At 35.3% G+C, this 72089-nt stretch overlaps 2 pseudogenes; both read right to left on the reverse strand.

The window, feature by feature from the left end:
• Nucleotides 1-15762: 15762 nt before the first annotated feature.
• LOC141554950 (proteasome maturation protein pseudogene) lies at nucleotides 15763-16299 on the reverse strand (annotated as a pseudogene).
• A 1917-nt stretch (nucleotides 16300-18216) lies between these two features.
• On the reverse strand, nucleotides 18217-52341 carry LOC141550409 (heat shock cognate 71 kDa protein-like; annotated as a pseudogene).
• Nucleotides 52342-72089: the final 19748 nt, after the last annotated feature.

Consider the following 72089-nt stretch of genomic DNA (forward strand, 5'->3'; position numbering starts at 1 on the left):
ATTCCTTTCTATCACCATTCAGTTTTCTCCAAAGGTCTATCATACCTAGTTTTTTTAATGTTCTATTTACTTTTTAAATTTCTTTCTTATTTGTTTTGTGGTTTGATTTGTCTAAATCTGAGAGGGCAAGGTTGAGATTTCCCACTATTATAGTTTTACTGTCTATTTCTTCTTGCAAGTCTCTTAACTTTTCCTTTAGAAAGTTAGATGCTATATCACTTGGTGCAGATATGTTTAGTATTGGTATGGCTTCATTGTTTATGCTACTTTTTAGCAGGATATAGTTTCCTTCCTTATCTCTTTTAATTAGATCAATTTCTGCTTTTGCTTGATCTGAGATAAGGATGGCTACCCCTTTTTTGGCTTTCCCTGAAGTATGATAGATTATGCTCCAACCTTTTACCTTTACCCTGTATGTATCTCCATGCTTTAAGTGTGTTTCCTGTAAGCAATATATTGTAGGGTTCTGAGTTTTGATCCAGTCTGCTATCTGTCTCCATTTGATGGGAGAGTTCATCCCATTCACATTTACAGTTAAAATTACTAATTCTGTATTTACTGCCATCATATTATCCCCAGATTATGCTTTTTTTCCCTTGACCCCCCTGAACCCCTTCACCAATATTTAATTTACAGACCCCACTTGTGATGCGCAGCCCTCCCTTTTTAGTATCCCACCCCCTCCTTCCAAATATCCTTCCCTCATTCCCCTTTTTTTTCCCTTTTCCTCTCCCCCCTTTTAATGAGGTGAGAGAGAATTCTCTGAAAAATAAATATGTCAATTATTTACTCTTTGAGCCTACTCTGATGAGAGTAAGAGTCACACAATGTTTCTCCCCCTCTCTAAATTCCCTCAGATGTGGTATATTTTTCTATGCCTCATCCTGGGATGTAGCTTCTCTCTTTTTATCACTCCTTCTCCGTTTTCTGATACTACCCCCTTCCCTTTAGTATTCCCCCTTTTTTATATTAATAAAATCAAATTATCCATGTGGACTTTCTATATATCCACAACAGAGATACAGTTCTCAAGAGTTCTTTTTACCTTTTTCTGTGTCTCTTCATTCTTGTGGATGTAGATCAAATTTTTTTGTTTAAGTCTGGTTTTTTTCTTTAGAAACAAATGGAATTCCTCTGTTTCATTAATGACCGTCTTCTTCCATGGAAGAAAATGCTAAACTTAGCTGGATAGTTTATTCTTGGTTGTAATCCTTGATCTTTTGTCTTTCAGAATATCAAGTTCCAGGTCCTTCAATCTTTTAATGTGGAGGCAGCCAGATCTTGAGTGACCTTTATTGTGGCCCCTTGATATTTGAATTGCTTTTTTCTACCTGCTTGCAATGTTTTTCCTTTGTTTGGTAGTCCTCCAGCTTAGCCACAATATTCTGGAGTTCTTTTCTTAGGGTCTTTTTCAGAAGGTGTTTCATGAATTCTTTCAACGCCTATTTCCCCTTCTGTTTCTATTATCTCTGGACAGTTCTCTTTGATGATTTCCTTTAAAATAGCATATAGGCTCTTTTTTTGGTCATAGTTTTTGGATAGTCCAATGATCCTCAGGTTATCTCTCCTAGATCTATTTTCCAGGTCTATAGATTTTCCCATTAAGTATTTGATGTTATTCTTCAGCTTTTCATTTTTTTTTTTTTTTTTGTTTTGTTTGACTGATTCTTGGGTTCTCAATAAATCATTCATTTCTATTTGTTCTGTCCTGATTTTTAATGAGTTATTTTCTTCCTCCACATTTTTTAGTTCTTTTGGTATTTGCCCAATTGAGTTTTTAAATTAATTATTTTGCTCTATTGAATTTTTTTCCATTTCCCTCATTTTATTTAGAGAGTTATTTTCTTTTTCCAATTCAGAAATCCTACTTTCTTGAGACGTTTTTATCTTTTATAATTCAGAAATCCTACTTTCTTGAGAATTTTTTATCTTTTCCAATTCAGAAATCCTACTTTCTTGAGACTTTTTTATCTTTTATCATTCAGAAATCCTACTTTCTTGAGAATTTTTTATCTTTTCCAATTCAGAAATCCTACATACCTGTGATTTTTTAACCTTGTCTAATTCACAAATTTTGTTTCCCTGCATCTCCTGTGAATTCTTTGTTTTTTCCAACTCAAATTTCAAGATGTTGTTATTCTCTACCATAGCTTCTCTTTCCTTTCCCCATTTTTATTCAAACTCTCTTAACTTTTTAATAGTTTCTTCTAGGAGAGAGTTATGTGATGGGGGGCAGGTATCATTCCCCTTTAGAGTATTATCTGCTGACTCTCTGCTGTTAACTTCCTCGGGGTTGGATACCTGCTCTTTCTCTGTCTAGAATGAATCAATAGTTTTCTTCAGCTTTTTACTCATGGTTAAAAATCTTTTGGGGTCTGTCCTTGGGGTAAGAAGTTTATTTATTTGTTTTTTTTTTTTTTTTTTTTACCAGCTTTCTCTCAGACCAGATGGATGCAGCGGCTCCTGTGCCTGAGCTAAGAGAGAGCTCTGGGAGAGAGTTCCCCTCCCCCTCCCTGGAAGTGCCTCAGAGGTAATACGGGTGCGCTGTGAGAGTTGCCCAGTGAAGGACCCTGCTGTGTGTCCTAGCAACTTCCCTGAAGTTTAAGACTGAACAGTAAAGGCAACACAAAGCCCAGCCAATGCGTCCCGTGGGGCGTTGATATCAGCAGCTGAAGTGAAAAGCCCCTGCACTCAAACTGGAAGTGTCTGCCCGGAAACCGGGGTCCCTATTTCAAAGGTTCAGCTTCTCTGGGACTTCTGTGGCTGAGTTCTACAGCCTCTGGCTAAGCCCTGCACTATGTGGATTAGATATTGCCTCAGGCTGTTTCCCCTCTTAACTACCCCAAGGTGAAGACTGGACAGCAGAAAGTGCCTGCACAGCCACGATGAGATCTGTTAAGTCACTTCCAGATTGGAGTGGTTCTAGTATCTGGCTTTATATTTTAAATTGGCTTGATTTCTCTTTTGAGCTGCTGTTTTATAAGCAGAGAAGAGCTAACAGCCTGTGCCAGATTCCTCTATCAGTGGCTTCTCTGATCCCAGAGTTCTCCCCAGCCCAATTGGCACAGTGTGCTAGCACCTAACCCTGTCTGTGCTGGCCTTTTTTCTTCCTTCCCTGGGAACCGACCTTTTCTGTTGAAATTCCAGATTCTCTTCAGCTGGTACATTGTGCTTCCAATCCTTGTGGTTTCTATCAGTCCAGCGTTATTTTCCAGGCTGATTTAGCTAATTGGTAATGAGGGAAGAAGGGAGCTTACAGATTCGCGTGTATCTTCTCTGCCATCTTGGCTCTGCCCAATAAATAAATTCTTACCAATAGCTAAACAAATTTTAGAATATTGGAAATAATGAATATGTTGAATTTAGAAAAATATGGAAAGACTTAAATGAACTGATAAAGAGTGAAATTTTAGAAATAGAATACCAATTTGGTAAGCATAATAATAGCAACAGTAATTGTAGGGAAAAAACCTTGGGAAGACATTAGAAATCTGAACAATACAAAAATGTGTATAATAACTCTTTTTTGTAGTATCTCAATAAAAAGTTGTATACAATTGTAAGGAATACTTTTGTGACAAGAACAATGACTTTAGAAAAACCTGGAAAACTTAGATAAACTGATACAAAGTAAAGTGAACAGAATGAGAAAAAGGCCATATACAATAACGAAAATAATGTTTGATGAAAAAAGTTGAGTGACTTAGCTATTCTCTGCTATTAGATATTCTCACTGATACAAGCCAATCTCAAAGGACTAATGATGAAATATATTATCTGCCTCCAGAGAAAGAACTAAAATTCTCAAACACAGACTGAAGCATGATTTTTTTTTTGTATTCTTAAAGTATTTAAAGACATACTTTCTGGAGATAATTGGTCATTTTATTTGCAATGCTAGTAATATTATTAATAAAAAGGTCAATGACATTCTCAACTACTAACGCACCCCTCATTGAACCCAGTCATGAAACAATCCTTGGGAGGATGGTATTCTGAGGGTTAGTCTCCTCTGATTGTTGAACAAGTATTCTAGGGGACATGACTTTGATTATGTCATTTATTTCTAACTCAACCCCAACCTTGGCCAAGTTAGACAAAGACTACACATCTCCAACTCAAATGGATTAGAATTTCCCCTCAGATTAAATTCCTCATAAGATTAGGTGAGATAGTATACCTAGATTGAAGAGTAGGTTAATTCTACCTACTGTCAACAATCCTGTCCTACAGAGTCTCAGCCTTGAAATGAGGACTTTAGAAAAAAGAGGAAAACTACAAATCACTGCTTATTAATAATCATTCCTTTAAATTCTAAATAGAATTCAATATTGCATTCAAGTTTTAGTGTCATATAAAATTATCTTGTTCATGACTTGATAAACATGAAAAACATCAAGTCAAACAGCTGTACTAAAATATATTAAACAACTTCACTACTAATGAAATCTTTCCCTGATGATATCAAAATGTAATTTGAACTCTAAGTATAAAATTCTGAATGATAGCAAAGAAGATGGAGTCTGAGGGCTTTAAGCTTAAAAATAAAACCTAAGTTTAGCCAATGAATGGAAGTCATACCTTTGTTGACTCTGAACAAGATGCATCTAACATAAAAATGATCAAGAAATTCTTGGTTGTTTATATCAAGATATGTATTGGAATTCTTAAATCAAAGCTCAATGGGAATAAATTTTGGTTCAATTACTATATACATATATTCATACTAGTTTTACTACAGGAGTTTGGAACTATAAAATGAATTATAATATATTGGAACATATTTTAAATAAAATTCATAAAATGTTATGAATTCCCATTACTATAGAAGGTATTCTAACTAAAATTCATAAAATATTATGAGGGTCCATTACTATAGAAAGAATAACATCTTGCATGAATAGGAGAAAAAGAATTAATAGACATGCTCAGATCTCCTGGAAATTAGTCTAACAATTTATAGAACTATTTTTGAAATAAGCAAACATTATTTTGTCAAGCAATAGTAAATTCTGACAAAAAAGACAAAAATGGCAATTTGCATTATACAGTACTTAATATGTTCTGGCACTGTGCTATGTGTTTCACAATCATTATCTCATTTGCTTCTCACAATCAAGTCAGGTTCAATTATTCTCTCGTGTTACAGGTGAAGAAAGTGAGAAAGATAGAGGTTAAATGACTTGCTCAGAGTCACACAACTGGCAAGAATTTGTTAAATAAAACCAAAACTGGTCTGTTCCCAGAAGAGCTATGAATTAATGATCTTTGCCTATGAATGTCTAAGATCCAGGGTAATATAGGCAATATCTACAACTCTCAGTATTCATTAAAAAAAAGTATCAAAAATGTCTGAGGAATGTGATTAAAAATTTAGGAAAATTATTTTAGTAGCCACTGCCATACTAAATTCTTGCCATCTCAAATTTATGAAGAATGAATATATCAAAAGAGAAAGACATAATTGAAATAAAAATTATTAAGAATGAGTTGTTGTTGCCTTGCCATCCTACCTGATACTGGAATTGCTCAAGAGATATTTCTGGTAAAGCCACAGAAGATGAACTTATACCTCAATACTTCAATTGTAAAAAAAAAAAAAAAAAAGCAGTTAGCCACTTATGCATTAAGTCATAGATCATTAATTATAAAATCATAATAACAGTACAGCACCTTGATTCAGGAAGGTTTCTATTAAAGTTTCCACTAAAATGGAAGAAGAAGTGGTGTCCTTTGTTTTGTTCACAGATAAGTTCATCCACACTGCAACCTGTCAGCTGAGATACAACAAAGTATGGATTGATTCTCTGCTTCTACTAATACATTTTGCCTAATACTACCACGTAAAGCCAGAAATTATAGAAATTAGAGAAAATTTGAGTCTTGCAGGTAAGTTTACTTACCCTGACAGTATACCTTTTAGGGGTGTACCATGTATACACAGAGGAAGAGGTTGACACATTCATTGCCAGAGCTAGCTCAGTGTTTGAAAGGAACTGAAGGGAAGCATGAAAATGAAGAGACTTTAGACTGCTTATCAAACTGAAGATCTACAGAGCCATTGTTCTGATCTTGTTGTATGTCTATAAAATCTATGCTACAGGGAATACAATCATTTTTATTTGAATTGTTTTAGGAAGATTCTGAAGATTGGCAAGATAAAATACAAAATACTGAGGTTCTTTCTCTTTTCTTTGTTGTATTTTATTTTTCTAATTACATGTAAATATATATATGTTAACATTTACTTTGAGATCTTGAGTTTCAATTTTTCCCCTTATTCCCCACCTCTCCAAGACAATAAGTAAGCAAGCAATAGGTTATGCATGAGCAATCATTTTAGACATATTTCTATATTTATCATGTTGTGAAAGAAAAAATAGAACAAAGAGAAAAACATAATAAAGGACAAGCAAACAACAAAAGTGAAAATTGTATGCTTTGATCTGCATTCAGTCTTCATAATTCTCTATAGAGGTTCTTTATCATGCTGAATTGCCAACTATTCAAACTCTACTGCAGAGAGCACAACTCTGATGGGCTAGGCATGTTATTTGCATTCCAAATATATATTCGCCTAAAAACTATTAAAAAACTCATAACAAGGCATGCACTCATATAAAAGGCAGAAAAAAAGTGATAAAGGACACTCTCAAGTTTTCCCTGAAGAACTTTGGAATCAATTGTGAGAAATGGGAGATAACGACACAAAACCATTCATACGACATGCCCACCTCAAAGTACATGCTGTGCTGCACTCTAAAGCAGAATTTCAATAGCTAAATATTAGAGACATCACCACTGAAAATGTTCATATGGACTGTTTGTATCTGACTTGTAGTAGAACCTTCTATACTTGTATTGATATGATTTATCACAGTAGAACACCCTGCACCTTGACTCCAACATAATGATGTCATCTTGGTCCTCTTCAAGAACAAAGTATAACAACCAACATAGAAAAAGATGAGAAGGACAATAGGAATAACTATAACAATCAGCTATAAAATAACAATAATAAGAAAAAGTTGCTGTAAGATTAGTTCCATCTGAAATCCACTGAAAATAAGAAATGATAAAATTAAGAATAATGATGATAATTTCACTAACAATAGTTCCCTTTCACTCTTGGTAAATTGGTCCTTTATTTTCTCCCATTTTCTCATTATGAACCTTCTAGAAAAACTTGGCCCATTAGCTTCTACCTTTAAATATTCTTTATCTGTACCTTTCCTCTACCATTTGTCCAAACCTTTTCACTTATTCCAACCATCCACTGCAATTATTCATAATGTCTTAGGATTTCAAAATGGAAAGAATTTTAGACATATATGAAATAAGACCTAGAGGAGTTAAATACTCACCCAAGGTCACACAAGTTATATGAAAGAGAAATTAGAATTTGAACTTATGTTTCCTGTCTACAGATACAGGGGTCTTCCCACAACATTATCCGGACAGACATTTTTGCATATCTTTCTCATCTGTACATTACATTCTCAAAATAGGTGATATGATTTCACTGCTTCTAAGTAATGGAAAAAAGACCATCTAAACCAGTACTTTCACTTTACAAATAACTAATCTAAAGATCATTGAGAGTTATGTTAAATGCCCAAGAAACAGCCAGTAAGTGGCAGAATACTTAGAATCCAGTTGCCAGGCCAAAATTGCTAGATTAGGGGAAATGTATTGAAGTAGGCAGATAATTAAGTCTGGAACATAAAAATCTAGGTTTTTATTCCAGTCTCTAAATTTACCAATTCATGATATTAAGTAAGTTATTTAATTTCACTGGATTTTTGTCTAGAACAAATTATATAATATGTATAAAGTACTTCCCAACTATAAAGTGGTATTAAAATTTGTTATTATATTGTCACATGTCATTAGAGAAAAGTTGGATTTAAAGGCTATTTCTGCTCTTACTCAGAAGGAAACAAAATAATATGGCTAGGGATTCCATAATTCTTCCATCCCTCCCAGAGGATACAGCATTTACTCACTTTAAAGGAAGTTTAATTTTATTTTTTTTAAATTTAAACTTTATAGCAAAAGTAAAAATACATAGGAGGAAAAAAGTTAGCAGTGTTATTCAGGAAGTAAATCTTCTGCAGCCTTCTAAATATTTCTAAAAAAAAACATGAGCTAACTGTGGCACTAAGGGGAAAAGTGGCATACAACCAATGTGTGTAAGAGATAAGACTTGAACCCACATTTTCTTGGTTCTGAGACTGCCTTTCTAAATACTATGCCACACAGACACTCTTAAAAGATTTAGGATGCTATCCAGATTTTGGGTGTTCCACCCACTCAGCTCTCCAAGTTTAGAAACCTTGGACATGCCAACATTCAAGTCATTCAGGAGTCCTTGACTTTTATCTTGCCAAAGAAAGAGGCAGTTTTCCTACTGGATGAGAAAGGACTGGAACAAGAGATCAAAGATCCAGCTCTAGAACTTATAGAACAGGAACCCAATCTAGCATCTGCTTCTGAAGCTTCCCTAGAGAAAACAAAAGAAAAAAGTGCCTTGTAGGACCCTTTGCCATCTGACCTTCCTTTGACTGGGACTTAGTACAAGGGCAGTTAATGGCTACTCCTAAAATATGTGCATAGTTTCAGACCCACGCCTATTGAAGTCAATAATTTTTTGATTGGATACATATCTGAAAGACTCAGTACAATCTCTAAACTTTGTTGGATCCTGTACTACAACTTGAATATTTTTACCCAGTCTGGTGGGCCTATGCAGGGATTTTGTTACATACTGTGCCCTGACCACAATGACTTCTTATGGTTGAATATATCTCTTGGAGGCCTATACCATTTTTTTTCTGAGACAGTGTCTGAGAAGATGATAAAGGAATATACTTGCACTGAAAGGAAGTCATGCAGTAACTCTTTGGGTTTGGAAATGAATTGGATGGTGGGCGTATAAAGATAAAAAATTAAATATAAAAAGAGATTTAGGATGCCATCAATGTCTCTTTTCCCCAATTTCAATGTGCATATTGTCATGAAGTTGGTTAGTCAATCTGGTTGTAGTTGCTAGGTACCTCCTGTAGACTAGTTAGAGCAGATGCTTTCACTAAGAAGATAAAAAGAAAACACACAGACAGAAACACCATACATCTACTGTCTCCAAAGTAATTCTACTAATAATTGTATTTGCCATATCTACACTATTCCAATAATATAATCATATATTTAAATATACCCAGAATCTACAAACACCAGAATGTATATATTTGCAAAAAGCTTCAGTTTTTTTTTTTTTTTTAATCTAACAGCATCAAACCATAAAGCCTCTAATTTATATGACAATATGCTGGCCCAGTTATGTTGTTGATGGAATTGTCTTCTTTGGAGCTATTATTAGTACTTTGTCATTGCCCTGTTATGGGCAATGACTAAGATCTAAAGAGTGGTAGTGAAGTAGAATATAACATAGACTTCTCAAATAATTTTTATACACGTATGACTACACAGTTATATATTATTAAGGAAATCCTCAATTTAGTTTGTTTTATTCTGTTTATGAGGATATCAAAGTACATTTTAAGAAAGAAAAACTTCTTAGAAACAATTTTTATCTAAGTTCTAATTAAAAGTAAATTGGAATTGTAACATGAGTTTAATTTGAGTATTTGACAGCAATCACATATCTCAGCAAATTGAAAGCTAAAAAGATTTGCCTACTCTTTGTTCAGAGACAAGATAAAAAACTATTAAATTATTGAATCTTAATAATATTAATAATTAAATATACTTATTATAATGTTTATTTGTAATTATTATATATTAATTTAGTATAATAAATCTTATATATTCATGATTGTTATGTATAATATTTGTTTATAATACAATTACAAATAAATTATAATAATTAATAGACAATAAATTGAATTAAATATAATAATAAATAATTGAGGAACACATGACCATGCCAATCCAATGAAAGGTAGAAAGTAAGTTTTGGAGACTTCCGGGGGTAGAGCCAAAATGGCAGAGATGACACATTTCTCTCTAAACGTCTTTACAATCCTCACAATAATTACAAAATCCAGCCTCTGAATTAGCTCTGAATGGGTAGAATGTGAAAATATTGAGAGTGGAACAAATTGTCAGCAGAAGATAATTTCAAAGATGGCCAAAACAGGTCTGTTTCAATTGGAAACAGAAGGGAGGCATCCAGGGCAACCAATACAAACGCCAGTGCAGACAGCTCAGAGTCCCAAGGCAGAGAATTTAGAAGAGGAAACAGACCAGAAAAGATCTGTTTCAATCAGAAATGGGAGAGACACAGCAAAGCACAAACAGCACAAATGCCAGCACAGAGAGAGCTGTGTCCTGGGGCAGTGTAATCTCAGTGTAGTGGTGTGACCTCCATTGGACAGAGAGTTTGAGGGAGGAAGTGGACCAGAGTAGGTCTGTTTCAATCAGAAGTGGGGGAGAGATAGTGAAGCCCAGGCAGCTGACCACAAATACCAGCACAGACAGCTTGTAGTCTCAGAGCAGTGCAGTCTAACAGCAAGAGATACAAAGAAAAATTCCATTTAAAATGACTTCAATAGTATAAAATATTTGGAAATCTATCTGCCAAAGGAAAGTCAAGAACTATATGGGCAAAACTATAAAATGCTTTCCACACAAATAAAGTCATGTCTAAACAACTGAAAAAATATTAAGTGCTCTTGGATTGGTTGTGCAAATAAAATGAAGATGACAATATTACCCAAATTAATCTGTTTATTTAGTGCTATACCAATCAGACTCCCATGAAACTATTGTAATGACTTAGAAAAAATAACAATAAAATTCACATGGAAGAACAAAAGATCAAGAATTTCAAGGGAACTAATTAAAAAAAAATCAAATGAAGGTGGCTTAGCTGTACCAATCTAAAACTACATTATGCACATACACACACAAAAACAAATAGAAGCAAAAACAATTAATAACATGATAATTATAGCAGATAGAGGAAGAGAATACATGACCAATTCAAGGGAACCTCAAAAACTCAAATGGCTGGGAGCCCCGTTTCAGCCTCAATCAACTTGAATTGTGTAAAGATTTTCCCGGGCGAAGCGTCCTCCCCGTGGATGAAGCTCAAAGTGTGATATAGAACACTAGCCTTTTATATGTTTTTTAAGACAAAGAAGACCCTTAGTCAAGAAGTTGGCACATATACATGTGCAGAGTACGTGACAATCTGGTATGTTGACTCATTCCATATTGTCTATATCTTGACATACTTCCTTATCAATTGTATATGCTCAGGGAGGAAGCCACCCAGCCCTAAGCATAGACATTCCCAGGGATGGCTAGTTCCTGGTACCTATTGGCAAGGACCTATAGAGTTCATGGAATGGTCAAATTCCCATAATTTAGAAGCTCAGGCCTGTTAGATTTGAGTGAGCTTACAATTCTAATATGAAATTTTAATTTCTTATTCATTTGGTTTCCTCATTACCTACTCTAATTCCTTTAATCTCTTTCTCCACTCTTATTGCCAAAGCTAGTGTTTCTAATACAATATTGAATAGTAATGGTGATAGTGGACAACCTTGTTTCACACCTGATTTTAATAGGAATGGTTGCAGTCTTTCTCCATTACATATGATGCTTATTGATGGTTTTAAATAGATGGTTTTAAGGACAAGTCCACATATTCCCTATACTAGGGCATTTGGTAGGACTCCTTCATTCCCTATTTTTTCAAATAATTTATATAACATTGGAGCTAATTGTTCTTTGAATGGTTGGTAGAATTCACACGTAAATCCATCTGGTGCTGGAGATTTTTTCTTAGGGAGTTGATTAATAGCTTGCTCTATTTCTTTTTCTGAAATGGGACTATTTAAGCAATTTACTTCCTCCTCTGTTAATCTGGAAAGCCTATACTTTTGGAGATAGTCCTCCATTTCACTTAGATTATCAAATTTATTGGCATAAAGTTGGGCAAAGTAACTCCTTATTATTTCTCTAATTTCCTCCTCATTGGTGGACAGTTCTCCCTTTAAATTTTCAAGACTAACAATTTGATTTTCCTGTCTCCTTTTTCTAATCAGATTTACCAAAACTTTATCTATTTTATTGGTTTTTCATAAAACCAACTCTCAGTTTTATTTATTATTTCAATAGTATTTTTATTTTCAATATTATTAATTTCTCCTTTTAATTTTAGAATTTCAAGTTTAGTATTTGATTGGGGGTTTTAATTTGGTCTTTTTCTAGCTTTTTAAGTTGCAAGTACAATTCATTGATCTTCTCTTTCTCTATTTTCTTCAAGTAAGCCTCTAAAGATATAAAATTTCCCCTTATTACCGCTTTAGCTGCATCCCGCAAATTTTGGTATGATGTCTCATCGTTGTCATTATCTTGAGTGAAGTTATTAACTGTGTCTATAATTTGCTGTTTCACTCAATCATTCTTTAAAATGAGATTATTTAGTTTACAATTACTTTTTGATCTATTTACCCCTAACTTTTGGTGAATGTAGTTTTTATTGCATTGTGATCTGAAAAGAAAGCCTTTACTATTTCTGCCTTCCTGCATTTAATTTTGAGATCTTTATGCCCTAATATATGGTCAGTTTTTGTATAGGTTCCATGAACTGCTGAGGAATAAAGTATACTTCTTTCTGTCACCATTCAGTTTTCTCCAAAGATCTATCATACCTAATTTCCCTAATATTTGATTTACCTCTTTAATTTCTTTCTTATTTGTTTTGTAGTTTGATTTATCTAATTCTGAGAGTGCAAGGTTGAAATCTCCCACTATTACAGTTTTGTTGTCTATTTCTTCTTGCAACTCTCTTAACTTCTCCTTTAGGAAGTTAGATGCTATACCACTTGGTGCATATATGTTTAGTATTGATATGGCTTCATTGTCTATGCTATCCTTTAGCAAGATATAGTTTCCTTCCTTATCTCTTTTGATTAGATCAATTTCTGCTTTTGCTTGATCTGAGATAAGGATGGCTACCCCTGCTTTTTTGATTTCACTTGAAGCATAATAGATTCTGCTCCAGCCTTTTACCTTTACTCTGTATGTATCTCCCTGATTTAAATGTGTTTCCTGTAAACAACATATTGTAGGGTTGTGACTTTTGATCCAGTCTGCTATCTACCTCCCCTTAATGGGAGAGTTCATCCCATTCACATTTACAGTTAAAATTACTAATTCTGTATTTCCTGTCATCATAATATCACCTGATTATGTTTTTTTCCCTTACCCCCACCGATCCCCTTCCCTTGCGTCACGCAGCCCTCCCTCTTTAATTTCCCTCCCTTCTCCCTTTAAATCCTTTTCCCTTTCTTTATAGCTCTTTTTTTCCCCTTTCCTTTCCCTCTTTTTAATGAGGTGAGAAAGAATTTTCTATAAAACTAATATGTTAATCATTTGCTCTTTGAGCTAATTCTGATGGGAATAAGGTTCACACAATATTTATCCCCCTCTCTAACTTCCTTCAGATATGATAGGTTTTCTTTGCCTCTCTGTGGGATGTGGTCTCCCTCTTTTTATCTCCCCTTTCCCCTTTTTCTTACACTATCCCCTTTCCATTTCTACTTCCACCTTTTTTTTTTGTTATATCCTTAAAATCAAATTATACATGTAGTCTTAATGTATATCCACAACAGAGATACAGTTCTCAAGAGTCCCTTTTACCTTTTTCTGCTTCTCTTGAGTCCTATGATTGGAGATCAAATTTTTTCTTTAGATCTGGTTTTTTACTTAGAAACATATGGAATTCATCTGTTTCATTAAATGGCCATCTTCTTCCATGGAAGGAAATGCTTAACTTAGCTGGGTAGTTTATTCTTGGCTGCATTACAAGTTCTTTTGCCTTTGGAAATATTTGATTCCAGGTCCTTCTATCCTTTAATGTAGAGTCTGTCATATCTTGAGTGAGTCTTATTGTTGCACCTTGATATTTGAATTGATTTCTGCTGGCTGCTTGTAATATTTTTTCATTAGTCTGATAGTTCTGAAATTTGGCCACAATGTTCCGAGGAGTTTGTTTTTTTTTGTTTTTTTTTTTTTAGTGTCTTTTTTAGAAGGTGTTTGATGAATTCTTTCAATGTCTATTTTACCTTCTGGTTCTATTATCTCTAGTCAGTTCTTTTTGATGATTTCCTATAAAATAGTATCTAGGCTTTTTTTTTTTCATCATAATTTTCGGGAAGCTGAGTAATCTTCCTATTGTCTTTCCCAGATCTATTTTCCAGGTCTGTCATTTTGGCAAGTGGATAGTTGACATTTTTCTGCAGATTTTCATTTTTTTGGCTTTGTTTGACTGATTCTTGGTGTCTCAGTGAATCATTAATTTCTATTTGTTCAGTTCTGATTTTTAATGTGTTATTTTTTTCATTAACTTTTTAAACTTCTTTTTGTATGTGTCTAATTGAGTTTTTAAATGAGTTGTTTTGCTCCATGGAATTTTTTTCCCTTTAACTAAATTTGTTTTTAAGTGAGTTGTTTTCTTTTTCAATTCACAAATCATACTTTCTTGGGAATTCTTTATTTTCTCCAATTCATTGATCTACTTTCCTGTGATTTCTTTACCTTTTCCAATTCCTTAATTCTGTTTTCCTGCACTTCCTGTAAATTCTTTACCTTTTCCAATTCACATTTCAGGAAGTTGTTTACCTTTTCTAATTCACATTTCAGGGCATTGTTATTTTCTAGCATAGCTTCTCTTTCCTTTCCCCATTTTTCTTGTAATTCTCTCTTCAGAGTTTTAATAGTTTCTTCTAGAAGAGTGTTATTTGGTGTCTGGAGGCTGTCTGGTATTAGCCTCTTCAGGTTTGGAAACCAGCTCTTTTTCTGCATAGGAGCTTTCAATAGTTTTCTTCATTTTTTTGCTCATTTTTTAAAAAAGCCTTCAGGGTCTGCCTTCAGGGCAGGGAGATTACCAGCTTCCTCTGCAGAGCAATGATGAGTTTATGGGCAGTAGTTGCCCTCTCAATGGGCTGCAAGGAACGGCCAAGCTGAGGGAGGGCTCTGGGAAGAGCCTTCAGGGAAATGGGATGAGGGGCCCAGGTCCAGGGCCCCAGGCAAAAAAGACTTGGGGCATGATGGCAGCTGATGTTACACCCAAAGAGCCTTTAGAAGGTCAGGACTCTGATTTGATCAGCCAGCAGAAATGCAATCACATGGCAGAAAGGGATTATCTGATAAGTCAGCCAAAAGGCAATCAGATTGCAAAAATAGATTACACTTGGGGAGAATACAGGCCTTTTTAACCAATAGGGCTGTGTCCAGTGCAAACAACTCCAATGTAATTGCCAGATGATGAGAAGAGATTTAAAAAGTGGTAAATAGAAGGAAATTAGATAGGTTGGCTTCCTGGGAGAGAGGGTTTGCTTGTATTTTAACAGACAGAAGGAAAAAAGATGAAGAAGGAAACAGATAGGTGGCAACAAGCACCTGGAGTGAGACAGAACAAGAGAAAAACCTCAAAACAAAGGAGAAGATCTAAGAAATATCTGACACTGAAAGAGCGTGGCTGATAAGAAGACTGTTAAAGAAATTTAAAAACCAGCAGGATCATTGGATTTCCTAATACAAGATGAGACTAATGGACAATGGACTTATGGACATTTATAAATTCTCAATTTATGATTATTTGATCATGTTATTTGTTACATACTTCTAGCATGTATTATGGTACTCCCTTTAAAGGGAGTTTACACCTTAGGAATTCTAGGAGAAGCAAGCTCATTGGTTGTAAGTAATTCCCACAAGCCCCTGGGCTTTTTTAATGTAAATATTAGTACTTTTAATGTTACACACCAAACAATCACAAAAAGACAATTATAAACAGGATGCTGTTTCTCAATTTTCACTGGCAACATATTTCTCTTACAGTAAACCAAGTTTGTATTCCACCATCATGTGTGGTTCTCCCATTATTTCACTTTGCGATGGATCATTAAGAATATCTTCAAATCCAATACTCTCATTAGTACCCCTCAAAATATCCAGGGAGAGGTTTGAGCTCTGAAGGGAAGACACTGGACCTGATGCACTGCTTTGAATTCCATCTGTAACTTCAGGGGAGAATATAGGCCTTGGATATTTCTCAGTGTGGAAAAATTCATTTTATCTTTATTGAGCTGGAAATTTTTTTCTGATAATTCAAGAGGATGACTAGGCAAAAGTTCATTTTTCACACAAGAAAAACCTCCCCGAAGAATATCATGGTTTCCAAAAGGACTGCTAGCTGAAAGTTCAGAAACTGAAATACAGTTCTTTAGCTGAGAGCCAAGTCCTCTGGTATTCATCTTTGAAGTGACTAGGCCTGGAATATCATGCGATGGGCTGTATAAGTACCCTGCTAGGAGCCCCATTGTGAAGATTAGTGAACACCTTGGGGCTAATGGTTAAGGAGCAAAGGTATCACTGCTCCCCCACAAATGCTCACTTTGAGTATTTGCAATCGTCCTATTCCTAACTGTACTGGAAGTGTCCCTGCCTGAGGGAGTGCAGTCAGGCTGGGGAAATTCCACTACCTCTGGTGAGGCCCTCACTATACAGATGAAAGGCTGCCCTGGGTTGTGCCCCTGCTGTGTGTGACTGCCCCCCATGAGCCCCTCGCTGCCGAATGCCACAAAGAGCTGTGTTATGGTCTGTGCTAGGTCACTTCCGGTCCTGGGTGGGCGCAGCCAGAGCCTCTCCGGCTTTGGCATCCTTCAACATACGCACTACCCCAGGCTCCAACTTCTCTGCTGGGTCCCCTACTCTGCCACCAAAGCAAAGCAGTCAGGCTACAGCAGAGAGCTCTGTGTAAACCTTCCAACTATAGATGCTACCCTGTTCCCGTTTCTCTCCCTGCTCTGCCCTGCTCTGCTCCCGCCACTCAGGACAAATCTTTTTTGGTGATATTCCAGATTCTCTTCTGCTGGTAAATTGTTTACTTCCAATTTTTGTGGGTTTTACCAGTCAAGCGCTGTTTTTGAGGCTGAATTGAATACTTGGTAGAAAGGTAGAGAGCTTAGAAAGTTCCATCTAGCTTCTCTGCCATCTTGGCTCCACCCCTAAGTAGTTATAATATTAATAGCCAGTCCAAGTGAAATAAAATTTTAAGTGTTCTACAGCAGGCCACTAACCTACCAAGCCATAGAGCTATGTTTAGTCTATTATGTGGCATAGGAAAAGATGGAGGACATTTTGAGAATAATGAGGAAATATAAATGTGCATATATACAAGTGTGCTTATGTGTGTATACATATGCATACAAACACATACGCACACATATATAAGGTGACTTAATAAACTACCTAATTTTTTCTAACTGACATTTCTAGTGCCCTTTTTTGGGCTGCACTGAGATGCTTGATCAAGTCAGCAGTATTGGTATGTTGTCAGGAAATGTGAAGAATATGACTTCTTTCTTGAACACTTATCTCTGATTTAATTTTGGTGACAAACACCTAGTTGACTTCTTAACTACCCAGGCTACTTATAAACTGTGAATAACACCTGCTAACTACCACTTTTGTATTTGCCAAGACTTAAGGCTTGTCTCAATGGAAGGTAAGGAATTTCTGCTTTTGAAACTCTTGAAAAAATAGAAGTTCTATACCAATAATAGAAATGAACAATACCCAGTGAATTAACCAGTCTGCCCATGATTTTTTTTCAGAAATGGATAGAGTGTTTTTCCCTCTCACCTCATGGATTGTTGTAACTAAAAAGTCTTAATTCACAAGAACGTAAAATTGAATTAGAACCGTTTTTGTTTTCCCCACAGAAATATTATTTCTTGATCACTAAACTGCACTTTTGAGTGTAAACAAGCATCTTTATGGGTTAAAAAAGGAAGATGGTCTATGCAACCTATGACCACTGACAAAAAGTTCACTACAGGCACTCAATTCAAAAGTATTTAAAACCCCTATTTACCACATGCATGGAAGGCTCTGAAGATAGAGGCACCAAAAAATACTGCCTTCCTTTAACAATTGAGAACACATTATCTGCAGATAGGTTTTCAATTTCTTCTTCAAAAGTGAATGACAAGGGGTGAAGCCAAGATGGTGGAGAGGATATTTATTTCTTTGTGACCTTTTCCAATGACCCAAAAACTAATTTTAAAATCCAGCCTCTAAATTAGTTCTGGACTGGAAAAACTCACAATTATTGGGAGTGTAACAAATTTCCAGGAGAAAATGATTTTGAAGATCCCCAGAAAAGGTCTGTTTCAATCAGGTGCAGAGGGAGGCAGGCAAATCATAGAAATGGAGTGCAGGCAGTGCAGACTCGGGGTAGTGCAGGTAAGCAGGCTGGAAAATATATGGGGAGGAAACTATAGCATTGTTGGCTACTCTGTCCTGATCAGCAGAGAACTTATAAAACACCCAACACAAACACAAAAGTTAAATAGTGAATACTGAAATGCAAGAATTTCACAGGACATAGCCACAACCACCCAGCATCAAGACTGAGTTTGCATGAACTAAGTGCAGCTTCTTCTGCTTGTAAAGGAAGCTTGGACAATCTCCCTTCCCCTTAAAATAGATCTCGACTCTAAAAAAAATGAATAAAAAAGCAAAAAACAAACAAACAAACAAAAACTCTAAGCAGAGATAGGTTTTAATAGTGAGACATTTCAAACCCTGAGGAGAATAAAAGCAGACCATCTCCAGATGAAGCCACAAAGGGTCCACACGGCATTCCTAGAAGAAATTGGAAAAGATCTAAAAAGAGAACTGGAAGAAAAATGGGGAAAGGAAATGAGAACTTTACAAAAAGGCTTGAAAAAGAAAACAGAAATTATCTGAACAAAATTTGCTACAAAATAGACAGTGAAATGGAAGCATAAAATTCATTTAAAAATAGAGTTGACAACATGGAAAAAGAAAACAACTCCTTAAAAAACAATTTGAGAAATAGAAAAAAAATCCATAAAATAAAACAATTCCTTTAAAAATTCAATTCGACAAATACAAAAAAGTAAAAAAAAAGTGAAGAAAATAATTCACTAAATATCAGAACTGAACAAATGTAAATGAATGACTCAATAAGACATCAAGAATTAGTCAAATAAAACCAAAAAATGAAAAAAATTAGAAAACGTAAAATACCTACTTAGGAAAATAACTGATCTGGAAAATAGATCTAGGAGAGAGAATCTAAGAATTTTTGGACTGAAAACCCATGATGAAAAAAGAGCCTAGAATAGTGTCCAAATATAATAGAATCAGGAGGTAAAATAACCATTGAAAGAATTCACAGAACACCTCCTGAAAGAGATCCAAAATTAAAACTCTAAGGAATATTGTGGGTAAATTTCAGAACTATCTGACCAAGGAAAATTTTTACAAGCAGCTTAAAAAAAAAACAAACAAAAAAACAAACAAACAAACAAAAAAAAAACAATTCAAATACTGAAGAGCCACAATAAGGATTACCCAGGACCCTTAGCTTTCACTTTAAAGCATCAAAGGGTTTGGAATCTAATATTCAGAAAAGCAAAAAAAAAACTTGGAATGCAGCCAAGAATAAACTACCCTGCTAAACTGAGCAGTGTCTATCAGGGAAGAAGGGTAAATTGAATGAAAATGAAACAGGTGAATTTTATTCATTTCTGATGAAAAGATCAGAGCTAAACAAAAAAATTTGACCTCCAAATATAGAAGGAGAAGCATAAAAACGTGAAAAGAAAAGAACTCTTGAGAACAGTACTTCTGTTATTGGTATACATAGAGAATGCATGTATAATTTGATTTTAATAATAATTAAAAAAAGACAATAGAGGTAGAAAAGGGATTATACTGTAAAAAAAAACAAACAAAGGAAAGTGGTGGTAAAGTGAGAGAAATTACATCTTATGAAGAGACAAATTACCTATTATAATTGAAGAAAAGAAGGGAAGGGGATGAACACTATGAGACTCTTACTCCCATCAGATTTGAATCAAAAATAATTTTTAGACATATTTGGTTTCACAAAGAAATTTCTCTCACCTTATAGAAAAATAGGAGGAGAAAGGTGAAAAGAGAAGGATTAGGCTAAATAGAAGGAAAAACAGAAATAGTAGGGGAAAAGCATAAAAAAGGGGAAGGGACTGTAAAAGGAGAGGGTTGCATGAGGCAAGTCATGCTCATAAGTAAAATACTGGGAAGGAGAGAAAGGGGAATAAGAAACAGAAAGGTATAATTTGGAGTTAATAAGATAGCAGGAAATACAGAATTAGTAGTTTTAACTGTAAATATGAATGTGATGAACTCTCCCATAAAATGGAAGCAGATTGCAGATTGGATTAAAAGCCATAATCCTACAATATGTTATTTACAAGAAAAATATTTAAAACACAGTGACACATATAGAGTAAAGGTAAAAGGCTGGAGTAGAATCTATTATACTTCAGGTGAAGTATAAAGAGTATGGGTAGCTATCCTGACCTCAGATAAAGCAAAAGCAAGAACACTGATCAAATTAAAAGAGATAAGAAAGGAAACTATAATTTGCTAAAGTGTACCATAGATAAGGAAGCAATATCAATACTAAGCATATATGCAACAAGTGGTATAGACTAGAAATTCCTAAAGGAGAAATTAAGAGAACTGCAAGAAGACAGCAAAACTATAATAGTGCAAGATCCCAACCTTGCTGTCTCAGAACTAAATGAATCAAACCACAAAATAAATAAGAAGTTAAAGAGGTAAATAGAATACTAGAAATGTTAGTTATGAGATCTTTGAAGAAAATTGAATGGAGACAGAAAGGAATATACTTTCTTCTCAGCAGTTTGTGGAACCTATACAAAAATTGACCATATATTAGGATACAAAGACCTCAAAATCATATGCAGAAATGTATTTAATACAGATCATGATGCAATAAAAATTACATTCAATAAAAAACCATGGGAAAATAAACCAAAAAGTCATTGGAAGCTAAATAATCTCATCCTAAAGAATGAATGAATGAAACAAGAAATCATAGACCCAATAATTTCATCCAAAAGAATAACAATAATGAGAAACATACCAAAATTTTTGAGATACAGCCAAAGTGGTAATAAAAGGAAATTTTATATCTCTAAATTCTTAGTTGCATAAAATAAAGAGAAGATCAATAAATTGGGCTTGCAACTAAAAATGTCAGACAAAGAACAAATTAAAAATGCCAATCAAATACCAAACTTGAGATTCTTAAAAGGAGAGTTTAATAAAATCGAAAGTATTAAAAAAAACTATCGAATTAATAAAACTAAAAGTTGGTTTTATGAAAAAAACAAAACAAACAGATAAATCTTAATTTGATTTGGAAATTTGGAAAGTTAATTTGATTAGGAAAGAGGAAAATCAAATTGTTAGTCTCAAAAATGAAATGAGAGAACTTTCCACCAAGGAAGAGGAAATTAGTATAATAATTAGCAATCATTTTGCTCATTAATTCCATTAAATTTGATAAGGGAGAACTTTCATCATGAAGAGGAAATTAGAAGCCAAGATGATAGAGAGCAGACACGACTCTTTGGGACTACCTATGACCTTCTCTCAAAGTAACAGCACATTAGGTCTTTGAACTGATTTCCTAGTCAAAGGATCCACAAATATTTGGAGCACAAAATTTCTAGAAGTTACTTTGGAAGTACTTTAGAACAGATCTGTTTCAAACTACCAGGGGGACAGTCTCTGAGCCAAGACCACTAGATAATGAGACCAGGGCAAGAAGCTGGTGCCAGGAGTCATAGTGTGACAGCTTCTACACACTTAGTAATCTTTTGGGAACCCCATAGGCTGTTCTGTCCTGGTTGTAAGCAGGTGGTTTGGAAGATTTACCTTTTTTAAAAGACAAATTATAAATCACTGAACCCTGGAAGAACACTGGACCTCACCACCATTCCCTAACTCCAGAAATCAATAAGCAGACCTGCTGCAGGGCAAATTAAAGCAGCTGTCACTCCTTTGCATTGAACACACTTCAAGCCTTAAAAAATGAAAAATACACAAAAAAGAATTATCACCCTAGACAGCTTTTATGGACAGAATAAAAAAAACAGACCTCAAATCCTGTGGTTCCTAAAAGCAAAGCAACTCCAGATAAAGCCGCAGAAGGAGATATGAGATGTCATTTCATAAGGCTTTCTTGGAAGATTACATAAAGAATCTTAAAAGAGAGTTAGAATAAAATGGGGGTAATGAAATGAGATCATTGTAAGAAGGAATGGAAAAAATATATAATGCCCCATAAAAGAGATATGAAAAATACACAAATTCACTGAAAAACAAAATTTGTAAAATTGAAAAAGAATGCAATGAACAAAAAATTTCAAGTGGCAAATTACTTTTGCTCATCCTGATTCTGCTTGATTCTGAGGCCTCCAGGGAGCTAGCCCAGACTTCACATTTTGGTGCCCAGTGTGTGAACAAAGGACACTAATTTCATTGAAGAAGTCCCTGTGACCAGGAAATGGGGTGAGTATTTTAATAGACAAATAGGGAATTTACTTTAATAGCTAAATTAGTAACTCTCATTTTCTAGCTGAAATGGAGAAGATGTTAGGAAAAGATTCTCCCGACCCCCCTCCACCTCCAACCACACCCAGATGGAGAACTACCAAAAGCATATTCAGATTAATAAAGAGACAAGATTTGATTGTAACTTGGGAGCAGATTGATGGACTTCTGGATGCTTTGGAATGCACATCCCTTTGGTTCTTCAAGGAAGAAGAAATAGAGGCAGATAACTGGAAACTAGTAGTAGATCAACTATGTAAATATTACAATGATAAAGGTCATGACTCAATTTCTAAGGAAACCTTCTATATGTACAACTTAATACAATTGGCCTTAAAGAATCTCACAAGTTATAGAAAAAAGAAAAGTTTTAAGAACAGCCAGATGAGGAAGTGTGAGGAGAAAGAGGAAGAGAAGGGAAAGATTAATGGAAATCTTGCCAGAGGGCATGGGGAGTTAGGTGAACTTAAATAATTCACAGCCCACCTACACCTGAGCTTGACCCTCCTCTATCAATTTCATCTTCCTAAGGGGAGGGAGGATGAAGAATTGGAGGTTAAGTGATATTACCAGCATCTCTCTCCCAGCAATCACCCCCTCCTATGACTTGATTGAAAAAGAAAGCTAAAGAGGAAGGACAGAATTCAGCTGATATGGGATAGAAATGTATCTTGTGTTTGAACAGCTTAACTCTTCAGGTCAAGAAAGGAGAAGATACACTCCTTTAAATTTAGAAATCCTCAAAGACCTGAAAAAGGTTTGCTCTCTTTATGGGGCCACATCAGCTTATGTCAAGATATTATTACAGAATTTGGCTTATGAAGTCTTAACCCAGAGGGACTGGAAATCTATAGCAAGAACATGCTTAGAACCTGGACAAAACTTCTTGTGTTTTTCTGAAAATAGTGAGCTCTGTAGGATACAAGCCCAACAAAGTAATCATACTGGAGTTAATCCTCCAGTCACCTATGACCAACTAACAGGTGTAGGTTCTTATGCAAACATTTCAGCACAGATTAATTACCCCTTAGCACCATATGAACAAACTGCTTCTGCTGCTATCAAAGCATGGGCTTTTCTCCCAGGTAAACAGGACAGAGGAGAAGCCTTCAAGAAAATAGCAAAGGGCCAAATGAACCTTTTGCTGATTTTGTGGGACATCTGGAGACAGCTGTCATATTATGAATTATTGTTGAAAATGCAGCAACAGAAATTATGATAAGGCAATTTGCTAAAGAAAATGCTAATGAAGTTTGTAAAAGAATTATACTAGCACTACATATATGGATGCTCCTTTAGAGGAGACCATAAGACACTGTGTCACAGTAGGCACAAATACATATAGCCAGGCTATGATGCAGACTTCCCAAGATCCAAACATGGGAAGACAGAGTCCCTTTTGGCAAGGTACTTCCAGAAAGACTCGTCAATGCTTTCATTGTGATAAAGTAGGGCATCTGAAAGCTCAGTGTTGGCATAGAGACAGAGTGAGGAAATAGGGTGAGAGAACAAGACCCAAAACCCCATATCCAAAATACAACGGAGGCATCAGAAGGTAGATTGATTCAGGGAAATGGGTTGGGGAGCGAAGCCCCAGGGCCCAAAACAAAAAATACTTGAGGCATGATGACAGATAATGCTACCCCCAGAGAGCCTTCAGAAAGAAGTTCAGTACTCAGACATGACCAATCAGTCAAGAAGAAGCAATCTGATGGAAAAAAGGGATTACATAATCAATCAGCCAGGAAGCAACCTGATGGGAGAAAGGGATTACATTTGGGGAGAATAGAGTTATATGCAGCTAGGACTACTGAGGTACCCTCTGGAGAGGTGAAATTTATTTCACTCCAGCTCCTGATCCTGTATCCCTTGTGTCCAGACACAATGGGCTTGACCATTTCACCTCCTGAGTGTACAGTATTCATCCATACACTGATGTAGGAAACTTCAAAAGCTGTAGATAATATCCCAGTCACTAATACAGGTAGATCATGTGTGACTTCTCAACCAGGAGAAGTAGTACTTTACTGATGCAGAATCTTAATAGGCAATCTTGTGATGGGTGCCCAGATTCTAACTCCAAGCAGCAGAATTCAGAATTATTCTGGACTGCAGCAGTTACAAGTGAGTATTCAGAGGTGCCAATGGGCCCAGTCACTGGCCAAAAATTAAGGCAGACATCTACATGTTTGGTGTAGGAGTGTCAATAGCAGCTGAAGTCCTTTGAGATGGACATTTGAAGGTGAAACAGAAGTTTTTACTCCTTTTATAGTTGAAAAAATCCCCATCAACCTGTGGGGAAAAGTTATCTTACAACAATTAGGATTACAATGGAGTAAGCAGAAGATCGCTGTACAATTAAATGCTGTATGAAGATATATTCTGATGGAAGTGGATATCTTCAACATAAAGAAGATCCAACTCACTTCCAGTTGATCAATGATGGACAGAAATAACTGCACCCAGAGAAGGAACACTGGGAAGTGAATGTAAATTGTTAGCACTACTGTATATCTACCCAGGTTACTTATACCTTCGGAATCTAATACTTAATGTACAACAAGAAAATGGTATTTAGGCAGGGCTGCTGTTGAAGGCCTGCCAGCACTCTCACCTGTTTCTATTCAATGGAAAAGTGATGCACCAGTGTGGATAGAATAGTGCCCCCTTAGCTAGTCATAAAATTCAGGCCTTATTAGATATAGTACAGGAGCAACTTGACCCAGGATACTTATAATCTTCCCTAAGTCCTTGGAATTCCCCTGTGTTTGTTGTAAGAGAGAAATCTGGAAAATGGAGGATGTTGACTGATTTAAGAAAAGTAAATGAACAGATGGAAACTATAGGAACTCTTCAGCCTGGACTTCCATCTCCTACTCAAATGCCTAGAGAATGGTCTCTTTGGGTTATAGACATTAAGGGTTATTTCTATTCTATCTCTCTAGATAAGGAGGATATGAAGAGATTTGCCTTTTCAGTGTCCAGGGTTAACCTAGCTGAGCCTTATAAAATATATGAATGGACAATTTTGTCACAGGGAATGAAAAACGGTCCTATTATATGTCAAATGTATGTGGTTGCTGCCCTTATTCAAGTAAGAAAAGCATTTTCTTTTTTTTTTTTAATTAATTTTTATTTTTATTTTTTAATTTTTTATTATTATATATATATTTTTTTAATAATATTATCCCTTGTATTCATTTTTCCAAATTATCCCCCCTCCCTCTATTCCCTCCCCCCGATGACAGGCAATCCCATACATTTTACATGTGTTACAATATAGTCTAGGTACAATACATGTGTGTAAATATCATTTTCTTGTTGCACAATAAACATTATAATCCGAAGGTACATGCAACTTGGGCAGACAAATATTAGTGCTAACAATTTACATTCCCCTCCCAGTGTTTCTTCTCTGGGTGTAGCTACCTCTGTCCATCACTGATCAACTGGAAGTGAGTTGGATCTTCTTTATGTTGAAGATTTCCACTTCCATCAGAATACATCCTCATACAGTATTGTTGTTGAAGTGTACAGTGATCTTCTGGTTCTGCTCATTTCACTCAGCATCAGTTGGTTTAAGTCTCTCCAGGCCTCTCTGTATTCTTCCTGCTGGTCATTTCTTACAGAGCAATAATATTCCATAACCTTCATATGCCACAATTTACCCAACCATTCTCCAACTGATGGACATCCATTCATCCTCCAGTTTCTAGCTACAACAAAAAGAGCTGCCACAAACATTTTGGCACATATATGTCTCTTTCCGCTCTTTAGTATTTCTTTGGGATATAATCCCAGTAGTAGCGCTGCTGGGTCAAAGGGTATGCACAGTTTGATAACTTTTTGGGCATAATTCCAGACTGCTCTCCAGAATGGCTGGATTCTTTCGCAACTCCACCAGCAATGTATTAGTGTCCCAGTTTCCCCACATCCCCTCCAACATTCATCATTATTTGTTCCTGTCATCTTAGCCAATCTGACAGGTTTGTAGTGGTATCTCAGAGTTGTCTTAATTTGCATTTCTCTGATCAGTAGTGATTTGGAACACTCTTACATGTGAGTGGATATAGTTTCAATTTCTTCCTCTGAGAATTGTCTGTTCATATCTTTGACGATTTATCAATTGGAGAATGGTTCAGTTTCTTATAAATTAGGGTCAGTTCTCTATATATTTTGGAAATGAGACCTTTGTCAGAACCTTTGTTTTTAAAAATATTTTCCCAATTTGTTACTTCCCTTCTAATCTTGTTTGCATTAGTATTATTTGTACAGAAACCTTTTAGTTTGATGTAATCAAAATCTTCTATTTTGTGATCAATAATGATCTCTAGTTCTCCTCTGGTCATAAATTCCTTCCTCCTCCACAAGTCTGAGAGGTAGATTATCCTCTGTTCCTCTAATCTATTTATTATCTCCCTCTTTATGCCTAAATCATGGACCCATTTTGATCTTATCTTGGTATATGGTGTTAAGTGTGGATCCATATCTAATTTCTGCCATACTAATTTCCAGTTTTCCCAACAGTTTTTTCCGAATAATGAATTTTTATCCCTAATGTTGGAATCTTTGGGTTTGTCAAAGATTAGGTTGCTATATATGTATCCTTTTTTGTCCTTTGTATCTAAACTGTTCCACTGATCTACCAGTCTATTTCTTAGCCAATACCAAATGGTTTTGGTGACTGCTGCTATATAATATAGCTTTAGATCAGGTACACTTAGACCACCTTCCTCTGAGTTTTTTTTTCATTAGTTCCCTTGCAATTCTCGACCTTTTATTCTTCCATATGAATTTTGTTGTTATTTTTTCTAGGTCATTGAAATAGTTTCTTGGGAGTCTGATTGGTATAGCACTAAATAAATAGATTAGTTTGGGGAGTATTGTCATCTTTATTATATTCGCTCGGCCTATCCAAGAGCACTGAATGTCTTTCCAATTATTTAAATCTGATTTTATTTTTGTGGCAAGTGTTTTGTAATTTTTCTAATATAATTCCTGACTTTTCTTTGGTAGATGGATTCCCAAATACTTTATACTCTCAACATTTGTTTGGAATGGAATTTCTCTTTGTATCTCTTGCTGTTGCATTTTGTTAGTGATATATAAAAATGCCGAGGATTTATGTGGATTTATTTTGTATCCTGCCAATTTGCTGAAATTTTGAATTATTTCTAGTAGCTTTTTAGCAGAGTCTTTGGGGTTCTCTAAGTATACCATCATGTCATCTGCAAAAAGTGATAGTTTAATTTCCTCATTTCCTACTCTAATTCCTTGAATCTCTTTCTCGGCTCTTATTGCCGAGGCTAGCGTTTCTAGTACTATATTGAATAGTAATGGTGATAGTGGGCAACCTTGCTTCACTCCTGATCTTACTGGGAAAGGTTGCAGTTTATTTCTATTGCATATTATGCTTACTGAAGGTCTTAAATATATGCTCCTGATTATTCTAAGGAATAGTCCATTTATTCCTATACTCTCAAGAGTTTTTAGTAGGAATGGATGTTGGATTTTGTCAAATGCTTTTTCTGCATCTATTGAGATGATCATATGGTTCTTATTAATTTGATTATTAATATGGTCAATTATATTAATAGTTTTCCTAATATTAAACCAACCCTACATTCCTGGAATAAATCCTACTTGATCATAGTGTATTATCTTGGAGATGATTTTCTGAAGTCTTTTTGCTAATATCTTATTTAAGATTTTAGCATCAATATTCATTAAGGAGATTGGTCTATAATTTTCTTTCTCAGTTTTCGGTCTACCTGGTTTAGGTATCAGTACCATGTCTGTGTCATAAAAGGAGTTTGGTAGGACTCCTTCATCCCCTATTTTTTCAAATAATTTATATAACATTGGGGCTAATTGTTCTTTAAATGTTTGGTAGAATTCACATGTGAATCCATCTGGCCCTGGGGATTTTTTCCTGGGGAGTTGATTAATAGCTTGTTCTATTTCTTTTTCTGAAATGGGACTATTTAAGCAATTTATCTCCTCCTCTGTTAATCTAGGGAGCCTATATTTTTGGAGGAAGTCATCCATTTCACTTAAGTTATCAAATTTATTGGCATAAAGTTGGGCAAAGTAACTCCTTGTTATTTCTCTAATTTCCTCTTCATTGGTGGAAAGATCCCCCTTTTCATTTGTAAGACTATCAATTTGATTTTCCTCTTTCTTTTTTTTTGATCAAATTTACCAAAGGTTTATCTATTTTATTGGCTTTTTCATAAAACCAACTCTTGGTTTTATTTATTAATTCAATAGTTTTTTTACTTTCAATATTATTGATTTCTTTTAATTTTTGTATTTCAAGTTTAATTTTTGGTTGGGGGTTTATAATTTGGTCTTTTTCTAGCCTTTTAAGTTGTAAGCCCAATTCGTTAATCTTCTCTTTCTCTATTTTCTTCAAATAAGCCTCTAAAGATATAAAATTTCCCCTTATTACTGCTTTAGCTGCATCCCAAAGATTTTGATATGATGTCTCATCATTGTCATTATCTTGGGTGAAATTGTTAATTGTTTCTATAATTTGCTCTTTCACCCAGTCATTCTTTAAAATGAGATTATTCAGTTTCCAATTACTTTTTGTTCCATTTACTCCTAACTTTTTACTGAATGTAGCTTTTATTGCATTGTGATCTGAGAAGAAAGCATTTATTATTTCTACCTTCCTACATTTAATTTTGAGATCTTTATGTCCTAATATATGGTCTCTTTTTGTATAGGATCCATGAACTGCTGAGAAGAAAGTATATTCCTTTCTATTGCCATTCAGTTTTCTCCAAAGGTCTATCATACCTACTTTTTCTAATGTTCTATTTACTTTTTTAATTTCTTTCTTGTTTATTTTGAGGTTTGATTTGTCTAAATCTGAGAGTGCAAGGTTGAGATCTCCCACTATTATAGTTTTACTGTCTAATTCTTCTTGCAGTTCTCTTAACTTTTCCTTTAGAAAGTTAGATGCTATACCACTTGGTGCATATATGTTTAGTATTGATATGGCTTCATTATTTATGCTACCTTTCAGCAGGATATAGTTTCCTTCCTTATCTTTTTTAACGAGATCTAATTCTGCTTTTGCTTGATCTGAGATAAGGATAGCTACCCCTGCTTTTTTGGCTTTACCTGAAGCATAATAGGCTCTGTTCCAACCTTTTACCTTTACTCTGTATGTATCTCCCTGCTTTAAGTGTGTTTCCTGTAGACAACATATTGTAGGGTTCTGCTTTTTGAACCAATCTGCTATCTGTCTCCATTTGATGGGATCGTTCATCCCATTTACATTTACAGTTAAAATTACTAATTCTGTATTTCCTGCCATCGTATTATCCCCAGATTATGCTTTTTTCCCTTGACCCCCCTGATCCCCCTCCCTGATATTTAATTTACAGACCCCCCTTGTGACGCGCAACCCTCCCTCTTTTTTTTTTTTTTTTTAGGATCCCTCCCCCCCTCCCTCCAAGTCCCTTCACTTATTTTCCTTTTCCTTTTCCCTTTTCCTCTCCCCCCCCTTTTTTTTATTTTTTATTTTTTTATTATATATATATATATATATATATATATATATTTTTTTTTTTTTTTTATAATATTATCCCTTGTATTCTTTTTTCCAAATTACCCCCCCTCCCTCTATTCCCTCCCGCCGATGACAGGCAATCCCATACATTTTACATGTGTTACAATATAGTCTAGGTACAATACATGTGTGTGAATATAATTTTCTTGTTGCACAATAAACATTAGAATCCGAAGGTACATGCAACCTGGGCAGACAGATATTAGTGCTAACAATTTACATTCCCCTCCCAGTGTTTCTTCTCTGGGTGTAGCTACCTCTGTCCATCATTGATCAACTGGAAGTGAGTTGGATCTTCTTTATGTTGAAGATTTCCACTTCCATCAGAATACATCCTCATACAGTATTGTTGTTGAAGTGTACAGTGATCTTCTGGTTCTGCTCATTTCACTCAGCATCAGTTGGTTTAAGTCTCTCCAGGCCTCTCTATATTCCTCCTGCTGGTCATTTCTTACCGAGCAATAATATTCCATAACCTTCATATACCACAATTTACCCAACCATTCTCCAACTGATGGACATCCATTCATCTTCCAGTTTCTAGCTACAACAAAAAGAGCTGCCACAAACATTTTGGCACATATATGTCTCTTTCTGCTCTTTAGTATTTCTTTGGGATATAATCCCAGTAGTAGCGCTGCTGGGTCAAAGGGTATGCACAGTTTGATAACTTTTTGGGCATAATTCCAGATTGCTCTCCAGAATGGCTGGATTCTTTCACAACTCCACCAGCAATGTATTAGTGTCCCAATTTCCCCACATCCCCTCCAACATTTGTCATTATTTGTTCCTGTCATCTTAGCCAATCTGACAGGTGTGTAGTGGTATCTCAGAGTGGTCTTAATTTGCATTTCTCTGATCAGTAGTGATTTGGAACACTCTTTCATGTGAGTGGATATAGTTTCAATTTCTTCCTCTGAGAATTGTCTGTTCATATCCTTTGACCATTTATCAATTGGAGAATGGTTCGGTTTCTTATAAATTATGGTCAGTTCTCTATATATTTTGGAAATGAGACCTTTGTCAGAACCTTTGTTTTTAAAAATATTTTCCCAATTTGTTACTTCCCTTCTAATCTTGTTTGCATTAGTATTATTTGTACAGAAACTTTTTAGTTTGATGTAATCAAAATCTTCTATTTTGTGATCAATAATGAACTCTAGTTCTCCTCTGGTCATAAATTCCTTCCTCCTCCACAAGTCTGAGAGGTAGATTATCCTCTGTTCCTCTAATCTATTTATTATCTCCCTCTTTATGCCTAAATCATGGACCCATTTTGATCTTATCTTGGTATATGGTGTTAAGTGTGGATCCATATCTAATTTCTGCCATACTAATTTCCAGTTTTCCCAACAGTTTTTTCCGAATAATGAATTTTTATCCCTAATGTTGGAATCTTTGGGTTTGTCAAAGATTAGATTGCTATAGATGTACCCTTTTTTGTCCTTTGTATCTAATCTGTTCCACTGATCTACCGGTCTATTTCTTAGCCAATACCAAATGGTTTTGGTGACTGCTGTTATATAATATAGCTTTAGATCAGGTACACTTAGACCACCTTCCTCTGAGTTTTTTTTTTTCATTAGTTCCCTTGCAATTCTCGAAATTTATTCTTCCATATGAATTTTGTTGTTATTTTTTCTAGGTCATTAAAATAGTTTCTTGGGAGTCTGATTGGTATAGCACTAAATAAATAGATTAGTTTGGGGAGTATTGTCATCTTTATTATATTTGCTCGGCCTATCCAAGAGCACTGAATGTCTTTCCAATTATTTAAATCTGATTTTATTTTTGTGGCAAGTGTTTTGTAATTTTTCTCATATAATTCCTGACTTTTCTTTGGTAGATGGATTCCCAAATATTTTATACTCTCAACATTTGTTTGGAATGGAATTTCTCTTTGTATCTCTTGCTGTTGCATTTTGTTAGTGATATATAAAAATGCCGAGGATTTATGTGGATTTATTTTGTATTCTGCCAATTTGTTGAAATTTTGAATTATTTCTAGTAGCTTTTTAGCAGAGTCTTTGGGGTTCTCTAAGTATACCATCATGTCATCTGCAAAAAGTGATAGTTTAATTTCCTCATTTCCTACTCTAATTCCTTGAATCTCTTTCTCGGCTCTTATTGCCGAGGCTAGCGTTTCTAGTACTATATTGAATAGTAATGGTGATAGTGGGCAACCTTGCTTCACTCCTGATCTTACTGGGAAAGGTTGCAGTTTATTTCTATTGCATATTATGCTTACTGAAGGTCTTAAATATATGCTCCTGATTATTCTAAGGAATAGTCCATTTATTCCTATACTCTCAAGAGTTTTTAGTAGGAATGGATGTTGGATTTTGTCAAATGCTTTTTCTGCATCTATTGAGATGATCATATGGTTCTTATTAATTTGATTATTAATATGGTCAATTATATTAATAGTTTTCCTAATATTAAACCAACCCTACATTCCTGGAATAAATCCTACTTGATCATAGTGTATTATCTTGGAGATGATTTTCTGAAGTCTTTTTGCTAATATCTTATTTAAGATTTTAGCATCAATATTCATTAAGGAGATTGGTCTATAATTTTCTTTCTCAGTTTTCGGTCTACCTGGTTTAGGTATCAGTACCATGTCTGTGTCATAAAAGGAGTTTGGTAGGACTCCTTCATCCCCTATTTTTTCAAATAATTTATATAACATTGGGGCTAATTGTTCTTTAAATGTTTGGTAGAATTCACATGTGAATCCATCTGGCCCTGGGGATTTTTTCCTGGGGAGTTGATTAATAGCTTGTTCTATTTCTTTTTCTAAAATGGGACTATTTAAGCAATTTATCTCCTCCTCTGTTAATCTAGGGAGCCTATATTTTTGGAGGAAGTCATCCATTTCACTTAAGTTATCAAATTTATTGGCATAAAGTTGGGCAAAGTAACTCCTTATCATTTCTCTAATTTCCTCTTCATTGGTGGAAAGATCCCCCTTTTCATTTGTAAGACTATCAATTTGATTTTCCTCTTTCTTTTTTTTGATCAAATTTACCAAAGGTTTATCTATTTTATTGGCTTTTTCATAAAACCAACTCTTGGTTTTATTTATTAATTCAATAGTTTTTTTACTTTCAATTTTATTGATTTCTCCTTTTAATTTTTGTATTTCGAGTTTAATTTTTGGTTGGGGGTTTATAATTTGGTCTTTTTCTAGCCTTTTAAGTTGTAAGCCCAATTCGTTAATCTTCTCTTTCTCAATTTTCTTCAAATAAGACTCTAAAGATATAAAATTTCCCCTTATTACTGCTTTAGCTGCATCCCAAAGATTTTGATATGATGTCTCATCATTGTCATTATCTTGGGTGAAATTGTTAATTGTTTCTATAATTTGCTCTTTCACCCAGTCATTCTTTAAGATGAGATTATTCAGTTTCCAATTACTTTTTGGTCTATTTACCCCTAACTTTTTACTGAATGTAGCTTTTATTGCATTGTGATCTGAGAAGAAGGCATTTATTATTTCTGCCTTCCTACATTTAATTTTGAGATCTTTATGTCCTAATATATGGTCAATTTTTGTATAGGATCCATGAACTGCTGAGAAGAAAGTATATTCCTTCCTATTGCCATTCAGTTTTCTCCAAAGGTCTATCATACCTAGTTTTTCTAATGTTCTATTTACTTTTTTAATTTATTTCTTGTTTATTTTGCGGTTTGATTTGTCTAAATCTGAGAGTGCAAGGTTGAGATCTCCCACTATTATAGTTTTACTGTCTATTTCTTCTTGCAGTTCTCTTAACTTTTCCTTTAGAAAGTTAGATGCTATACCACTTGGTGCATATATGTTTAGTATTGATATGGCTTCATTATTTATGCTACCTTTCAGCAGGATATAGTTTCCTTCCTTATATTTTTTAACGAGATCTAATTCTGCTTTTGCTTGATCTGAGATAAGGATAGCTACCCCTGCTTTTTTGGCTTTACCTGAAGCATAATAGGCTCTGTTCCAACCTTTTACCTTTACTCTGTATGTATGTCCCTGCTTTAAGTGTGTTTCCTGTAGGCAACATATTGTAAGGTTCTGCTTTTTGATCCAATCTGCTATCTGTCTCCATTTGATGGGATCGTTCATCCCATTTACATTTACAGTTAAAATTACTAATTCTGTATTTCCTGCCATCGTATTATCCCCAGATTATGCTTTTTTCCCTAACCCCCCTGATCCCCCTCCCCGATATTTAATTTACAGACCCCCCTTGTGACGCGCAACCCTCCCTCTTTTTTTTTTTTTTTTTTTTTTAGGATCCCTCCCCCCTCCCTCCAAGTCCCTTCACTTATTCTCCTTTTCCTTTTCCCTTTTCCTCTCCCCCCTTTTAATGAGGTGAGAGAAAATTTTCTGAAAAACAAATATGTTAATTATTTACTCTTTGAGCCTCTCCTGATGAGAGTAAGATTCACACAATGATTCTCCCCCTCACTAAGTTCCCTCAGATATGGTGTATGTCTCTTCCTGGGATGTAGTTTCCCTCTTTTTATCACTCCTTCCCCTTTTTCTGAACCGACCTCCTTCCCTTTACTACACCCCCCTTTTTTTCTTTTATATCAGTAAAATCAAATTATCCTTGAGTATTTTTTATATACCCACAACAGAGTTACAGTTCTCAAGGGTTCTGTGTACCTTTTTCTGTTTCTCTTCAGTCTTGTGGATGTAGATCAAATTTTTTGTTTAAGTCTGGTTTTTTTCTTAGAAACATATAGAATTCCTCTGTTTCATTGAATGACCATCTTCTTCCATGGAAAAAGATGCTAAACTTAGCTGGGTAGTTCATTCTTGGTTGCAGTCCTTGATCTTTTGCCTTACGGAATATCAGGTTCCAGGCCCTTCTATCTTTTAATGTGGAGGCAGCCAGATCTTGGGTGACCCTTATTGTGGCACCTTGGTATTTAAATTGTTTTTTTCTAGCTGCTTGCAGGATTTTCTCCTTTGTGTGGTAATTCTGCAGCTTAGCCACAATATTCCGTGGTGTTCTTTTTTTAGGATCTATTTCAGAAGGAGTTCGATGAATTCTTTCCACATCTACTTTCCCTTCTGTTTCTATTATCTCTGGACAGTTCTCTTTGATAATTTCCTGTAAAATAGAATCTAGGCTCTTTTTTTGGTCATAGTTTTCTGGAAGTCCAATAATCCGCAGATTATCTCTCCTAGATCTATTTTCCAGGCCTATAGATTTTCCCAGTAAGTATTTGACGTTGTTCTCCAGCTTCTCATTTTTTTTGTTTTGTTTGACTGATTCTTGGGTTCTCTGTGAATCATTCATTTCTATTTGTTCCATCCTGACTTTTAAGGAGTTATTTTCTTCTTTCACAGTTTTTAGTTCTTTTTGTAAATGCCCAATTTCGTTTTTAAATGAATTATTTTTCTCTATTGAATTTTTTTCCATTTCCCTAATTTTTTTTTGAGAATTATTTTCTTTTTCCAATTCAGAAATTCTATTTTCTTGAGACTTTTTTATCTTTTCCAATTCAGAAATCCTACTTTCCTGTGTTTTTTTAACCTTTTCTAATTCACTAATTTTGTTTCCCTGCATCTCCTGTGAATTCTTTATTTTTTCCAACTCCAATTTCAGGACGTTGTTATTCTCTCTCATAGCTTCCCTTTCCTTTCCCCATTTTTCTTCAATCTCCCTCAATTTTTTAAGAGCTTCTTCTAGGAGAGAGTTATGTGATGGGGGGCAGGAATCGTTCCCCTTTAGGTTGTTATCTGCTGATTCTCTGCTGTCAACTTCCTCGGGGTTGGATACCCGCTCTTTCTCTGTATAGAAGGAATCTATAGTTTTTCTAGCTTTTTTGCTCATATTTAAAAAAATGTTTTGGGGTCTGTCCCTGGGGTAGGAAATTATTTACTTCTTTACCAGCTTCCTCCCAGACTGGATGGATGCAGCGGTCCCTGTGCCTGAGCTAAGGGAGAGCTCTGGGAGAGAGTACCCTACCCCCTCCCTGGAAGTGCCTCAGAGGTGATTAGCACTACTGTGCTTCGAGGGCGTAGAATAGTGAAGACAGCACGAAGCCCAGCCTATGTGTCCGGGTGGGGAGTGGATGTCTGTAGCAGGTGACGTGAGAAGCCCCTGTGCTCAAACTGGAAGTGTCTGCCAGAAACCGCGGTCCCTAGTTCAAAGGTTCCGCTTCTCTGGGACTTCCTGGAGCTGAGTTCCACTCCCTCCAGCTAAGCTAGGCAGTGTGTGTTGCCTTGGGCCGTATCCACCCACTTGTCAATCTCTTAACTATTCTCAGGAGGTAGCTGAGGCCACACCCCCTGGTGCCAAGAGATCTGCTGAGTCACCCCCAGGATCGGGGAAAATCTAATTTGAGTTTTAAAATATTTTGGCTTTCTCTTCTGAACTGCTAAATAATTAGCAGAGAAGAGCTAACAGCCTGTGCCAGATTCCTTTACCTCAGTGGCTTCTCTGATCCCAGAGCCCTTCCCAGCGCAATGGGCGCAGTGTACCCCTACCCCACCGTCTGTGCTGGTCTCTCTTATTCCTCCCCTGAGAACTGACCTTTCCTGTTGAAACTCCAGATTCTCTTCAGCTGGTAAGTCGTGCTTCCAGTCCTTGTGGTATCTATCAGTCCTGAGCTAATTCTGAGACTTAATTTATCTAATTGGTTGTGAGGGAGTGAGGACGTTCACTGAGTCGTGTGTTTCTTCTCCGCCATCTTGGCTCCGCCCCTCCTCTCCCCCCTTTTAATGAGGTGAGAGAAAATTCTCTGAAAAACAAATATGTTAATTATTTACTCTTTGAGCCTCTCCTGATGAGAGTAAGATTCACACAATGATTCTCCCCCTCACTAAGTTCCCTCAGATATGGTGTATTTTCTATGCCTCTTCCTGGGATGTAGTTTCCCTCTTTTTATCATTCCTTCCCCTTTTTCTGAATCGACCTCCTTCCCTTTACTACACCCCCCTTTTTTTCTTTTATATCAGTAAAATCAAATTATCCTTGAGTATTTTTTATATACCCACAACAGAGTTACAGTTCTCAAGGGTTCTGTGTACCTTTTTCTGTTTCTCTTCAGTCTTGTGGATGTAGATCAAATTTTTTGTTTAAGTCTGGTTTTTTTCTTAGAAACATATAGAATTCCTCTTTTTCCTTGAATGACCATCTTCTTCCATGGAAAAAGATGCTAAACTTAGCTGGGTAGTTCATTCTTGGTTGCAGTCCTTGATCTTTTGCCTTACGGAATATCAGGTTCCAGGCCCTTCTATCTTTTAATGTGGAGGCAGCCAGATCTTGGGTGACCCTTATTGTGGCACCTTGGTATTTAAATTGTTTTTTTCTAGCTGCTTGCAGGATTTTCTCCTTTGTGTGGTAATTCTGCAGCTTAGCCACTATATTCCGTGGTGTTCTTTTTTTAGGGTCTATTTCAGAGGGAGTTCGATGAATTCTTTCCACATCTACTTTCCCTTCTGTTTCTATTATCTCTGGACAGTTCTCTTTGATAATTTCCTGTAAAATAGAATCTAGGCTCTTTTTTTGGTCATAGTTTTCAGGAAGTCCAATGATCCGCAGATTATCTCTCCTAGATCTATTTTCCAGGTCTATAGATTTTCCCAGTAAGTATTTGACGTTGTTCTCCAGCTTCTCATTTTTTTTTGTTTTGTTTGACTGATTCTTGGGTTCTCTGTGAATCATTCATTTCTATTTGTTCCATCCTGACTTTTAAGGAGTTATTTTCTTCTTTCACAGTTTTTAGTTCTTTTTGTAAATGCCCAATTTCGTTTTTAAATGAATTATTTTTCTCTATTGAATTTTTTTCCATTTCCCTAATTTTTTTTTGAGAATTATTTTCTTTTTCCAATTCAGAAATTCTATTTTCTTGAGACTTTTTTATCTTTTCCAATTCAGAAATCCTACTTTCCTGTGTTTTTTTTTTAACCTTTTCTAATTCATAAATTTTGTTTCCCTGCATCTCCTGTGAATTCTTTATTTTTTCCAACCCCAATTTCAGGACGTTGTTATTCTCTATCATAGCTTCCCTTTCCTTTCCCCATTTTTCTTCAATCTCCCTCAATTTTTTAAGAGTTTCTTCTAGGAGAGAGTTATGTGAGGGGGGGCAGGGATCGTTCCCCTTTGGGTTGTTATCTGCTGACTCTCATATCCTTTGACCATTTATCAATTGGAGAATGGTTCGGTTTCTTATAAATTAGGGTCAGTTCTCTATATATTTTGGAAATGAGACCTTTGTCAGAACCTTTGTTTTTAAAAATATTTTCCCAATTTGTTACTTCCCTTCTAATCTTGTTTCCATTAGTATTATTTGTACAGAAACCTTTTAGTTTGATGTAATCAAAATCTTCTATTTTGTGATCAATAATGATCTCTAGTTCTCCTCTGGTCATAAATTCCTTCCTCCTCCACAAGTCTGAGAGGTAGATTATCCTCTGTTCCTCTAATCTATTTATTATCTATTCTCAGGAGGTAGCTGAGGCCACACCCCCTGGTGCCGAAATCTGCTGAGTCACCTCCAGGGTCCGGGGAAAATCTAATCTGAGTTTTAAAATATTTTGGCTTTCTCTTCTGAACTGCTAAATAATTAGCAGAGAAGAGCTAACAGCCTGTGCCAGATTCCTTTACCTCAGTGGCTTCTCTGATCCCAGAGCCCTTCCCAGCGCAATGGACGCAGCATGCGAGCACCCAGCCGTCTGTGCTGGCCTCTCTTCTTCCTCCCCTGGGGACTGACCTTGTCTGTTGAAACTCCAGATTCTCTTCAGCTGGTAAGTCGTGCTTCCAGTCCTTGTGGTATCTATCAGTCCTGGGCTTATTCTGAGGCTGATTTATCTAATTGGTTGTGAGGGAGTGAGGACCTTTACAGAGTCGTGTGTTTCTTCTCCGCCATCTTGGCTCCGCGCCCCAAGAAAAGCATTTTCAAATGTAATGTTATTACATTATATGGATGATATATTGGGATGTGCACCTAAGGAACAAATATTAGAAGCATGTCTATAACAGACCATAAAAACACTAAGGAAGTATAAATTGAAAATATCTCCTGAAAAATTTCAAGACAATATCCTTTGCAATATTTAGGCTATGAAGTACATCTTAAGGTGCTTACACCTCACAGTACAAAAACTTCCCTTAAGAACAGAGAAGCTAAACACCTTAAATGGCTTTCAGAAATTGAGAGGAGATACCCAATGGATGCATCCAGTGTTCGGCTTGACAGCCTATCAATTGCAACCATTATATGATATATTAAGGGAAGACAGTGCTTTAACCTCACCAAGCCAGCTTACAAAAGAAGCTGAACAGGCTTTGAGGGTAGTTGAACTGGCTTTATCCAAAGTGGTTGAAAGAGTCATTCAAAACCATTGGAAATATTCGTTTTTGTTGCAAAAGAAGCACTCACAGCAGTCAAGGAAACATTGTGATAGAGTGGGTGAACCTCCAAGCACAAACAGAACAAAGCTTTACTCCTTACTCAGGGCTTGTAGCTACAACTTTTTTAAAGGCCATTAAGTGAGCAGTACAATTACCTGGGATAAGCCTGACAAGATATACACCTTTTATACTAATGCACAAGTTAATATGTACTGTGAAACCATCCCAGAATTGCAAATTTTATTAGCCATGGCTCCAAATTTTACACACGGGTCTCCATTAAAGATAACCCAACTATTACATAATTGGCAATTGATTCTTTTTTTTTTTTAGAATTTTTTTCACAATATATATGCATGAGTATTTTTAAAAAAATATCCCTTGTATTAATTTTTCCAAATTATCCCCCTCCTCCCTCCGCTTCCTCCCCCCGATGACAGGCAATCCCATACATTTTACATGTGTTAAAATAAAACCTAGATACAATATATGTGTGTAAATACCATTTTCTTGTTGTACATTAAATATTAGACTCCGAAGGTATAAGTAACCTGGGTAGATAGACAGGAGTGCTAACAATTTACATTCACTTCCCAGTGTTCCTTCTCTGGGTGCAGTTGTTTCTGTCCATCATTGATCAACTGGAAGTGAGTTGGATCTTCTTTATGTTGAAGATATCCACTTTCATCAGAATATATCTTCATACAGCATTGAATTGTACAGCGATCTTCTGGTATTATTCATTTCACAGAGCATCAGTTGATGTAAGTCTCTCCAAGCCTCTCTGTATTCCTCCTGCTGGTCATTTCTTACAGAGCAATAAAATTCCATGACATTGATATACCATAACTTACCCAGCCTTCTCCAATTGATAGACATCCATTCATTTTTCCAGTTTCTAGCCAATACAATAAGACCTGTCACAAACATTTTGGCACATACAGGTCCCTTTCCGCTCTTTAGTATTTCTTTGGGATATAAGCCCAGTAGCAGCAATGCTGGGTCAAAGGATATGCACAATTTGATAACTTTTTGGGCATAGTTCCAAATTGCTCTCCAGAATGGCTGGATTCTTTCACAACTCCACCAACAATGTATCAGTGTCCCAGTTTTCCCACATCCCCTCCAACATTCATCAATATTTTTTCCTGTCATCTTAGCCAATTTGACAGGTGTGTAGTGGTATCTCAGAGTTGTCTTAATTTGCATTTCTCTGATCAGTAGTGATTTGGAACACTCTTTCATATAAGTGGATATGAGTGGATCAATTTCATCATCTGATAATTGTCTGTTCATAACCTTTGACCATTTATCAATTGGAGAATGGTTTGATTTCTTATAAATTAGGGTCAGTTCTCTATATATTTTGGAAATGAGACCTTTATCAGAACGTTTACTTTTAAAAATATTTTCCCAATTTGTTATTTCCCTTCTAATCTTGTTTGCATTAGTATTGTTTGTTCAGAAAATTTTTAGTTTGATGTAATCAAAATCTTCTATTTTGTGATCAATAATGATCTCTAGTTCTCCTCTGGTCATAAATTCCTTCCTCCTCCACAGGTCTGAGAGGTAGACTATTTTCTGTTCCTCTAATCTATTTATGATCTCATTCTTTATGCCTAAATCATGGACCCATTTTGATCTTATCTTGGTATATGGTGTTAAGTGTGGATCCATATCTAATTACTGCCATACTAATTTCCAGTTTTCCCAACAGTTTTTTCCGAATAATGAATTTTTATCCCTAATGTTGGTATCTTTGGGTTTGTCAAAGATTAGGTTGCTATAGTTGTACCCTTTTTTGTCCTTTGTATCTAATCTGTTCCACTGATCTACCGGTCTATTTCTTAGCCAATACCAAATGGTTTTGGTGACTGCTGCTATATAATATAGCTTTAGATCAGGTACACTTAGACCACCTTCCTCTGAGTTTTTTTTCATTAGTTCCCTTGCAATTCTCGACCTTTTATTCTTCCATATGAATTTTGTTGTTATTTTTTCTAGGTCATTGAAATAGTTTCTTGGGAGTCTGATTGGTATAGCACTAAATAAATAGATTAGTTTGGGGAGTATTGTCATCTTTATTATATTCGCTCTGCCTATCCAAGAGCACTGAATGTCTTTCCAATTATTCAAATCTGACTTTATTTTTGTGGCAAATGTTTTGTAATTTTTCTCATATAATTCCTGACTATTCTTTGGTAGATGAATTCCCAAATATTTTATACTCTCAACATTTGTTTGGAATGGAATTTCTCTTTATATCCCTTCCTTTTGCATTTTGTTGGTGATATATAAAAATGTTGAGGATTTATGCAGATTTATTTTGTATCCTGCCACTTTGCTAAAATTCTGAATTATTTCTAATAGCTTTTTAGCAGAGTCTTTGGGGTTCTCTAAGTATACTATCATGTCATCTGCAAAGAGTGATAGTTTGATTTCCTCATTTCCTACTCTAATTCCTTGAATCTCTTTCTTGGCTCTTATTGCCGAGACTAGCGTTTCTAGTACTATATTGAATAGTAATGGTGATAGTGGGCAACCTTGTTTCACTCCTGATCTTACTGGGAAAGGTTGCAATTTATTTCTATTGCATATTATACTTACTGAAGGTCTTAAATATATGCTCCTGATTATTCTAAGGAATAGTCCATTTATTCCTATACTCTCAAGAGTTTTTAGTAGGAATGGATGTTGGATTTTGTCAAATGCTTTTTCTGCATCTATTGAGATGATCATATGGTTTTTATTAATTTGATTATTAATATGGCCAATTATACTAATAGTTTTCCTAATATTAAACCAGCCCTGCATTCCTGGTATAAATCATATTGATCATAGTGTATTATCCTGGGGATGATTTTCTGAAGTTTTTTTGCTAATATCTTATTTAAGATTTTAGCATCAATATTCATTAAGGAAATTGGTCTATAATTTTCTTTCTCAGTTTTCGATCTACCTGCGTTAGGTATCAGTACCATGTCTGTGTCATAAAAGGAGTTTGGTAGGACTCCTTCATCCCCTATTTTTTCAAATAATTTATATAACATTGGGGCTAATTGTTCTTTAAATGTTTGGTAGAATTCACATGTTAATCCATCTGGTCCTGGGGATTTTTTCCCCAGGGAGTTGATTAATAGCTGGTTCTATTTCTTTTTCTGAAATGGGACTATTTAAGCAATTTATCTCCTCCTCTGCTAATCTAGGGAGCCTATATTTTTGGAGGAAGTCATCCATTTCACTAAAGTTATCAAATTTATTGGCATAAAGTTGGGCAAAGTAACTCATTATTTCTCTAATTTCCTCTTCATTGGTGGAAAGATCCCCCTTTTCATTTGTAAGACTAACAATTTGATTTTCCTCTTTCTTTTTTCTGATAAGATTTACCAAAGCTTTATCTATTTTATTAGCTTTTTCATAAAACCAACTCTTGGTTTTATTTATTAATTCAATAGTTTTTTTTACTTTCAATATTATTGATTTCTCATTTTAATTTTTGTATTTCAAGTTCAATTTTTGGTTGGGGGGTTTTAATTTGGTCTTTTTCTAGCTTTTTAAGTTGCAGGCCCAATTCGTTAATCTTCTCTTTCTCTATTTTCTTCAAATAAGCCTCTAAAGATATGTCTCATCATTGTCATTATCTTGGGTGAAATTGGTAATTGTTTCCATAATTTAATCTTTCACCCAGTCATTCTTTAAGATGAGATTATTCACTTTCCAATTAGTTTTTCGTCTATTTACCCCTAACTTCTTACTGAATGTAGTTTTTATTGCATTGTGATCTGAGAAGAAGGCATTTATTATTTCTGCCTTCCTACATTTAATTTTGAGATCTTTATGTCCTAATATATGGTCAATTTTTGCATAGGTTCCATGAACTGCTGAGAAGAAAGTATATTCCTTTCTATTGCCATTCAGTTTTCTCCAAAGGTCTATCATACCTAGTTTTTCTAATGTTCTATTTACTTTTTAAATTTCTTTCTTATTTGTTTTGTGGTTTGATTTATCTAAATCTGAGAGTGCAAGGTTGAGATCTCCCGGTATTATAGTTTTACTGTCTATTTCTTCTTGCAATTCTCTTAACTTTTCCTTTAGATAGTTAGATGCTATACCACTTGGTGCATATATGTTTAGTATTGATATGGCTTCATTATTTATGCTACCTTTCAGCAGGATAGTTTCCTTCCTTATCTCTTTTAACTAGATCAACTTTTGCTTTTGCTTGATCTGAGATAAGAATAGCTACCCCTGCTTTTTTGGCTTTACCTGAAGTATAATAGATTCTGCTCCAACCTTTTACCTTTACTCTGTATGTATCTCCCTGCTTTAAGTGTATTTCCTGTAAACAACATATTGTAGGGTTCTGATTTTTGATCCAGTCTTCTATCCGTCTCTGTTTGATGGGAGCGTTCATTCCATTCACATTTACAGTTATAATTAATAATTCTGTATTTCCTGCCATCATATTATCCACAGATTATGCTTTTTCCCTTGATACCCCTGAACCCCTTCCCCGATATTTTAATTTATAGACCCCACTTGTGATGCGCAGCCCTCCCTTTTTTTTCAGTATCCCTCCCCCCTCTCTCCAAGTCCCTTACCTTATTCTCCTTTTCTTTTCCCTTTTCCTCTCCCCCCTTTTATTGAGGTGAGAGAGAATTCTTTGAAAAACAAATATGATAATTATTTACTCTTTGAGCCTCTTCTGATGAGAGCAAGATTCATACAATATTTCTCCCCCTCTCTAAATTCCCTCAGATATGGTGTATTTTCTATGCCTCTTCCTGGGATTTAGTTTCCCTCTTTTCATCACTCTTTCCCCTTTTTCTGATACTACCCCCTTCCCTTTACTACACCCCTCCTTTTTTTTTTATATCAGTAAAATCAAATTATCCATGGGGTACTTTCTATATACCCACAACAGATATACAGTTCTCAAGGGTTCTGTGTACCTTTTTCTGTTTCTCTTCAGTCCTTGTGGATGTAAATCAAATTTTTTGTTTAAGTCTGTTTTTTTTTTCTTAGAAACATATGGAATTCCTCTATTTCATTGAATGACCATCTTCTTCCATGGAAAAAAGATGCTAAACTTAGCTGGGTAGTTTATTCTTGGTTGCAATCCTTGATCTTTTGCCTTTCGGAATATCAGGTTCCAGGCCCTTCTATCTTTTAATGTGGAGGCAGCCAGATCTTGTGTGACCCTTACTATGGCACCTTGGTATGTAAAATTTTTTTTTCCTAGCTGCTTGCAAGATTTTCTCCTTTGTGTGGTAATTCTGCAGCTTAGCCACAATATTGCATGGTGGTCTTTTTTTAGGGTCTATTTCAGAAAGAGTTGGATGAATTCTTTTGACATCTACTTTCCTTTCTGTTTCTATTATCTCTGGACAGTTCTCTTTGATAATTTCCTGTAAAATAGAATCTAGGCTCTTTTTTTGGTCATAATTTTTGGGAAGTCCAATGATCCGCAGATTATCTCTCTTACATCTATTTTCCAGGTCTATAGATTTTCCCAGTAAGTATTTGCCATTATTTTCCAGCTTTTCATTTTTTTTTTTTTTTGTTTTGTTTGACTGATTCTTGGTTCTCAATGAATCATTCATTTCCATTTGTTCCATCCTGAATTTTAAGGAGTTATTTTCTTCATTCACAGTTTTTACTTCTTCTTGTAAATGTCCAATTTCGTTTTTTAAATGAATTATTTTGTTCTATTCAATTTTTTTCCATTTCCCTAATTTTTTTAGAGAATTATTTTCTTTTTCCAATTCAGAAATCCTATTTTCTTGAGACTTTATTGTCTTTTCCAATTCAGAAATCCTACTTTCCTGTGATTTTTTAACCTTTTCTAATTCACAAATTTTGTTTCCCTGCATCTCCTGTGAATTCTTTATTTTTTACAACTCCAGTTTCATAGCTTCCCTTTCCTTTCCCCATTTTTCTTCAAACTCTCTTAATTTTTTATTAGTCTTTTCTAGAAGAGAGTTATGTGATGGGGGGCAGGAATCGTTCTACTTTAGGCTGTTATCTGCTGACTCTCTGCTGTTAACTTCCTTGGGGTTGGATACCCATTCTTTCTCTGTGTAGGAGTCGATCGTTTTTCTTTGCTTTTTACTCATATTTTAAAAATATTTTGGGATCTGTCCCTGGGGTAGGAAATTATTTATTTATTTCTTTACCAGCTTCCTCCCAGACTGGTGGATGCAGTGGCTCCCATGCCTGAGCTAAGAGAGAGCTCTGGGAGAGAGTTCCCCACCCCCTCCCTGGAAGTGCCTCAGAGGAGATTAGCACTGCAGCGCTTTGAGGATATTGTTTGTCCTAGCGACTTTCCTGAGGTTTAAGACTGAACAGTAAAGGCAACACAAAGCCCAGCCTATGTGTCCTGGTGGAGCTTTTTAATTAAGCTCTTTATACATCAGCAGCAGATGATGGGAAAAGCCCCTGCACTCAAACTGGATGTGTCTGCCTTGAAAACCACAGTCCCTATTGGCTATTAATTCTTGAAGAAAAGGTTTCTAAAGTTCCTCTTATAGAACCAACTATCTTTACAGATACATCCAAACATAATATTTGTGCTATATATTCTTGTGACTTAACTCTAAAGAGAGTAGTCAGAACTCCTTTTCAGTCCACTCAGCAGAATGAATTGTATGCAATCATTCTAGCTCTTACTTATTATCCAGGAGATATAAATATAACATCTGATTTGGCCTATTCAGTAGGTGTGATACAAAGAATAGCCACGGCCCAAATAAAATTTGTAGTTTCCAATATATATCAGCTCTTTAAGGAACTTCAAGAGCAAGTGAGAAAGCATCCAGGTAAGATGTATATCTTGTATTTCCACTCCCATAGTGGACTTCCCGGTCCTATTTTTGATGGTAATTCAAAGACAGATTGCCTTATAATTATATTGGCCAATACTGCTTTATTTCAGTAAGGCCAAGAATCTCATTCTAAATATCATCAAGCTACTCAAGCTTTACATTTTGCAATTTGGGATAACAAGAGAGGAAGCTAGGTGCATAGTAAAGCCTATACAGCTTGTCTTCCTTTCCACACTCCTACATGCCTGAAGGAAGAACCCTTGTGGCTTGAGACCCAATGAAATTTGGCAAATGGGTGTGACCCGTTATAAATCTTTTGGCCATCTGTCTTTTATCCATGTTGTAGTAGACACATTTTCAAGATTTACTTTTGCAATACCAGCAGCAAAGGAGACAAACTGAGTGCTCACCGAAATTCCTTATATAAACATTTGCAATTATCAGTGTGTAAGCACTAAAGCAATAAAAACACATAATGGACCTACATATACTTCTCAATATTTTGCACACTTTTGTGCACAGTATAAGATTTTACATAGCACTGGCATACCCTTTAATCCTCAAGCATAGGCAATAGTAGAGAGAAGAAACAGAGACATCAAGACACTCCTCCAAAAACAAAAGAAAGGGGGAGCACAGGTAACCCTAGAGAACTTTTTAATTTAGCTCTTTATACAATTAATTTCTTTTTATTTTTATAGCTTTTTATTGACAGAACATATGCATGGGTAATTTTTACAACATTTTCCCCTGCACTCATTTCTGTTCCAATTTTTCTCTTCCCTCCCTCTGCCCCCTCACCTAGATTGCAGGAAGTCTCATATTTGTTAAACATGTTAAAGTATATCTTACATACAATTACATGTGTGCAGATCTGTACAGTTCTCTTGTTGCAAAACAAAAATTGGATTGAGCATGTAAAAATTACCTGGGAAGAAAAACAAAAATGCAAGTAGTCCACATTCATTTCCCAGTGTTTCTTCTCTAAAACTCTGGATTCTATCCATTATTGAGCAATTGGAACTGAATTGGATCTTCTTTGTCAAAGATATCCACTTCCATCAGAATACATTCTCATACAACATTCTTGTTGAAGTGTATAATGATCTCCTGGTTCTGCTCATTTCACTTAGCATTAGTGTATGTAGAGTCTCTCCAAGCCTCTGTGTATTCATCATATTGGTCATTTTTTACAGAACAATACTATTCCATAACATTCATATACTACAATTTACCTAACCATTCTTCAAATTATGGGAATCCATTAAATTTCCAGGGGCTGCCACAAACATTTTGGCAAATACAAGTCTTTTATTATTCCTTCTTTATTATCTCTTTGGGATATAAGCCCAGTAGTAACACTGCTGGATCAAAGCATATGCATAGTTTGATAGCTTTTTGAGCATAGTTCCAAATTACTCTCCAGAATGACTGGATCCATTCAGAAATTCACCAACAATGCATCATTGCCCTAGTTTTCCCACATTCCTTCCAATATTTGTCACTTTTTCCCTCTCATCTTAGACAATCTGACTGATGTGTCTGTATATTAGGTGTGTCTGTATCTCATAGTTGTCTTAATTTGCATTTATGTGATAAATAGTTATTTGGAACACTCATATGAGTAGAAATACTTTCAATTCATCTGAAAATTGTCTGTTCATATCTTTTGACCATTTATCAATTGGAGAATGGTAAGATTCTTGTAAATTAGAGTAAATTTTCTGTATGTTTTGGAATGAGATCTTTACCAGAACCTTTAACTGTAAAAATATTTTCCCAGTTTGTTACTTCCCTTCTTCCTTGTTTGCATTAGTTGTTTTTGTAGAAAAGCTTTTTAATTTGGTATAATTAAAATTTTCTATTTTGTGATCAATAATGAGCTCTAGTTCTTCTTTGGTCAAAAATTCCTTCTTCCCCCACAAATTTGGTAGGTAAACTATCTTTTGTTCCTCTTATTTATTTATTGTCTCATTCTTTTTTTTTTAAATTCATTTTAATATTTTTTATTTACCAGATATATGCATGGGTACATTTTTACAACATTGACAATTGCCAAACCTTTTGTTCTAATTTTTCCCCTCCTTCCCCCGCCCCAGATGGCAGGTTGACCAATACATGTTAAATATGATAGAGTATAAATTAAATACAATACATGTATACATGACTAACAGTTGTTTTGCTGTACAAAAAGAATCGGACTTTGAAATAGTGTATAATTAACCTGTGAAGGAAATCCAAAATGCAGGCAGACAAAATTAGAGGGATTGGAAATTCTGTGTAGTGGTTCATAATCATCTCCTATTGTTCTTTTGTGAGTGTAGCTGGTTCAGTTCATTACTGCTCTATTGGAACTTATTTGGTTCATCTCATAGTTGAAAATGGCCCCATCCATCAGAATTGATTATCATATAGTATTGTAGTTGAGGTATACAACGGTTTCCTGGTCCTGCTCATTTCACTCAGCATGAGTCCATGTAAGTCTCTCCAGGTCTTTCTGAAATCATCTTGTTGGTGATTTCTTACAGAACTATAGTATTCCATAATATTCATATACCACAATTTATTCAGCCAATCTGCATTTGATGGGCATCCATGCAATTTCCAGTTTCTGGCCACCACAAAGAGGGCTGCCACAAACATTCTTGCACATACACCCCTTTCCCTTCTTTAAGATCTCTTTGGGATACAAACCCAGTAGCAATACTGCTGGGTCAAAGGGTATGAAGAGTTTGATAATTTTTTGAGCAGAGTTCCAAAGTGCTCTCCACAATGGCTGGATGTATTCACAGTTCCACCAACAATATATCAGTGTCCCTGTTTTCCCACATCCCCTCCAACATTCTGCATTACCTTTCTCTTTCATTATAGTCTCATTCCATACGTTTAAATGATGAATCCATTTTGATCTTATATTGGTATATGTTGTTAACTGTGGGTCCATGCCTAGTATCTGCCATATTAATTTCCAACTTTCCTAGTAGTTTTTGTCAAATAGTGAGTTCTTATCCCAACATTTGGGATCTTTGTGTTTGTCAAACAGTAACTTGCTATATTTGTTGACTATTTTGTCCTGTGAACCTAACCTGTTCCACTGATCAATGAGTCTATTTCTTAGTTAATACCAAATGATTTTGGTGACCGTTGCTTTCTTTATAATATTGTTTTAAATCAGCTACAGCTAGGCTGCCTTCATTTGATTTATTTTTAGGTCATTAAAATAGCTTGTTAGGAGCCTGATTAGTATAGCAATAAGTAAATATATATTAGTTTAGGTAGTATTGTTATCTTTATTATATTCGCTCAGCCTATTCATGAGCACTTAATATTTTTCTAATCTAACTTTATTTGTGTGCAAAATATTTTGTACTTTTTCTCTTATAAGTCCTGACTTTGCTTTGGTAGATAGATTCCCAAATATTTTATGGTATTGACAGTTATTTTGAATGGAATTTCTTTGTATCTCTTGCTGTTGGATTTTGTTGGTGATGTATAAAATGTATAAAAATGCTGAGGATTTATGTGGATTTCATTTATATCCTGCAACTTTGTTAAAGTTGTGGATTATTTCTAATAAGTTCTCTAAGTATATACCATCATATCATCTGGAAAGAGTGATAATTTGGTTTTCTTATTACCTAATCTTATTCCTTTAATCTCTTTCTTAACTCTTATTGCCAAACCTAGCATTTTTAATGCAATAATGAATAATAATGGTGATAGTGGGTATCCTTGATTCACTCCTGATCTTTTTGGGAATGGTTCCAGTTTATCCCCATTACATATGATGCTTTCTGACAGTTTTAAATATACTCCTGATTATTTTAAGGAAAATTCCATTTATTCCTATATTCTCAAGTGTTTTTATCAGGAAAGGATGTTAGATGTTACCAAATGCTTTTTCTCCATCTATTGAGATGATCATATGATTTTTGTTACTTTGGTTATTGATATAGTCAATTATGCTAATCGTTTTCCTCTTATTGAACCAGCTTTTCATTCCTGGTTTAAATCCTACTTGATCATGTTGTATTATCTTGAGGATGATTTCTGTAATTTTTTTGCTAATATTTTATTTAAGATTTTTGAATCACTATTCATTACAGAGATTGGTCTATAATTTTCTTTCTCTGTTTTCAACCTATCTGGTTTAGGTATCAGTACCATGTCTGTGTCATGAAAGGAATTTGGTAGGACACCTCCAGATGGGGCTGCTCCACCCCCGGGGAACCCATCAGGCATGCCTCCTGGCATACCCCCTGCACTCTGGTACAGCTTATTGATGATGGGGTTGCAGATCTTCTCCAATTCTTTCTGCTGATGCTCAAATCCTTCCTTTTCAGCGGTCTGGTTCTTATCTAGCCAGTTGATTATTTCATTACATTTGTCAAGAATCTTTTGTTTATCTTCATCACCAATTTTGCACTGCAGCTTTTCATCTTCCACAGTAGCCTTCATGTTGAAGGTATAAAATTCAAGAGAATTCATGGAAGAAACCTTATCTCTCTGCTTCTCATCGTCAGCCTTGTATTTCTCAGCCTCCTGGACCATTCGTTCAATGTCTTCTTTGCTCAGACGATCTTTGCCATTTGTGATGGTGATCTTGCTCTCCTTGCCTGTGCTCTTATCCACAGCAGAAACATTAAGGATGCCATTTGCATCGATATCAAATGTTACTTCAATCTGAGGAACACCTCTGGGTTCTGGGGGGATTCCTGTGAGATCAAACTTGCCAAGCAGGTTGTTATCCTTTGTCGTTGCTCTCTCACCTTCATAAACCTGAATAAGGACACCAGGCTGGTTGTCATAATAGGTGGTAAAAGTCTCTGTCTGCTTGGTGGAGATGATGGTATTACATTTGATCAGAACTGTCATAACTCTTCCAGCAGTTGCAATTCCAAGGGAAAGAGGAGTCACATCCAACAGCAGCAAGTCCTGCATATTTTCAGATTTGTCTCCAGACAAAATGACAGCCTGGACAGCTGTGCCATAAGCAACTGCCTCATTAGGATTGATGCTCTTGTTGAACTCCTTGCCATTGAAGAAGTCTTGCAGAAGCTTCTGGATTTTGGGGATGCGATTGGAACCACCCACCAGGACGATGTCATGAATTTGTGGTTTATCTAGCTTGGCATCTCTTAAGGCCTTCTCCACAGGATCCAGTGTGCCATGGAAAAGATCAGTGTTCAGCTCTTTGAACCGGGCTCGGGTGATTGATATATAGAAGTCGATACCTTCATAGGGGAGTCAATTTCAATAGTGTCCTGGTGCTGGAAGAAAGCGTATGCTTTGCACGTTCACAAGCAGTGAGCAGATGGCGAACTGCCCTTTTTTTCTCATTGATGTCCTTCTTGTGCTTTTGTTTGAACTCGGCAATGAAATGGTTGACCATGAGGTTGTCAAAGTCCTCCCCACCCAAGTGGATATCCCCAGCTGTGGATTTGACTTCAAAATTGACATCTTCAATGGTAAGGATGGAAACATCAAAGTACCACCTCCAAGGTCAAAGATCAACACATTTCTTTCAGCACCAATCTTTTTGTCCAAGCTATAAGCAATAGCAGCAGCAGATGGCTTATTGATGATTTGGAGCACAAGACTAGTGCTGGTTCCAGCATTTTTTGTGGCCTGATGTTGGGAATCGTTGAAATAGGCTGGTACCCTAACCACAGCATTTGTCACAGTCTTCCCAAGGTAAGCTTCAGCAATTTCTTTCATTTTGGTTAAGACCATGGACGATAATTCTTCAGGATAGAAACTTTTGGTCTCCCCTTTGTACTCCACTTGGACCTTAGGCCTGCCTGCTTCATTCACCACTGTAAAAGGCCAATGCTTCATGTCTGACTGTACAACTGCATCATCAAATCTTTGACCAATCAGATATTTGGCATAAAAAACTGTGCTGGTGTGGTTCATTGCAAGTTGATTCTTTGCAGCATCACCGATTAATCATTCTGTGTTGGTGAAGGTGACATAGCTGGGGGTGGTCCTGTTTCTTTGGTCATTAGCGATTATCTCCACTTTCCCATGTTGGAAGACTCCAACAACAGGAATAAGTGGTGCCAAGATCAATGCCAACTGTGGGTCCCTTAGACATGGTTGCTGGGGAGTTGGGGGTCGTAGCTGACCTCTGTGGAGAAAGAAGGGCTGCTGCTGCACTGAGTAGATCCCTTTTCATTTTTAAGATAATAATTTGATTTTCCTCTTTCCTTTTTTTAAATCAAATTTACTAAGGGTTTATCTATTTTGTGGTTTTCTTCATAAAATCAACTCTTAGTTTTATTTATTAATTAGATTAATTTTTTTACTTTCAATTTTATTAATCTCTCCTTTTATTTTTAGAATTTCAATTTTACTGTTTGACTGGGGTTTTTTAATTTCTTCTTTTTCTAGCATTTTTAATTGCAAGCCCAATTCATTGACCTTCTCTTTCTCTATTTTATGCAAGTAGGCCTCTGGAGATATAAAAATTCCCCTTATTACCACTTTGGCTGCATCCTACATTTTGGGATGAAGTTTCATTATTGTCATTTTCTTGGGTGAAGTTATTAATTATGTCTATGATTTGCTGTTTTGCCCAATCATTCTTTAAGATGAGATTATTTAGCTTCCAATTATTTTTGTATATTTTCCACTGGCTTTTATTGAATGTAATTTTCATTGCATCGTGAAATGAAAAAAAAATTATTTACTCTTTCTGTTTTTCTACATTTGAATTTGAGGTTTTTACATTTTAATATATGATCAGTTTTTGCATAGGTTCCATGAACTGCTGAGAACTGTTTTAATTTTTCTCCTCCTTCCCCTTCTCCCAGATGGCAGGTTGACCAATACATGTTAAATATGTTAAAGTATAAATTAAACACAATATATGTATACATGACCAAACAGTTGTTTTGCTGTACAAAAAGAATTGGACTTTAAAATAGTGTACAATTAGCCTGTGAAGGAAATACAAAATGCAGGATACAAAAATAGAGGAATTGGGAATTCTATGTAGTTCATAGACATCTCCTAGAGTTCTTTCGCTGGGTGTAGCTGGTTCAGTTCATTACTGCTCTATTGGAACTGATTTGGTTCATCTCATTGTTGAAAATGGCCACATCCATCAGAATTGATCATCATATAGTATTGTAGTTAAAGTATACAACAATTTCCATGTTCTGCTCATTTCATTCAGCATCAGACCATGTAAGTCTCTCCAGGCCTTTCTGAAATCATTCTGTTGGTGATTTCTTACAGAACAATAGTATTCCATAATATTAATATACCACAATTTATTCAGCCAATCTCCAATTGATGGGCATCCACATAGTTTCCAGTTTCTGGCCACCACAAAGAGGGCTGCCACAAACATTTTTGCACATACAGGTCCCTTTCCCTTTTTTAAGATCTCTTTGGGATATATATTTTTAATTAATTAATTAATTTATTTTTAACCATTTTTAAATTAATTTTTATAATTATAACATTTTCTTTGACAGTACATATGCATAGGTATTTTTTTTTACAACATTATCCCTTGTACTCCCTTCTGTTCCGAGTTTTTCCCCTCCTTCCCTCCACCCCCTCCCCCAGGTGGCAGGCATTCCCATACATATTAAATATCTTATACTATATCCTAGGTACAATATATATGTGCAGAACCGAATTTTGTTGTTGTTGTTGCTGCAAAGGAAGGATTGAATTCTCAAGGTAAAAATAATCTGGAAAAAGAAACAAAACAAAACAAGACAAAAACAAAGAAACAAACAAAAAAACAATGCTCTCAGTTTACACTCATTTTCCAGTGTTCCTTTTCTGGGTGTAGCTGATTCTTTCCATCATTGATCAATTGGAATTGGATTAGCTCTTCTCTGTGTTGAAGATATCCACTTCAATCAGAATACATCCTCATACAGTATCATTGTTGAAGTGTATAATGATCCCCTGGTTCTGCTAGTTTCACTCAGCATCAGTTGATGTAAGTCTCTCCAAGCCTCTCTGTATTCCTCCAGTTGGTCATTTCTTACAGAACAATAATATTCCATAACATTCATATACCATAATTTACCCAACCATTCCCCAATTGATGGACATCCATTCATCTTCCAGCTTCTAGCCACTATGAAAAGGGCTGCCACAAACATTTTGGCACATACAGGTCCCTTTCCCTTCTTTAGTATTTCCTTGGGATATAAGCCCAGTAGTAGCACTGCTGGATCAAAGGGTATGAACAGTTTGATAACTTTTTGGGCATAATTCCAGATTGCTCTCCAGAATGATTGTATTCTTTCATAACTTCACCAAGAATGCATCAGCGTTCCAGTTTTCCCACAGCCCCTCCAACCTTCATTGCTATTAGTTCCTGTCATCTTAGCCAATCTGACAGGTGTGCAATGATATCTCAGAGTTGTCTTAATTTGCATTTCTCTGATCAATAGTGACTTGGAACAGTCTTTCATATGAGTGGAAATAGTTTTAATTTCATCATCTGAAAATTGTCTGTTCATATCCTTTGACCATTTATCAATTGGAGAATAGCTTGATTTCTTATAAATTAAAGTCAATTGTCTGTATATTTTGGAGATGAGGCCTTTATCAGAACCTTTAACTGTAAAAATGTTTTCCCAATTTGTTATTTCCCTTCTAATCTTGTTTGCATTAGTTTTGCTTGTGCAGAAACTTTTTAATTTGGTGTAATCAATGTTTTCTATTTTGTGATCAATTATGGTCTCTAGTTCTCCCTTGGACACAAACTCCTTCCTCCTCCACAAGTCTGAGAGGTAAACCATCCCATGTTCCTCCAATTTATTTATGATTTCGTTCTTTATGCCTAAATCTTGGACCCATTTTGATCTAATCTTAGTATGTGGTGTTAAATGTGGGTCCACGCCTAGTTTCTGCCATATTAATTTCCAGCTTTCCCAGCAGTTTTTGTCAAATAATGAATTCTTATCCCAAGATTTGGGATCTTTGGGTTTATGAAACACTAGATTGCTATTTTTATTCACTATCTTGCCCTGTGAACCTAACCTATGCCATTGATCAACTAGTCTATTTCTTAGCCAATACCAAATGGTTTTGGTAACTGTTGCTTTATAATACAGTTCTAGATCAGATACAGGTAGGCCACCTCCATTTAATTTTTTTTTCATTACTTCCCTTGAAATTCTCGACCTTTTTTTCTTTCATATGAATTCTGTTGTTATTTTTTTCTAGGTCATTAAAATAGTTTCTTGTGAGTCTGATTGGTATAGCACTAAATGAATAGATTAGTTTAGAGAGTATTGTCATCTTAATTATATTGGCTCGGCCTATCCAAGAGCACTGAATGTCCTTCCAATTATTTAAATCTGACTTTATTTTTGTGGCAAGTGTTTTGGAATTTTGCTCATATAATTCCTGACTCTCCTTTGGTAGATATATTCCCAAATATTTTATACTATTGACTGTTATCTTGAATGGAATTTCTCTTTGTATCTCTTGCTGTTGGGTTGTGTTGGTAATGTATAAAACTGCTGAGGATTTATGTGGATTTATTTTGCATCCTGCAACTTTGCTAAAATTCTGAATTATTTCTAATACCTTTTTAGCAGAGTCTTTGGGGTTCTCTAAGTATACCATTATGTCATCTGCAAAAAGTGATAATTTGATTTCCTCATTTCCTACTCTAATTCCTTGAATCTCTTTCTCGGCTCTTATTGCCGAGGCTAGCGTTTCTAGTACTATACTGAATAGTAATGGTGATAGTGGGCAACCTTGTTTCACTCCTGATCTTATAGAGAAAGGTTCTAGTTTATCGCCATTACATATGATGTTTACTGAAGGTTTTAAATATATGCTTGTTATTATTTTAAGGAATAGTCCATTTATTCCTATACTCTCAAGCGTTTTTAGTAGGAATGGATGTTGGATTTTATCAAATGCTTTTTCTGCATCTATTGAGATGATCATGTGGTTTTTATTAATTTGATTATTAATATGGTCAATTAAACTAATAGTTTTCCTAATATTAAACCAGCCCTGCATTCCTTGTATAAATCCCACTTGGTCATAGTGTATTATTCTGGGGATGATTTTCTGAAGTCTTTTTGCTAATATCTTATTTAAGATTTTAGCATCAATGTTCATTAAGGAAATTGGTCTATAGCTTTCTTTCTCAGTTTTTGATCTACCTGGTTTAGGTATCAGTACCATGTCTGTGTCATAAAAAGAATTTGGTAGTACTCCTTCAATCTCTATTTTTTCAAATAGTTTACATAGCATTGGAGTTAGTTGTTCTTTAAATGTTTGGAAGAATTCACGTGTAAATCCATCTGGTCCTGGGGATTTTTTCTTAGGAAGTTGGTTAATAGCTTGGTCTATTTCTTTTTCTGAGATGGGCTACTTACTTCTTCCTCTGTTAATCTGGGCAAGCTATATTTTTGAAGGTATTCTTCCATTTTATTTACGTTATCGAATTTATTGGCATAAAGTTGAGGAAAGTAGCTCCTAACTATTGTTCTAATTTCCTCTTCATTAGTGGTAAGTTCTCCCTTTTCATTTACAAGACTAACAATTTGCTTTTTCTCTTTCCTTTTTTTAATCAGGTTTACTAAGGGTTTGTCTATTTTGTTGGTTTTTTCATAGAACCAACTCTTAGTTTTATTAATTAATTCAATAGTTTTTTACTTTCAATTTTATTAATCTCACCTTTTATTTTTTGAATTTCAAGTTTTGTGTTTGTCTGGGCGTTTTTAATTTGTTCCTTTTCTAGTAATCTTAGTTGTAAGCCCAATTTGTTGGCCCTCTCTTTCTCTATTTTATGCAAGTAGGCCTGTACAGATATAAAACTTCCCCTTATTACTGCTTTGGCTATATCCCACACAATTTGGTATGATGTCTCATTATTGTCATTTTCTGGGGTGAAGTTATTAATTATGTCTATGATTTGCTGTTTTACCCAATCATTCTTTAGTATAAGCTTATTTATTATAAGATTATTTAGTTTCCAATTATTTTTTGGTCTATCTTCCCCTGGCTTTTTGTTAAATGTAATTTTGATTGCATTGTGGTCTGAAAAGGATGCATTTACTATTTCTGCCTTACTGCATTTGATTTTGAGGTTTTTATGCCCTAGTATATGATCAATTTTTGTGTAGGTTCCATGAACTGCTGAGAAGAATATATACTCCTTTCTGTCTCCATTTAGCTTTTGCCAAAGATCTATCATATCAAACTTTTCTAGTTCTCTATTTACCTATTTGACTTCTTTCTCATTTATTTTGTGGTTTGCTTTATCTAATTCTGAGAGTGCAAGGTTGAGATCTCCCACTATTATAGTTTTGCTATCTATTTCCTCTTGCAGCTCTCTTAATTTCTCTTTTAAGAATTTAGATGCTGCACCACTTGGTGCATATATGTTTAATATTGATACTGCTTCATTATTGGTGCTACCCTTTAGTAGGATATAATGCCCTTCCTTATCTCTTTTAATTAGATCAATTTTTGTTTTTGCTTGATCTGAGATGAGGATGGCTACCCCTGCTTTTTTGCCTTCACTTGAAGCCTAGTAGATTCTGCTCCAACGTTTTACTTTTAGTTTGAATGTATCACCCTGTTTCAGGTGTGTTTCCTGTAAACAACATATAGTAGGATTCTGACTTTTAATCCAGTCTGCTAACTGCTTCCTCTTTATGAGGCAGTTTGCCCCATACTCATTTATGGTTAAAATGACTAATTCTATATTGCTTGCCATCCTGTTAACCCCTGCTTATGCTTTTCCCCTTTCCTTCCCTCTTACCCCCCTATCCAGTATTAAACTTGTGAACACCACTTGCTTTTCACTGCACTCCCTTTTTAGTATCACTCCCCCACCTTAAACTTCCTCCCCTTATTTTAGCCCTTTTCCTCACAATTTCTGTATTGCCTTCCCCTTAGCTTACTCCTTCCCTCTCACTTTTCAATGAAGTGGAAGAAGTTTCACCATAAATATGTCTATTGATACACACTATGTTCATCTCCCTCCTTTCTTTCTCTCAGATATAATAGGTTACCTTTGCCTCTTCATGAGATGTAGTACCACCACTTCACCCTTTTTTATGATATAATTTCCTTTCCACCTCTAGTTTCTACGACAAATTATACATATTTCTTTACATATTTTTATGGCAGAAGTATAGTTCTCAAGATTTCTTTTTACCTTTTTAGAAATCTCTTGAGTTCTGTATTTGAAAATCAAACATTTTGTGTAGGTCTGGTTTTTTCATCAAGAATAGATGGAATTCATTTATTTTGTTAAATGTCCATTTTCTTCCCTGGAAAACGATGCTCATTCTTGCTGGGTAAGTTATTCTTGGCTGCATACCAAGTTCCTTGGTCTTTTGGAATATCATGTTCCAGGCCCTTCGTTCTTTTAATGTGGATGCTGCTAGATCCTGGATCATCCTTATTGTGGATCCTCCATATCTGAATTGCTTTTTTCTAGCAGCTTCCAATATCTTTTCCTTTGTCTGATGGTTCTTGAACTTGGCCACTATATTTCTTGGCGTTTTGATTTTAGGGTCCCTTTCAGTAGGTGATCGATGAATTTTTTCAATGTCTATTTTACCCTCTGTTTCCAAAACTTCTGGGCAGTTCTCTTTGATAATTTCCTCGAAAATAGTGTCCAAGCTCTTTTTTTCCTCACATTTTTCAGGGAGTCCGATTATTCTCAAATTGTCTCTCCTGGATCTCTTTTCCAGGTCTGTTGTCTTTCTAATAAGGTACTTGACATTCTTTTCAATTGTTTCATTTCTCTGGTTTTGCTTGACTACCTCTTGGTTTCTCCTGGAGTCATTCATTTCTACTTGTTCCAGTCTAATTTTCAATGATGTATTTTCTTCACTCACTTTTTTTTTAATATCTTTTTGTAATTGTCCAATTGTGTTTTTATCTTCTATGGAATTTTTTTCCATTTTATCCATTTTATTTTTTAGAGAGCTGATTTCTTTATCCAGCTCACTAATCCTGTTTTCCTTGGAGTTGTTTGCCTTTTCTAATTCACTAATTTTGTTTCTCAATGATTTGTTTTCTTTATCCACTCTGTCTTTAAATGTGTGGAATGACTTCTCCAGGTTCTCTTGCCAAGCTTCCCATTTTTCTTTTAGCTCTCTTGTGAGAGCCTTTTTGATTTCCTCTATGAGATTCTTTTGTATTGAGGAGCAGATCATATCCCCCTTAGGGGATTCCTCTGGGGACAGTCTGTTTTTAGTCTCCTCAGTATTTGAAGTCTGCTCTCTCTCCATACAAAAGCTGTCAATGGTTAGAGCCCTTTTGAATTTTTTGTTCATTTTGTCAAGAGCGGAATGGAAGAAAACAAATTGACAAGAGAAACAATAGGTCTGTTTTGGGGGGGGATGGGGCTGGATGGTGTTAATGGGCTTCCTTCCTCTTCAGACTGGGGGTAGGGCAGCAGAGAGCCACTAACAGAACAGTGATGGCTGGGCTGCGTCTGTGCTCTGAGGCTCTGAGGCTCTGAGAAGGTGCTGAGTCACTCCAGGTGGGGGTTGGGGGTGGCCGGATCCTAGAGAAGCTAGCTTTCCCGGGTTTTAATCCTCACCTCCGGTTTTTACACCCTCTCTGCTGCTCCTGGCTTGCTGCCAAGACAGAGTATCCACAGTGGCATAAAAGTCTTTTTGCAGAAATGGCAGAGATAGTACCCCTCCCCCTCTGGTCTGAGCTGTGTGAGCTGCCTGTCTTGCTCTGGCTGCCTGCCCTCAATCTGCACCCAGTCTGATTGACCCTCCCCCAAGCAAACACAGACCTCTGGCGAATTTCAAGGATGTCTTCTCTTGGTGATTATTTGTGGGTTTCTTTTCTGGTCAAGCCTAAACTGAGGCTTGTCATGAAGTAAGTCCTGAGAGAAAACGAGGAGCTCAATCAGCTGTCTGCCTCCACACCGCCATCTTGGCCAAAAGTCCCCATCTCTTTGGGATATAATGGACTGCAAGGAGCTGCTGAACTGCAGGAGTGCTCTGGGAAGAACTCCACAAGGAAGTGGCTAGGCCTGTGTATCAAGGGCCAGGCTATGTAATTGCCCTGCTAGGAGCCCTGCTGTGAGGATTAGTGACTGCCTTGGGGCTAGAGCTTAAGCAGCAAAAGTATAATCTACCCCCCAGAAACTCCTGCTTTGTGTATTAGCAGTTGCCCTATCCCTCAAGGTACCTGAAATGTCTCTGCCTGTGGAGTGCAGTTGAGCTGGGGAAATTTCACTACCCCAGGCTGAGCCCCCCACTATGCAGATGAGAGGCTGCCCCAGGCTGTGCCCCTGCTGTGCAGGTTTGTGATTGCCCCCCAACAAGAGTCCCTAGCTGCAGAATGCCTCAAAAACCTGTGTTATGGTTTGCACTGAGTCACTTCCGGTCCTGGGTGGGCACAGCCAGATCTTGCCAGGCTCTGGAATCCCTGAGGGTACCCTCTACCCTAGGCTCTATTTCTCTGCTGGTCCACTACTCTGTGACCAAAGCAAAGCAATCAGGGAATGGCAGAGAGTTCTATGTAAACCTTCCAAATGTGGAGACAGCCTCTGCTCCTGATTCTATCCCTGCCCTGCGCCTCTCTGTTCCCACCACTCAGGATAAATATTTTCTGGCAATATTCCAGATTATCTTTGGCTGGTGAGTTGTTGTACTTCCAATCTTCGTGAACCTTACCAGTCTAACGCTATTTTTGAGAATGATTTTAAAAATTGGTAATGAGGGTATGAGAGGAGCTCAGAATCTTGCTTGTGCTTTCTTTGCCATCTTGGCTCCGCCTCCTATCTCTTCTCTCTTGTTACAGAAATGCATTTAGCTGGGAACTTTGTACACTGATTGTGACTCTTGATAAAAGAATTTTGGTATATTTATTTAGTTTTGTTTTACTAGCAAAACTGTGTGCTATATGTCTGTATAAGTTGGAAAATGAATGTAATGTTGAAAAATACATCAATAGAACTTTTTGTTTTAAAATATGTAGGATAGATCTTTTGTTTTTGCTTTGTCAATTGAAAGAGATTTTTTTTTTCCTTTGGATTTACTACAAGATATTCCGTTTGCTGGAGCCTACATGAATGTTGTTGTGCCTCATTCTACAAGTTATTCCCTCTGCAGGATTTCAGTAGCACTGTGAATAGCAGTGCTAGCTATACTTGACTTACAATCAGTTGAATAGTTGAATAAATCAGTCCATTTCACTGGAGAGTGGAAGCTATTGATCTCCGGTGGCTCCATTAGCACTGTATAACCACTGAAATTAAAATCTTTAGAACTTGATCCTCCTGTCAGATAGCTATATGTGTACACAGGAGCTAATCTTACCTCAAGAAGAACAATTACATTTTCTTCCCTCCCTTCTCCATTACCTGGTTACTTGAGAAGATCAGGTACTCTTCTTTGGAATTTCAATTGGCTACCAGTTAAGGTAGTGTCTCTGACCTTTATGAAATTAAAGAACAGGAAAAGCATTGCCAGGTATTCTTAACAGAATATTCTCTGTCCAATAGCCAATCTCCATTTGTGAATGTCTGCTATTTTCCTGAAGGAAAAAAGGATTTTCATTCAGCTTGCTATGGGGCTCATAAAGACTCATTTGAAATGTTTAAACCATATAAATCAATTATTTTTAATTATGATGAACTTGAGGCAGAAAGATGCAGGATTGGATATGTATGTTTTCTTTCAGAGTCATTATCACCCTGATGAACATAGAGCGACTTTGTTATATTAATGGCAAGATCTAAAATGTTTGTTTTGCCTGAGTTCTTGAAAGTATCAAAAGAAACACATTAAAATTATTTCTCTGCTATTATCAGAGAGACAGTAGTATGAAATTACTACCGGAAATTTGGCACTCTCACTAGATGAAAATTTAAAAAAAACCTGTTCCTTTTTCATGTAGCATTTATATCTTTAAATATAGAAATATAGGGTATAATAGGGTATATAGGAATATAGGGTAATAATCATTTATCACTAGAACCAATTCTTCCATATCTAATATAATCACTCAAAAGCATGTATATAGATGGTAAGTTTTCTGCAGAACCTCGGGAAAAATTTTTGATAAAAAAGAATACACTGTTTTTACTAGGGATGAGAGAATGGATGAGAGAATCAAAAAGCTGTGTTTAGTAGGAGAAAGTATTTAAAAAGTAATGTTAAGTTACATTTAGTGAGAGATGTCAAAGCACCTATTGATTCCATTGTTTCTGTTATTGTTTTAAGTACAAAGACATATTATAAAATTGGTAGCTCTGGCATACAGTCTAGAACTATTCAAAAGAACCATATACTTCTCTTGATCATTTGGAAGATAATCATCTTTTTACCAAATAATATGACTTTTATTGATAAGATGGAGAGAATACATTTTAAATTCCTTGACATTCCTTTAGGTAGTCAAATATTTTTGGTACCCTCTAAATTTCCATTCAACCTTAATAAAGAAAATTATTTTCAATCCAATCTTTCTTGTGCATCAAGATAAATGTATAAATATGTATACATATATTGTATTTAATATGTACTTTAACGTATTTAACATGTATGGGACTACTTGCCATCTAGTGGAGATGATGGAGGGAAAGAGGGGAAAAATTGAAAGAGAAGTTTTTGCAAAGATTTGTGTTGAAAAATTACCCATGCATATGTTTTGTATATAAAAAACTATGATAAAAAATGTAAAAAAAAAAAAAAAAGAAAGAAAAAATTATTTTCAACAAGCCAAAAATATTTTGCATGATCTGTCAGGGAAATTTATAAGTAATATGATCAATTTCCTTTATAAGTTGTAGTTTTAATTATTTAACATGTTAAATCAATTAAAAAATAATAATTTTTGCACCCATTTTGTGCTAAAAATATTAATCCTTTCAATACATACCAAGGAAACGGAAAATATCCTGTGCTTGAAGAGCTTGCTAAAATTCAAAAGACCAAAAGTTATAAAGATGCTTTCTTAGCTGTAGATACAACTACTTATGTATATACTTATATGCACTTATAATATACATAGATTTGCACACACATACATGCCCATATGTATACACAGAAATATGGCTTTAGAAAATAACATAATGGCTAAAGAGATACTGAACTAAAGAGACTTTATTTGACAGAAATAATCATGAAAAGCTTTATAGTAGGGATAAGACTTGAGAAATGAAGGGGCATTAATTGATAGCAGAGGAATAGGACAGAAAATCCAAGGAGTAAATAGAGAGGACAAGATGACAGGAAGAAGGGAACTTTAATTGACAGAAAGAAGTGCATAATCTTTACATAAAAATCATAATTTGGAAAGGAAAATGTATTGCATTTTCACACTTTTAGAATATGGGTTATCTATTTACAACCTAGCACATTGATGTTCCATGTTCTACTCCAGGGCTAATATAATATCTGTTTCTTACTCAGCCATTTACTTACTTTTTCATGTTGGATAAGTCACTTAACCTTTACGTGTTATAGCCTTGTTGTCCATAAATAAAGATAAAAATTCTCATCAGAGATGTGTTGCTTAAATTAGGCAACATATAATTATAAAGAGTAATATATATGCTAAATAATGTTTATAATGCCATCTATCAGAGCAGGTGCTTGAAGAAGCAATGACAGGAATCAATGTGAATACTATCTCCTGTGAGAAAAAAGCTTCTAGCAGTTGATTACCTGGCTATAGATCTCAGGTTTTATAAGTGAATTAGAATATTTTCTCTTCCACTATCCAATTCTTCTTTTCCCATGATTATTTTTTAGAAATGAAATACCAAGTCAGTCAGCAAGTTAAAGCTAATTGTTTGTTATGAAAAATAACTGTTCAGCAGTCTAATTTGGCAAGAGATGAGCTCAGTATGAGCTCAGTATGAGCTCCTAGAATTTTAAAGTTTTAAATGGTCCTATATATCTGTACTGACTCTTTTTTTTTACAGAAAAGGAGACTGAGTCTAAGAGAGTTTGCTATTATTTTTTATACATTTAGTCCTAATGGATTTGTCTCAACAACATTGTCTTAAGATTATTAGATATTTGAATCTCAGTATCAAGGCCTCTTCTATTACATATGCTTTAGTCTTAACACGTTTCCTTTCTCAAATCCTTAACATGAATAATAACATTATAGCCAAAATAGAGCCTGTACTTGCATTTATGTTATTTTAAGGAAGATTTTTTTATAACTGAACAGCATGTTGTCATATCTTTCTTTCTCCAGATATTATTTAGCTTACATTACTAAATTATGGTACAAGTACAATGGCATGAGTAACTGTAAAGAAAAAAAAACACAAAGGAACTTTCTAGATGTAGCAAATGAAGTTGTAGTAAATAATTGTATTTCAGGATGGGGAAAATTGCTTTTGTTCGGTTTTTGCTTAATCTACTTTTTAAAGTTATACAACTTTGTGAAGCTAGTAGTAATCATAGCTTCTTACTTTCAACTGAGACAAGCATTTTCTCCTCAAGGGAAAGAATTATCTAATTCTTTAATCCAATTTTGGTCAAAGTTATTTGTTTTACTTAGGGCTGAGAGAATTTTCTGCTTTGGAGCTAAATAATCATCATCAGATGGGTATTTAAGCATAAGAATTCTTAAACTGTTTTGTCATGGATCCCTTAGGTAGTCTATAATGTTTGTACTTTACAGGTAAAATCTATAAATCCATGCTCAAAGTAATGTTTAAAATAAAACAAATAGTATGAAAAAGAAAAATAATTATGTTTAAATAATGATTTACTTTCTTTTTACTATTCAGGTCCATGGGCCTCATTGAAATCTATCTAGGGAATTATGCATCTTTGTTCTCATTGCTAAGGAGGGACAACTTTACATGAGCCAAAGTAGGACAGCCTTTGTGTGCGTGTGTGTGTGTGTGTGCGTGTGTGAGGAAAGGGAACGCCAGTAGAGAACACTGATAGCTTGAACAAGAGCATATATCTGAGCCTCATTTTATTCATTTTGAAAATGGGAGAGGGGTGGAGCCAAGATAATGGAGAGGATACATGCATCATTCTAAGCTTCCCTTCAACCCTCACTACTAATTACCAAATTCAACCTCAGAAATAGTGCTTGACTGGTAAAATCCATGAATATTGGGAGTACAAAAAATTACCAGCTGAAGATAATCTAGAAGATCACAAGAAAAGGTTTGTCCTGATCAAAGGTTGAACACAGAGGCTAGCACAATGAGCAGACTTGGGCGGGGGTGGTCTCTGAAGGTAGAGAATTTGCAGAGAGGACCCTACCACAGGTTGGCTGCTCTGCTTTGGTTGGCAGTTCTCAGCAGAGAAGTTACAAAAATGCCAAAGGTAGAATGTACTCCAAAAAAGACCAAAATTTAACAGGACCTGGCACCAGAAGTGACTTAGCATGGACCACAGCACAGATGTGCAGCCTCATTCTGCAGCAGGGTGTTTCTACGCAGGGCAGCCACACTTCTGTACAGTGGAGGGGTAGGAGGAAGGGGGAAGGAAGGGAGGAGAAGTATTCTATGCAGGGCAGTAGAATTTCTGCAGCAGGGCTCCGTTTCCCAGGGCAGGGACACTTCCACTGCAGGGCTCTTCCCAGGGCACTTCTGCAGCTTGCCCCCTCTTTGCAGCCCAGCTGAAGGACAGCTACTATCCATATATCTATCCCTGTTATGTAGAGGAAGCAGGTAACCTTCTTGACCTGAAGGTAGAGCCTAAGAGCTTTTAAAAAAAATGGGTAAAAAAACCCAAGCAAACTCTAAACATTAATAGAGTCTATACAGAAAGAGAGCAAGTTTTCAACCATGAGGAGACTAAGAGTAAAGAGTTTCCAGGCAAAAACCCAAATAGGCTGTCCTATAAGAAATTAAAAAAAAAAAAAGATAGCTAGAAGAAAAATGGGAAAAGGAAAGAGAAGCTCTGTAAGAGAGTATGGAAAAGGCATATAAATCATTAAAAGAAAAATCTGATAAAGTGGGGAAAAAAAAGTTCCTAAAATGATTAATTGAAAAAGATACAGAACTCCCAGGAAAGTAGGATTTGTGAACTGGAAAAAGAAAATAACTCAGAAAAAAAAATAAAAGAAAAGAAAGAACAAAAGAAAGAAAGAAGAGTGAAATGGAAAAAAATTGCGTAGAACAAAACAACCCATTTAAAAACTCAATTGGACATATACAAAAAGTAGTAAAAAGGCTAATAAAAATAACTCATTAAAAACCAGAAATAAACAGATAGAAATGAATGATTCATTGAGACATCAAGAATCAGTCAAGCGAAAAAAAAAAGTTAAATATCTACTTGGAAAAACAACAGACCTGGAAAATAGATGTAGGAGAGATAATCTGAGGATTATTGGACTTCCTGAAAATCATGATGAAAAAAAGAACCTAAATACTATTTTACAGAAAATCATCAAAGAGAACTGCCTAGATGTAATAGATTCAGAAGGTAAAGTAGGCATTGAAAGAATTCATTGAACACCTTATGAGACCCTAAAATAAAAACTCCAAGGAATATTGTGGCTAAATTTCATAACTATAAGACAAAGGAAAAAATATTACAAACAACCAGAAAAAAATAATTCAAATACCAAGGAGCCACAATAAGGATCATTCAGGATCTAGCTGCTTCCACATTAAAGGAGCAAAGACCCTGGAATCTGTTATTCCAAAAGGCAAACAAACATGGAATGCAGCCAAGAATAAACTACACAGTAAAGCTGAACATTTTACTCCAGGGAAGAAGATGCATATTTAATGAAAAAATGAATTGCATTTGTTTCTTTTTTTTACAATTATTTTTTATTAATTTTATAATTATAAATTTTTTGACAGTACGCATGCATGAATAATTTTTTTTACAACGTTATCCCTTGTACTCACTTTTCCAAAATTTCCCCTCTCTTCCTCTACTCCCTCCGCAATCCCATACATACTACATGTATTAAAGTATAACCTAGATAAAATATATGTGTGTAAACCCAATGTTCTTGTTGGTATAAGTAACCTGGGTAGAAAGACAGTAGTGCAAACAGTTTTACATTCAATTCCCAGTGTTCCTTCTCTGGGTGTAGCTATTTCTGTCCAACACTGATCAATTGGAAGTGAGTTGGATCTTCTTAATGTTGAAAATATCCACTTCCATCAGAATGTATCTTCATACAATATTGTTGCTGAAGTGTATAGTGATCTTCTGGTTCTGCCTCATTTCATTCAGCATCAATTCATGTAAGTCTCACCAAAGCTTTCTGTATTCATCCTGCTGGTCATTTCTTACAGAGCAATAATATTCCATGACATTGATATACCATAACTTACCCAACCTTCTCCAATTGATAGACATCCATTCATTTTTCCAGTTTCTAGCCACTACAAAAAGACCTGTCACAAACATTTTGGCACATACAGGTTCCTTTCCTCTCTTTAGTATTTCTTTGGGATATAAGCCCAATAGCAACAATGCTGGATCAAAGTGTATGCACAGTTTGATAACTTTTTGGGCATAGTTCCAAATTGCTCTCCAGAATTTTTGAATTCGTTCACAACTCCAGCAACAATGCATCAGTGTCCCAGTTTTCCCACATCCCCTCAAACATTCATTGTTATTTTTTCCTGTCATCTTAGCCAATTTGACAGGTGTGTAGTGGTATCTCAGAGTTGTCTTAATTTGCATTTCTCTGATCAGTAGTGATTTGGAACACTCTTTCATATGAGTGGATATAGTTTCAATTTCATCATCTGAGAATTGTCAGTTCATATCCTTTGACCATTTATCAATTGGAGAATGGCTTGATTTCATATAAATTAAGAGCCAGTTTTCTATATATTTTGGAAATGAGTCCTTTATCAGAACCTTTAACTGAAAATATATTTTCCCAATTTGTTACTTCCCTTCTAATGTTGTTTGAATTAGTTTTGTTTGTACAAAAGCTTTTTAAGTTAATGTAATCAAAATCTTCTATTTTGTGATCAATAATAATCTCTAATTCTCCTTGGCTCATAAATTCCTTCCTCCTCCACAGGTCTGAGAGGTAGACTATCCTCAGTTCCTTTAATCTATTTATGATCTCATTCCTTATGTCTAAATTATGGACCCATTTTGATCTTATCTTGGTATATGGTGTTAAGTGTGGGTCCATATCTAATTTTTGCCATACTAATTGCCAGTTTTCCCAACAATTTTTTTTTTCAAATAATGAATTCTTATCCCAAATGTTGGTATCTTTGGCTTTGTCAAACACTAGATTGCAATAGATCGACTAGTCTATTTCTTAGCCAATAACAAATAGATTTGGTGACTGCTGCTTTATAATATAACTTTAGATGAGGTACACCTAGACCAACTTAATCTGACTTTTTTTTTCATTAATTCCCTTGAAATTCTCAATTTTCTATTCTTCCATATGAATTTTGTTGTTATTTTTTCTAGGTAGTTAAAATAATTTCTTGGGAGTCTGATTGGTATAACATTAAATAAATAGATTAGTTTGGGGATTATTGTCATCTTTATTTTATTCACTCAGCCTATCCAAGAGCACTTAGTGTCTTTCCAATTATTTAACTCTGACTTTATTTTTGTGGCAAGTGTTTTGTAATTTTGCTCATATAATTCCTGATTTTTCTTGGTAGATGGATTCCCAAATATTTTATACTCTCTACAATTGTTTTGCATTGAATTTCTCTTTGTATCTCTTGCTGTTGCATTTTGTTGGTGATGTATAATAATGATGAGGATTTATGTTGATTTATTTTGTATCCAGCAGCTTTGCTAACGTTGTGAATTATTTCTAATAACTTTTTATTAGAATCTCTGGGGTTCTCTAAGTATACCATCATATCATCTGCAAAGAGTGAAAGTTTGATTTCCTCATTACCTACTCTTATTACTTTAATCTCTTTCTCAACTCTTATTCCCGAGGCTAGCATTTCTAACACAATACTGAATAGTAATGGTGATAGTGGGCAACATTGTTTCACTCCTGATCTTATAGAGAAAGGTTCCAGTTTATCTCCATTACATATGATGCTTACTGAAGGTCTTAAATATATGCTCCTGACTATTTTAAGTTATACTCCATTTATTCCTATACTCTCAAGTGTTTTTAGTAGGAATGGATGTTGGATTTTGTCAAATGTATTTTTCTGCATCTATTGAGATGATAATATGGTTTTTATTAATGTGATTATTAATATGGTCAATTAAATTAATAGTTTTCCTAATATTAAACCAGCCCTGCATTCCTGGTATGAATCCTACTTGATCATAGTGTATTATCCTGGGGATGGTTTTCTGAAGTCTTTTTGCTAATATCTTATTTAAGATTTTAGCATCAATATTTATTAAGGAGATTGGTCTATAGTTTTCTTTCTCAGTTTTCAACCTAACTGGTTTAGGTATCAGTACCATGCCTGTGTCATAAAAGGAATTTGGTAGGATTCCTTCATCACCTATTTTTTCAAATAGTTTATATAAACTGGGGTTAATTGTTCTTTAAATGTTTGGTAGAATTCACATGTATATCCATCTGATCCTGGGAATTTTTCCCTTGAGAGGTGATTAATAGATTGTTCTATTTCTTTTTCTGAAATGGGAGTATTTAAGCAGTTTACCTCCTCCTCTTTTAATCTAGGAAGCCTATATTTTTGGAGGTAGTCATCCATTTCACATAAGTTATCAAGTGTATTGGCATAAAGTTGGAGAAAGTAACTCCTTATTATTTCTCTAATTTCCTCTTCACTGGTGGAAAGATTCCCCTTTTCATTTTTAAGATTAAGAATTTGATTTTCCTCTTTCCTTTTTCTGATCAGATTTACCAAAGATTTATCAATTTTATTGGGTTTTTCACAAAACCAACTCTTAGTTTTATTTATGATTTCAATAGTTATTTTACTTTCAATATTATTGATTTCTCCTTTTCATTTTAGTATTTCAAGTTAATGCTTGGTTGGGGGTTATTAATTTGGTCTTTTTCTAGCTTTTTAAGTTGCAGGCCCAATTCATTTATCTTCTCTTTCTCTATTTTATTCAAGTAAGCCTCTAAAGATATAAAATTTCCCCTTATATCCCTTTTAGCTGCATCCCATAAATTTTGTTATGATGTCTCATAGTTGTCAGTGAAATTATTAATTGTTTCTATAATTTGTTGTTTCACCCAGTCATTCTTTAAGTTGATATTATTTATTTTCTAATTATTTTTTGGTCTATTTACTCCTAACTTCTTGTTGAATGTAGTTTTTATTGGATTGTGATCTGAGACGAAGGCATTTACTATTTCTGCCTTCCTGCATTTAATTTTGAGATCTTTATGTCCCAATATATGGTCAATTTTTGTATAGGTTCCATGAACTACTGAGAAGAATGTGTCCTCCTTTCTATAAATATTCCATTTTCTCCAAAGATCTATCATACCTAGTTTTTTCTAATGTTCTATTTACCTCTTTAATTTCTTTCTTATTTGTTTTGTGGTTTGATTTATCTAATTCTGAGAGTGCAAGTTTGAGATCTTCCACTATTATAGTTTTGCTGTCTATTTCATCTTGTAACTGTCTTGACTTTTCCTTTAGGAAGATGCTATATCACTTGGTACATATATGCTTAGTATTGATATGGCTTAATTCTATGCTACCTTTTAGCAGGATATAGTTTCCTTCCTTATTTCTTTTAATTAGATCAATTTCTGCTTTTGCTTGATCTGAGATAAGGATGTCTTCCCCTGCTTTTTTGGCTTCCCCTGAAGAATAATAGATTCTGCTCCAACCTTTTACCTTTACTCTGTATGTATCTCCCTGATTTAAATGTGTTTGCTGTACATAACATGTTGTTGGGTTCTGACTTTTGATCCAGTCTGCTATCTGCCACCGTTTAATGGGAGTGTTCATCACATTCACCTTTAGAGTTAAAATGACTAATTCTGTATTTCCATCATATTATCCCCTGATTATGTTTTTTTCCCTTGTCTCCCCCTAACCCCTTCCCCAGTATTTAATTTATAGACCCCACTTGTGACGTACAGCCCTCCCTTTTTAGTATCCCTCCACCCTCCTTTTAAGTCCCTTCCCTTTTTTTGTACCCTTCCATTATTCCCCTTTTCCTTTTCCCTTTTCCTCTCCCCCCTTATAATGAGGTGAGAGAGAATTGTCTAAAAAACAAATATGTCAATTATTTTCTCTTTGAGCCTACTCTGATGAGAGTAAGATTCACACAATGTTTCTCCCCATCTCTAAATTCCTTCAGATGTGGTAGATTTTCTTTTCTTTTTTTTTTTTTTTCTTTTATTTATTTATAATTTTTTTCACAGTATATATGCATGAGTAATTTTTTATAATATTATCCCTTGTATTCATTTTTCCAAATTATCTCCTCCCTCCCTCTACTCCCTCCCCTTGATGACAGGCAATCCCATACATTTTACATATGTTACAATATAACCTAGATGTGGTAGATTTTCTATGCCTCTTCCTGGGATGTAGTTTCCCCTTATCTCTCCTTACTGTTTTTCTGATTCTATCCTCTTCCCTTTACTACTTCCCTTTCTTATGTTATATCAATAAAATCAAATTATCCATGTTGACTTTCTGTATATCCACAACAGAGATACAGTTCCCAAGTAGTTCTTTTTACCTTTTTCTGCTTCTCTTCAGTCTTGCAGATGAAGTTCAAATTTTTTGTTTAAGTCTGTTTTTTTTCTTACGGACAAATGGAATTCCTCTGTTTCATTAAATGTCCATCTTCTTCCATGGAAGAAAATGCTAAACTTAGCTGGGTAGTTTATTCTTGGTTGCAATCCTTGTTCTTTTGCCTTTCAGAATATCAGGTTTTAAGCCCTTGGATCCTTTAATGTGGAGGCAGCCAGATCTTGAGTGACCCTTATTGTGGCTCCTCGATATTTGATTTTTTTCTT

The sequence above is a fragment of the Sminthopsis crassicaudata genome, chromosome 1 (assembly GCF_048593235.1).
Source record: "Sminthopsis crassicaudata isolate SCR6 chromosome 1, ASM4859323v1, whole genome shotgun sequence".
In the NCBI taxonomy this organism is placed as follows: domain Eukaryota; kingdom Metazoa; phylum Chordata; class Mammalia; order Dasyuromorphia; family Dasyuridae; genus Sminthopsis; species Sminthopsis crassicaudata.